The 72089-nt window shown below is 38.4% G+C and overlaps 1 long non-coding RNA gene across 1 annotated transcript; it reads right to left on the bottom strand.

The window, feature by feature from the left end:
- Nucleotides 1–25927: 25927 nt before the first annotated feature.
- Nucleotides 25928–29904, bottom strand: LOC113953237. The gene is made up of 4 exons (XR_003529801.1): nt 29852–29904; nt 28564–28665; nt 27345–27388; nt 25928–25998 (listed from the first exon to the last, which is right to left on the bottom strand). It is a non-coding gene; the product is annotated as an uncharacterized LOC113953237 (long non-coding RNA).
- Between the last annotated feature and the right edge of the window lie 42185 nt (nt 29905–72089).

Here is a 72089-nt window from a genome sequence, read left to right as displayed (position 1 = left end):
GCAGGAATACTTGCAGGCAACACAGTTTCTCAATACAACAGGAACGTTTCACCATTCAGATATTTAAGGAACATTAATCAATAGCATGGGATCAGTTTTAATACTTTATTGACTTTATTATCCTCAATATGGATGAGTTTAAATTCAGGCAGAGATTCTATTTCTAAATAACCATGATGACTATGGAAGTAGAGCCCAGGAATGATTTAGAGTGGGAAATAAGGGTCTGATAAAAAAGAAATGCTCATCAGGGGTGGTGTGAAGACTAAAATTTCATAAAAATGTGGGCTATTGTAATATAAGGTCTTTTCCTTACACCCCAAGGGGATCTCCTGGTTATTCAGTGCCAGGAATAAGCACAGGGTCCCTTTTTCCCTGCCTTTCCATTTTCTATTTGGATCAATGTTCCTCAAAGTTGTTTCCAAGCTTCCTCCCTTCAACTTGGGGTGTTTTTTCTCTCTCATGTGGCAACTGAACCTGTGCAGAGGTCACCAAGCAGCAAATGTGTCCAATAACCTTTAGCATAATTTCAACATAATCTTCTAATTGCTTTTCTCTCCATAGGTAGAGACAAACCAGTTTCCTTGAAAGAGGAGGAGAGAAATTTCTCCTGTTCCTTTAATGACTTTTATTGATGTTTTTTTTTTTTGCTTCTACTTTAGGCCTGAAACTCAGACTTCCCTCTCCACGTCGGCATTTTAAAGCAGCAATTTATGTCATAGGTTGAACCGCAGAAAAATGGCATTTTCTAGTTTATCATCCTCAGCTTTCTGGGTGTGTTCCTCGGAGGCAAAAGAAGCAAAATTTTTATTAACACATGTTTATACATAATTGACCATTTGGGAAGTGGGAAGGAGAAATGGCTGTGATTTACATAGTTTAAGAAATGTCTTAGAGCACCTCACCCAGTCTGGAGCTCCCACTGTGACAGATGAGCAAATGCCCATGGGAGATGACAGCATGGTATTTATGGTATTTCCTTCTGAGACAATTAAGTAACATATGCCAAGACCATGGGGATTATCTCTGAGCTACACAGTATGTAACTCTAGCTGAAAAGAAATATAATATTTTATAAATTTGACAAACCATAGGAAAGCAAAAAAAAAAAAAAATGCTTCCCCCACTTTAATAATGCAGGAACTTTTCTCTGACTTAATAAGACTTTTCTTGATATTGTTTTGTGGTTTGTTTTTTTTTTTTTGGTATAAAATGGTGACAAGCTGCATCCCACACACCACCTTGGAGCTGCTGGGAGGGCCAGGGAAAAACCTCCTCCTCCTCACACACAAAATCTACACTGCTGTCCTGTGATTAAAGGACTTGACAGTCCTGATTTTACACCTGAGAATTTAACACTGAAGATTTTACCCTGATCTCGCAGTAAAGAGTAAAGTAAACTCTAAAATCCATACATTTTTCTTCATAAATGGCATTTGTTATCATTCCCAAAATAAGAGTCACCATTCTGTGCTTAGAAAAGCTCATGGTCTTGGATTTTCACAGATTTGCACCTTGTGCAGCCATTTACTCTTTTGCAAAGTAGATGCAAAATTACATACATTATTCAAAACTGTAATAATACTGATGATTCTCTATTATTTTATATTAACCACCTGCAAAGTATAATAATTTATTTATGAACACATATATCCTCAGGTATTCTCCAAGTCTATATATTGTGCCAATGTTCTGCATCCGTGGATCAATAGGATACAGGTTATAATATCCTAATAAAATTATTTATTTATTTATTTATTAGTGACAGTGTAATCATTCAAAGAATTCATTTTTTTGTTCTTATTTCAATTTTATTATATTTTTTTAAGAACGATGGCTTTTTCTTCTCCTCCAGTAAAAAGAATTAATTCAGAGGAATGTTTAACAAACATAATTCTGTGGAAATTTGCTTCATAAAACAGCAACAAAACACATTTTCTCTCCATATTCCAAATGGAATCAGATATTTGGTGAATGACTACAAGTGAAATCAGATCCATGTCACAGCATTTAAGGTGTCACATGAACCACTTCAGAAACTCTCACAACTAAATCTGAAACTTTTCATTCTTAAATAAGAGATTGGAAAAAGAAATGAGAGACTTCCATTCCACCAAAAGATCAGGCTGCACAAAATCTCTTCATCAATACCAAAAATAATGAAGAGCATTAATTTGTAGGCACAAATATTTTAATTTTTTTATAATTTTAATAAGTTTAAATTTTTAAAAATCCTGATTTTTTTTTAAAAAGTTGCATCAGTCACCATTTATAAAACTGTTGTTCTACAGTCCCTCTTGTAACAGGATTCTGGCTCGTGGCTGTAAAACAATAATGTTACTTTTCCCAAATTTATAATCAAGTCTTTTGTACCATTTGTTCGAAGAGTTGATCACCTTTCAACCACTCCTACTGAAAGAAAACATGACTCACCAAAGGGGTTTTTTTAAGATTTCATGCCAATTTTTTGTTCCAGTTCACAAACCTGTGCCAAATTCTGAACTTCTTATCTGCCTTATATTTAATCCAACAGATTTCCATTCACATGAAAACACATATTTTGTATTTTGCTCCGAAATTTACCTAATGGAGAGTAGGAAAAAAAACACCCCAAAGCAAACAAAAAAATTACAAATCTCGGCAGACATATTGATTAATTTCTCCATTAATTGTAAAACAATAATAAAGGTATTAATTATAAAATAGCCAAGATGTCAAGGCTACTTTTTCTTTCGACAGTCCTGGGTTGAAAGCTTAAGTTTCCCTACAACAGATATTATGTGATAAGAAAATAATACTCCAGAGAGGACATTACTGAAAGTTATGGATGGACCAGTTGGGCAACTAATAGGTCCTTAATGGCTTTCAGAAGTAGCCCATAATCTCTGGTAATACCATCTCTGGAGGGTCTATGTGATGTATTATGTAATAATTGTAGTGCTTCTAAATATAGTTTGTGTTACACTGATTACAGCACCATTAAATTGGGGTTTTTTGTGAGATTATAATGGAATTCTTGGAGTTTGTTCCATCAACGCTGAGAACTTTTGCTGCTGTGAACATTTCTTATTGTGGCAGTAACTTCATTTCGTAATACTTGGGGTGTTGATGATTTTGGGAGAGGGGAAATATTTGCTTTGGTCTTTTTTTTCTCACTGCCCTTCATGAGCTGGTTTTGACACTTAAGATGGTGACAAGAAATCAAAGGACACAAAGTACCTGCAGGGCCAGCCAGGAGTGAATCTTTCATTGCTCTTCAGCTGTCCCTGCACATCACTGGAATTAAGATTACACATCCTTACCTTTTTTGTTATTTTTACAAACACCTCAGATGGTTGGGCTGGATGATTTTTAAGGAAAATGTCAGTCCTTTGAGTGAAAAGTAAGCAAAATGTTCTCAGCACACAGGCAAAATTGGACCCAGCAGTGAGTTTCTCCTTGATTCCCACAGCAATTAAATTAATCTGATTTCACCCTTTGCTCCAAGTTTTTCTGCTCTTACGGGTTCTGATGTTTTTTCTGAATAACCCTCCCAGCCATATCTTCTGTTCCCTCCTCTTTCCTCAGATCGAGAAATTTTGGAGCCTCCCAGACTCGTTAGTCAAGCACCAAATATTCAAATAAACATAAATGTGGGGCTGACCCAGTCTGGCTGTTCCACACCATGGGATTGACGTGCAGAAAACCTTGGACAAGCCCTTATTATTGTGGTTAAAATCACTGTAAATTAATATATTCACCTATAATTAGTCAGTTCATCTATTTTGCATGCTATAATAATGTTGTTATAGTTTAGATATTTTCTAGATACAAGCCCATGAAATTAAATACGGACAATATATACTAAATATACAAAATATCTCATGTTATTCAATAACTTCCGTGAGTTTTTTCTGTCCCACTCCAGGAACTTGCCATGTGTGGGCTCTGGGATTATCCCATTTTCTTAAGAGCTGCAAGACAATATTAGGCATGAAAAGATTTAACACCCCACTCAAGCCACGTTCTGAGAACCGACGGTGTCAAAACACAGCGAAATTTTATGCTTAAGTCATTTTTTTTCCTTCTTTTTCCAATAACATGAAATATGAATTGAGTACTACTGTTAAAAAAAAAAAAAAGATCCCACGTTGCTCGGGGGGGGGGGGGGAGTTTAGGATGAGTGCAATTACATCAATATTATTGTAATTAATGATTACATCATGCTTTGGAAAAGGAGCCCAGAAGAGGTTGGGATTAACATGCAAGACACGGCAGAGTGATATCAATACTCATTTTGCTGTTCAGATTTTTTTTTAAAAAGCTAATAGCTGTCAAAAATACCCATTATAGGCTAGTCTATAATTTGTAGAAGTCAAGTAATACATTTTTTCTGAAGGTATAATGGATGCTCCATGGAGCAATTATTTTAGAAAGACAACTTCATCTCAGCTGTCTCATGCCAGCAGAACTATTTAAGAGCCAGAAATGCATAATTCAACATGGAAGAGCTGTCAGATTTGAGAATACCTTTAAATTATAAAAACTTAGCACCACTAGTCAGTTATAATTATAATGGAAATGTAGTTTTCTGTCGTTTTATCATAGCAAACATCTCTTAAGAAGCAATTTCATGTGTTAAAATATTTTGGCAAAGTGACTTTTGATTCTAAAGGGATACAGATTATCTGGGTTTTATACCTGAATATTTTTTCTTACAAATTGAATGTAGCAGCTTACATTGTACAAGATGGTAAGAGCAGGAGTATTATGAAAATCCCACTGGAAATTCTTCCTGTGAAACAATGAGCAGCATAACTCACTAGGACAGGTCAAGTTATGCACAGAAAACATTATTTTTGTTACAAAATATGACAAGACAGTTTTTCAGCAGGCAGTCAATTATTGTATCCAGCACACGGCCAAAACACAGATGGTTCTTCTTTTGACTTTGACTTCTTTTAGGAACTAGAAAAGCAAATTATGAATCATTGAAGGATGGTTTTAGGAATCAACAAAGAGGTCTAAAAGTGCTCTTGGAGAATTCAAGTGGCGTTTAAATCCTTTTTTATTTTCTTTTTTTTGGTCAGGGTGTTACAATGTTAAGTCTGGAGTTTTTGGGGGTTCTCAGTTCTCAAGAATTTTAGAACTTGTACTCTGCTTAATTAAAAAAAAAAAAAAGAAAATCGGGATTTTTTTAATGCCCACAAATAGTTCACTTGTCAACTATTTAGAGATGCATATATTTGCTAATTAATACTCTACAGATACAGGTTTAATTTTCAACAAAATCATCTGAGGTACTCACAGTAAATTTCAACCATGATGGAAAAAATGGTTTTATCATTAAACACAACAATCTTGACAATGTTTCAATGAATTAAGCTCTTATTCAGACAATAAAGCTTTCTCATGATAACACAGGAAGGTAGGAATGATGGCCCTCCTTTTTTGTTATTTATTCCTTTCTCCTCCCAAAAATTATACCCAAAAAATAGAGATTTATCTTATCATTCTCTCCCCAAAGAGAGACCCAGTACCTTAACAAAGAGCCAAGAAACAGGAGATCACATTCAGAAAATATCAATTTCTTGTTTCTATGGATGCAACATGCTGTAGGATTGCATAACATCACACAAATTAAGGAATTAAATTGGTTTCATTTCATCTGATTTCCTGGCAGCCTTTAATGTGTTAAGTATTTACTAAAGAGGCAATTGGAATGCAAGCAGCATCCAGAATTATAATTTATTAACACATCCTCAGTGATGGCACACATTACCTTCCCCAGTCTCACCTGGACATTTCTGGGTTAAATCAGGTTCTATCCCAACAGCACATTAAGTCTCAAGATAGATAGGAGTGTGTTCAACCAGTTAATTTCCAACAAACTGCAACATTTACCTTCATTCTGCATCTTTTCTGTGGAATGCACAGATGGAATTGCTTAAGTGGAGCTTTAAAATTAATGCTATAAATACAAATTTGGGGGTTGCAGGACATCACACCGTAGGCTTTCAATGAGTCAACAGAATTGCAAGTTTGCTGCTCTCCAGCAAAACCACACACAGGCAATTTAGTAATAATGAATAATAAATATATTTTAATAGCTCCTTTGTTTGCTGGGCCACACGTTTGATTTAAGGGTAACCTGGGAGTCTCCCATTCTCTGTAGGCATGGACAGTAAAGGTTATTGGAAGGGGCTGTGCTGGAGAGCCACAGTTTCAGAGAAACTCCACAGATTTCCTCCTAAGTGAGGTTTTTACCTATTTCTAAGTCCATTCTAAAGGAGCAGCAATAATGCAAAGCTGCTGTGACTACTAAATTTCCCAGGACATAATTAAAATTAGCAGTTCTGGGACTTCTCACTTGTGTGGTCTACAAAGGACACGTTCCAACCCCCAAACCAAGTGGAGAGTGAACTGGTTTCCAGGGACACTTTTCAAAATCCAGACTCATAGTTCCTATTGACTCCTATGGCATTTGACCAGTCCTACAAAAGCACTATATTTTTTGGGATCCAGACTGTTGTAGGAACCTATAGGAATCAGGTAGTCCACGTGGAGCTGTCCTACATCCACACTGCATTGCAATCACTGGGGAAAGGGGTTGTGCTCAGTATGCAAAAAAAAAAAAAAAAAAAAAGATATTTTAACATGTTTTATCACAGTAGATACTCCAAAAAAAGCATTAATAGGTGGTTTTTTTCTCCTTCATTTTACTTAAGAGTGAACATAAAGCTGAAGCACCTCAAGGACATATTTCCTTCTGCCTTCCTCTGACACAAAGTGTATTTACAGTGTGGCCTAAAAGTTTTTCCTCCAGTTTCTCAGTCCAACACTCTTGAATTCGATTAATGGAGACATTCTTGCACTTATGTCAAGTTATGCTGCATATAAATGGGGATAAAAGGATTACCAGGTTATAAATCAATTGAGAGATTCAGGGATATAAATCTCAGGGACACTGGGTTTCAGCGTTAATGGAAATGCAGAATTCCATTGGCTAATCACAATTTAGATTTGATACAGATACATCTCTGGGTTTTTCACAGGGTGTCCTAGAAAAAATCTCCCTCACACTGAGGGTAAAGTTGAAAAAAGCCTTTGTAAGTGTCCCAAAAAATCTGCTTCCCTGAGATCCATGGGCTTATACAGCAAACTGTGCTGCCAAAACTGATTTCTTAGATGAGGAATAAGGTACATCCCTTGTGGTTGTGGGAGTCATTGTTCTTTTTTATATGGTTAATGCAAAAAAAGGAGGATGTTGTACCTAAATTAGTCTCCTGAAAAAGTAGATTTCCTTATCTCTGAGAAAAATAGGCACAAAGATAAGTAGGGAAAACTACACATGTAAAGACTCGTGTGACAAAGTTGTGACATGGCCAAAATAAATAACATTTTGAGTCCCTTAAGGAACGTCAGCTTTGCACAAATACAGGTTTTATTATTTCAAAACAAATATAATTTTCCTTCCCTTTGACAAAACAGTGTAAAATGGAGAGAAGGCTCCAACATGCAGAAAGTAAAACTGGACAGTCCAAGTACTTTACTTGTGTTTTCTGAAAAAGAAGAAAGATTAACTGGATCAAAAATGCCAACCTTGGTACTGAGGAATATAGGAAGAGGGAGTAACAGCTGGGAAGATTTCCTCACTTCAGCACCACTGGGAAGGGGGAGAAGAACTTCGTGGGAACACAAATGCTCCACTTTCCTCAAGGGGTTGATATCTCCTGGCTGTGTTTGACAGAGCACATTTCTGCTGAATACTGGGAGGAACCAAAGCCAAGGAGACACGATGGGAAAGGGAACGTTGGGCTGGAGAAGTGAAAGTGTAAAGGACAGTTCATATCCAAAGGGTTCCTCTGTGATCTTATAAATACAATATGTAATTCTTAGAACAAATCAAACAAGTTGAGAGCAACTCATGCACTGATTAGCTGAGGGCTTTTGCAGGCTGTGATATATTTTAGGCTTATCTAGTGCCTAATATTATCATTAAAATGACCTAATGTTCAACTGAGCATTGTCTTATCCTCTAGATATGAGGGGGGAGAATATCTATTTTAAAGGCTCTCCTTTGCAAGAAAAATGTCATATTAGAAATCCCTTGACTGCTGTGTTAAGCACAAAACATATCAACAGAGAGACTCTTCTAGGTTCCCATAAATACTTGCTGAACATCAGGATATTCCGCTGGAAATAATGAGAATGCACTGGGAAGACATGACCCCGAGCAGCTCGAGTGGGGAGGGTGGCATGGAAGATATTTAATCATGCTTTCTTTTGTCAGTGCCAATTATATATTCAGGTTCCATGTCAATGTTCCATATATCATCCCAACAAATGGATCACGGCTCCAAACTGTGCTGCAGAATCCCGGCAACATCTCTGGGATGTCACACGAGAGGCTGGCAAAGAGCCACGTGGTGAGGAAAAATTGGGGCTTACCAAGAAATGTCTACAATATTATTCTTTAAAAAAAAAAAAAAGGTGATTAATTTTAAGCCAAACCAAAGAAACAACACAGGGTCATTTCCAACTGTTACTTCATAGTGTACTTTGGCTCAAAGCCATGGAGACTGAAGGGGAGACCCTGTAATAAAATATTTTTTATTAATTTTTTTTCTAATGGCAAAGATTTAGAAGCGTTTTGGCAATTTCTGGCGAGGTTGGGGGTTTTTTGAAATTACCACCATTTCCCTTTTGCCAAATGTATACAACCAAACTGCAACAGATTTTAGTTTAAATGGTCAATCATTATCTAAAATATCTCCAATGGCCTACACAAACTCCAAAATTCATTTTTATGAAATACCAAATGTCCCAGTTGTTATTCAGAATGTTCTTGGAAATCCAGGAATGTTGAAGATGAGAGGAAAGAGTTCCACACTTAGATTTGTTCTGTCACAACAGGAATGAACAATGTGTCAAATCTGGATTTCTGGAAACTGTTCTTAAATTATACTATAATTATGTTCTTAAAATATAAATTAATAGCACTTTTCCAATCCATAAATAAATAAATAGATACATTCCAATGTATATCCCAGTATTTTCCTATACTTCACCCCATAACTGGATCACAGTCAGTCAGTCCCTCACCTGCTTTCCAGGTAGCTGAACAGGAAGCATTTATATTATTTTCAATGTTCACATCAATTTAAATACAATAACAATGATGTTACTACTATTTTTAAAGTATCTTGCATAATGTTGTATTTATATTATACTCTGATAATGCCTTATTTAGGAACAGAACAATTATTAACTGTTTAAAAGTCTGAGATCCTGAGAATGTATTGCTTAAATATCTCTAATTTTATTTATTCCACACAGACATTTTAGGAAGCGATAAGTGATTATGAAAGCAAAATCTCACCCTAAAAATACAATTTTACTTTTCAGCATTTCCCTGGATTAATCCTATTCCTCCTTTAAACACTTATTATGGACCAGACTCAAGGACCACTGAAGTCAAGAGACATTCCATGGCTTTGCCATCTGTGTCAAACTCTGTTTGAACATTAAAACAGCCTCTAAAAAACCACAAAAAGTTCCTTGTAGAAAAGAAAGGGGGGGGAGGGGGAGGACACATTTTCCTCAAGTTTGATTTTATTATCATTATTATTCCAAACCTTTGCAAAGGAGAGCAGCTGTCTGTGACAAATAATGCTAAAAATAAAAGACTTATAACCATAAAAGGCATCAAATATTCAATTCATTACCACATTTAGACTTTTTTTTGTCCTTTTTTGCTGCCTCCATACATGTGTTCTCTGCAGATACATCCAAAAAACAACATGAAATGTGCAAAGCAGCATCTACAGTAGAAAACAAGGGACACCAGTAGAAGCTCCACTCTAAAGTTCTTCCAGTTTTATTTTCCTGGGAATGTGACAGAGCTGATGAGACTTGTGCTGGTTGAAGAGTTCCTCTCTGAAACAAAGAAGAAACTGCCATTCCCACCTCAGGTCATGGAAAGAAACTATAAATTTGGGGAGTTTTTTGTGAAAAAGAGAAGCCCTCAATGAGCTCCCAAAGGTAGAAGTTTTGGGAAGCTTTTGTATGCACATGGCATACACATTTTTCAGCCAGACACTCAACACAAAATATCTCTTTTTTTTTACCAAAAAAACACCAATTTTTGATTTTTCAGCAGCTGGGGGGTAAGTTCAGAGTGACCTTCTCTGTGTATCCCACATTCAAGTCGAGGTTCAAGATGATAAAGGTGGTTCCAAGATCATTTATATCTGAAAATGCTCTTCCACTCATCTCTTTTTACTTACTTGGGGCCATTTACTAAAATAAATGTTCAGTAAGGAGGGGTTACTGGTGCTAATGCAGGAAGAATCTGCCTTTTATAACTGCAAAATTTCATAATAACTACAGAATTTCATAATAATGTGTTTTACAATGAGGCTCAAACCTGATTACTTGTGGAAAGGACAATAAAGAATGAGAGGAGAAGCCCAGAAAAAACCCTACAATAAAAATGAAAAAAAAATGTAGAAAATCCTACATTAAACATCATATTGAATTAAGGAGTGGAAGATGGACTAGTTCAGATTTTCCTTCTGTAATTATTTAATTAGGAGAGCCACAATTACAGATATATTATCTGAAAAGATGAAGTTGAGGAGAGTCTCTGACTGGCTTGATATGTATTTGCAAGGATGCAGAATTTTGCTAAAATAATCATCACTGTCCATATTTTACTCTTCTGGAATGTTACTTTTCATGCTTCCTAAATTTAAGTGATTGTTAAAATTAAAAGTTTAACATTTTGTAGTTTTTCTTCCATTTTTTTATTAAATTAACTTGGCAAAAATTATGAGAACATGCAAAAAACTCCACAATCCTTAAAACTAGAAATAATAAAGTAAAAATAAGAGATTTTTATTATTCATATTGTAATAAAAATGTACTTATTTAAGTATAAAGAGCTCCCACCTTTTTAAAAAATAAATAAATAAATAAATAAAAATTAACCCAAGCAGGTGAAAAACTGTTGGGAAAAGGATTTAAACCCGACTGTGAACTCTGAGAATCCTCACACCAAGTTTCATCACTCAATCCTAGTCCTTGGTATCAGAAAGAAAGAATCTTCTTGACTTTTCAGACTGAAAGGCAAAATTCCAACACTGAAGTTCAAGGAAAAAAACAGTAGCAAAAAAGAACAGAAGGGGTTCACAAGCTGGACTCAAAAATCCAACCTCTCTGCACTGGAAAATCAGTGTATTTGATGTGGAACCACTAAGATACAGAGGACACAAAACCATCAAGGCTTAGTATTTCAAAGAGTGGTGGTTTGAAGCCAAAACTGATTCCTAAACACCTACCTATAAAATGAACACTTCACTCCTTTTAATCTTTTTCATACACCTTTGATTTTAACACAACCTGACCCTCAGTAGAAAATTTTCAGTAAATTTACCTGATTTCTGCCCACTGTGCACATGAAAAATACATCAAAATTCTGTGCAGCCACATTAAACTGCATCTATTGGAAGAGATGGTTTTCATTAATCTTCCTTTTCTACTGAAGTAACTTCTTTTTTTTTTATGGGAAATATTCACATTCATATATTTATGTACCTGTGTCAGTGTACCTATAGAAAGTATTAGAAAAGTAGAGAAGGACAAATGCATTTTTGTTACAAGTTTTATAACTCATGTATTCATAAAACTATGTATAAAACTCATGTATTCACATCTATATTTACATATCTACACACACTTTTATATAGGTGTTTCTACCTCTATGTGTTCATGTATTCACACAGACATGCACAAAAATATAAATATATGTGTTTCTATATGTCCCTCTGAGTTCTCTTCTCACTGCAGTGCTTTATTCATTGAAAGTTTCCAAGTGTCTGCACATTTATTTCTGGATAAAAGAAGCAGTTTGAGCTCCTGACCACTATTCTCTAACAAATAATTCTTTGTGGCTGTAATTAAGATGGCTCTGAAAGACTGCTGGGATGTCTTAGTGGTCTGGAGAGCAACCCCCTCCCCTCCTCCTCCCCTGAAACAAAATCCTTTATCACATTTTTGAATTAATTATAAAAGTTAAAAATTAAATCTTTCTTGTGTCCCCCATAATAATCCTCCCAGATCAGTTTTTGTCCATATTAATGGAGAACACATCCCTAGTAAGATTTAATTTCAAACTTTTATAATTATGGTTAAAATTAAATCTTACTGTGGCTGTATTACACATTAACATGAATGAAAGGCAGCCTAGGAGGATTATCAATGGTGCTCCAGCACGATTTATTTTTAACTTTTGCAATTAATTAAAATCTTTGGATAAAGATCTTGTTTTGGAGTGGGGGAGCCCCGATTAAGACGAAGCCCACAAAGTGTTTCCATTCTTGTGCAGGGTATTGATGCTGGAAAGGAAAAGGTTGGATCCCAGGGAGATCATCCCAGAAATCAGTCCTCCCTGGTGGAGCACGACTTAGATCTGAGCTTTCTCTGTTCTGGAGAAAACGGTGATAACACACCAAAACAGCAGTTTCTTCCTTAAAAAACACTCAGTAATACCCCACACAAGCATGGATACAACCTCAGATCATCCTGGAATACTGTGGGAGATGCACAGTAGATCTGCATGAACAATTCCCAGATTTTAATAGCCTTTGGGAGTTTTTGGATTATCTAACCTGGCTTCCTAGATGAGTCAGGCCACAGACTTTTCCACATGAATCCTTCTTGCAGAGGGAATTATTCTTTCTTTTTTCCCCTGTAGAAGTGGAAACTGTTGTGTTCAGTCCCATGAGGAGAACACCTTTCCTGAGGGGGCCAGGCTGAGGATTCCAAAGGATAATTAAGGTAATTCCTTTGGGACCAAGCCATGAACTTCTGCCCAGAATAACCCTCATTCCATGTCTTGGTTGAGCTCATCAGTTGCCTCAGGGTGAAGAATGCCAGTAACTCCCAGATTTTATTATTCTTTGGGAATCTTTAGATTCTCTAGCCTGACCTCCTAGATAAGTCAGGTCACAGACTTTTCCACATGAATTGTTGCAGAGGGAATTATTCTTTCTTTTTTTCCCCCTGTGGGAGTGGAAACTCTCGTGTGCAGTCCCATGGGGAGAAACCTTTCCAGAGGGGGCCAGGCTGAGGATTCCAAAGGATAATTAAGTTATTGTTTCCTTTGGGACCAAACCATGAAACCCTGCCCAGAACAACCCTCATTCCATGCCTTGGGAGAGCTCACCAGCTGCCTTAGGGTGAGGAATGTCAGTGGCTGGATAACTTATGGGTTGGATCTTGGAAAACACCACACAGGCAAATATCACAATTTACTTCTAATTTCAACTGTGGGTATCATGCCATTTAAATCTTCTTTTTTTTTCTTTCTCAGACAAAAAAAGGATTTCTAAGGGTAAAATGACTTTGCCTTGACTATTTTTATGTGTTTCCCACCTGAAATGAACTTAGTCAGCAACACTGAATAGCACAAGGTGTCCCTCACACTCCTTTTGCTGCATCAGCTGCCCTTTGCCAGCCAAAAAAATGGGTGTAGCTCCCAGGGATCTTTATTCTCACAAATTCTGAGTCCCCTCAGGGCTCAGATTGGTCACTCTCACTGTGCACAAAAGATCTCAGGACACCCTGTGCTGCCTCAGGTGAACTCTAGCACCCATGTGAGCTGCTGCCATGGAGTGACTGGGAATGAGGGAGTTCCTTGGACTTATCAGAGTGGGAAAGACACTTAAGATCATGAACCTAAAAATATCCAATCCCTAAAAGCCATGTATTCTTCTGGCACCAGCTGAAGATGAGTAGAACTTAAAATAATAAGCCAAGTAAGAAGTTTATTGTTTGGGTTTTTTTCCCTCAGAGAAATTTCTTCACTCCATGGCTTTATTCTTCCATGATCAAACATCCTACACTGCTGAAAAGTTATGCTAAGCCATAAATCATTCAAATTCCCTCTGACAAGCCAACAAAGAGTTTGCTCTAAAGGCTCTGCAGCACCTGGCTTCTATAAAATAGTTTTGGGTCACAATCAGTTCTGCCCCATCCCTGGAAGTGTCCAAGGCCAGGTTGGGCTTGGAACAACCTAGGATAGTGGAAGGTGTCCCTACCCATGGCAGGGGATGGAATGAGATGAATTTTAAGGTCCTTACAAACCCAATCAGTCTGTAAATCTCTAAGATGATAAAAATAAGCAGAAAGAGCAGAGAAGCTGAGAACAGACAAGGCACAGTAGAGAAATAGTTGTAGCCAGAGCCTGAATTAAATCTCTGAAAGGGATCACCCTTGGCTGGAAACAAAAGTACTGTCTCCTGTATGATTCCTTCAGCAATCAGGAAATGAGAACTTGCCCATTCTTTGTAAATATGAAGGTATTTACATTTCATCAAAAGTATCTGATTGCACTATCACGTTTTTTCTTCTAAGACAAACCACAGAGCTCAAAAACTTTGGCTAACCTCATTCTTTGTCAGTGATGTGCTTCAAGTTACACCAGGAATACCTCACTTTGTTTTTCCCAGAAAGTATCACCTGAAAAATAAAATATTTATGGAAATTCTGAAAGAGAGGGGCTGATTTTAACACGAGGAGGGGGTCGGGAGGAGCAGAGAAAATACAACCTCGTGTATCCACCTTGGAAAACCCAACAGCATTGCAATGAAAACATGATGGCTTTTGCCAAGAGAGAGGTTGAGGCATCTCCACTCATTCCTGGGTTTTTAAGGAAGTCATTTTACATCCTTTCTGTGTTGTAGTTAACTATCTGTAGGCATTCAGTCATCAATCAACTAAAGTTCTACAAGAAGAAAAGTTGGAAATATCTCATTTTTCAGTCACTGTTAAGCACAGTATTATTGAAAGTTCAAGTGAACATTCAATTCAAATCAATTCTATTAAGAATACTAATAAATTAATGCATATAATATATAAATATATATATTCATAAAGACATTATCTTTTTTTCCTCTTTCCTTGCTCCAAATGAAAGAGTATTCATATCTGATACTTCTGTGTAGGAATATCATACTCAATTCTCACAAAACTGCAATGAGTTCTGACACAACAAGGAATAAGCAGTTCTACAAAGAAGGAATAAAAATCACTTTGGGAAAGTTTCAGCTATTCAATAAAATGTATTAAATGAGATTTCCTTAAATAATCTTCTCCCGATTTGCTGATACTGCCCCAAATTACCCAGAGATGGGCACTGAAGCCCTTTGCTTGTTCCCCTTCTGTTATTCCAGGAGTAAAAGCCCCCGTCATGCCAACAGCCTTCATTATCCACCAGATTACACTGGAAGTGGTTCCTACATCTGAACAAAGTAAGTATAATTCCAAATATAAAAACCAAACAGCAAACAAGGCCCTCACAGCTTTTCTTCCCCTTCCTTGCTCGTTGCCCTGCATATTCCTGACTAACCGAAATCCATAATTATTTACTCTGGGGAGTCCTGGAAGCCATGTCATCAGGAGTGCCAGTGAATTTTCTGGGAATGATTTGAAATGTTTCCAGTTAAACTCCAGACTTAACATCTCAAGGAGAAGAAAAACTAGTGTTTCTCCCACATCTTTTATTAAGCCCTTTAGGTCCTTTTATGAGAGAGGAAATACCAATTAACGTATAATTTAGCAGAACAAAATATTATCCCATTTCAACCAGTACCCACTTCCTTGAAGTTTATTCAAGCATTAATAACCATTTAATGCAATTTAACTACACTGAGGTATCCGTTACATTAATATCATATATCCATCAGGAAATTAGAGTTTTGCCTCTATGAATTTTGTATTACAAGAAAGTCTTTATAATTTTATTCTGCACTTTATGGTGGCTAATTTAAGTTTTAAAATGGTTCAGATAGCTTCCCAGTCTCTCTCTTCTGCAGTGTAATATGACTAACAAATTGTTACTGATGTTAAAAGATCATGAACACATCATTTATTAAACAGGGTCGGAGAGATAAGTTTGAAAGAAGAGTGTATTTCCCATATAATCCCTGTTTTCAGGAGTTGACATCCAGCCATGGGAGCAACCTCCATGTGCTGGGGTGCTCAGGACCCCAGGCTCCAAAAACAAAGTCACAAAATATACTCAGCACCGGGTAAGAATTGAACCTCTCAGCCTAAAGGAACTCCCTGTCCCTCTCCAGGGATCCTTAACATGGACTTTGGGATGCAAGTGGAATGACAAAGAGATTTCCCCCATCCTACCTGTTTTGGGGGTCATGGATCAGGAATGCCTGTGAGAAAAGCTGAGCTGAGGCTCAACAATAAACTAAAGTAAAGACAGAAAATCCTCCTAAAGTCCTCAAATGTGAGACAAGCACAGGTGGGATAAGCTCCTCTGAAGTCTCCTCAGAGAGGCAGAGTAGCTTTAATTATTGCAGCACCAGTTTGTTCATCTATTTAAGTTCACAGGTGCTTTCACCTTTTGCCTGTGTCAAAATATCAGAATCTACGCCCACAGCTGCTGAAAAAAACCAGAAACAAATTCTGAGACAAAGTAAATTCATAACTGATAAAACAAATTAGTCTTGCTGTTAAAGATTGACATGATAATTAGGGTTAAATTCTGCATCACAGATGTACTCTGAAGCTTTGCCCAAATTCCTTCATCTTCCTGTCCCAGTTAAAGAGGAATGAGAACACAGATTTCTCTTTCAGATTTGAGAATTTCAAGCTTTTTGATGCCAAATCCTTTTCTTAATAAGTATTTCCTATAGTGCATTTTTCTTGTATGCCTTTATATACATTTGATTGTAGCAAGATGGGCAATAAATCTTAATTCTGACATATTATTACATATTAATTATAGAATACCTTCTCTCTTACAAACTTCTCTGCTTCAAATGAAGCATAACTTTTTGGACACACATTTTTTACTCACCCTATGAGTGCTTTTGCAGGGAAAACAATTTGATAAGACGTGGGGTAAGTGAATCCCAGGGAATCTGCCAGCAATGCCTACATCTGTCTTCCCCTTTTCCTACACTCCTGGACAGATCCTGCAAATCAGCTGATTGCAGCCCACTCCTTTGGCAATTACATTCATCACCTCCTTGTGCCACTGGAAAACAACCAGACACTTTTCAGGCATCAAGGATGAATTTGTACAGAAATGAAAGAGTTGCATTTTGTTCTAACTGTATCCAAGAAACTCTTTGTCTGTTGGTTTGAGGGTCAGTACACCTAGATCAGCTAGAAAATGTACTCCAGGTTCAAGCATTAGGAGAAATTATCCCACAAAAAGAGGTTTATTGAGAGCCTGGGATGGTGGGAAGCAGAAGAACTTTAGATAATGGGTTGGACATGCTTCCCACCGACAGCAAAGTGGTGCCACCACTAAGGTTTCCAGATAAATACAAATTCCCAGAGGGCAGATTATACCCTCAGCTGCTCAAGGGAAGAATCTTTGCTGTATTGCCCCTAAATAAATAAATGGTGCCAAAATATATCGGCCTTTTATGCCTCATACAACAAGGTAAGTATAAATAAGCTTGAAAACCACTCAGTAGTCACCAAACACTCAACAGTGTAATGTTGCCATTCACTGTAGTATTTAGAAATATCATACACTGGATAAAATAAAATACTCCCCTGCACAAGAACTGCTTCTCATCCCTTTTCCAGCACAATGCATTTTTCTGTGTCAGAAAATTACAGATTCTGAGAAGATGGATTTTCCTGGGGTGCATTACTCAGTCACCTACGTTCCTAAATGAGATGGTAGAGAGTGGCAGGAGAGTCCATATTAAATTTCTTTTACTGACAGGGTCACTATAGAATAAAAGATATCTGCCACACTGTTGATATGAATCTCCTCCTTGTTGTGCCTTTTGGCATGCATGGATAGGGAAAAAAACCAAACCTGAATCTGCTTTTTCTGCAAGTTCTTTCAACTCTTTAGTTCTTTTTATTTGTCCAGCAGGCTTTGGTCTTGTTGAGCTTTGACTACTGAAGGGAAGGAAGAACAGGCCCAGTATATTTTATAATTCCAGAAGTGTTTTCTGGCCAAAGGGAACTGACCAAGCTCTTTGGGGGGGGAGATTCAGCAATAGCAGACAGAGCAGCTTCACAGTGCAACCAGCTTTAAGGCTTGGAGGAATAACACCATGTAGACATTATAAATATCTTGGGTTTAATTGTTTGGTGCACAATTTCTGTCAGTCAGACAGAAAACCTTATGCATTTGTGGGAAAACAGTCCAATAATACCATTGAATTGAGGAAATCAGCACAGGGCGTGCACAGAAACCTTGAAGCTGAATTTCCCTTTAACTTTATATGTATTATAGTGTGTTGTTACAAACAAAAAAACCCAACATTTAGATAAGCAGAGGGGAAAAACTTGCCAAATACAAAAAAAACCCCAAAGTAAAACTGATGGTATCTCTCATGTTGCAATGATTTTTGCTAGTATAAATTAATAATATTGCTGTGTTTAAATAAACTCTGGAATTACACTGTGATTATACCAGAAGTTCCCACCCAGGTCCTGGTCAATGAAATTATCAACACAATTCTCTTGGACCATCTCTACCTTATTTTAACCATCCCTAACACAGGAAAGATATTTACCAAGCCTCAACTTTTAGCATAAAAGAGAAAATAGAAATATCATTGATGGGAGAGGAAATAAGTGATGGTCAGGATAGTTTGCCTAAAAATCCCCTTTTTAGTGAACTTCAGCAGAATTTTAACCAATTTCTTAGTCTGGTGAAGAACAAGCATTTAGGATTTATGGTCTTCCTTGTATACTTATTTTTCCTTCTATTCCCAATGGGAAAAAAATAAACCATCCTGAATTCCTCATAAAAAATCTAATAATGTTTCAGTACATCAGTAATCCCACATCACAGAGAACACTAAATCACTGCAAAAAATAAACTCTTTTTAATGTAATAATTAATTAACTATTCAGACTGCAGCTCACATTTGTTGTACCAATTGGCATTTACTGCAATGTTAAAGATAAAATGTAACTCAGTAGATCTTTGGGGGAAAAATAGATATTTTCAATACCTTATGAACCATAACAGGAGTCAAAATAGTACTTTAAATTCTGCAGGAATTTAAAGAAACTCTTGCCTGAGAAAAAAAAATCAATACTCAAAATAACACTGTGCAGGATGACGTTATTTGGGATATACAATGTACAGCAGTGAAGTGCTGTATCTTTAGTTCATTTAAGCCTGCTTAAAAATAAGTTTAAGTTGTGCTTTTATTTTCTAAATATTCTATTGAGAAAAGTACAGTTCAGAGAGACAACAGTGTTTTATGACAAAAAGATGCAGCTAGAGCACAGTTTAATATGCCACAAACTTTCCAGACTTCTACTCTAATAAAATACACTTGTGAACTTCTTTTAATAAATGCCCCCCCTGCAAGAAAAAGGCAGTTTTACGCAGTTTCTGTGTTAAACCAATAAAATGCAAGGAAAACCCTCAGAACAGCAGAGAAGGAAGTTGAAAAATAGAAGTGTTACATTTTTTCTAGAAGCAATAAAATCGGGAATATTCTTATGCCTGCAACTGGTTAAAACGTTTTAATATAACAACCTAATGTGTTGTTTTTCCTTATTAGATTCTTTGGGACTTGAAGAAATTTCAGTCTGAAGCAATTTTTAGCCAGAGTACAAATTACAATTAATAGGTGTCTTTTCTCAAGTACATTCTTCGATAATCTAATTGTACCTCACTAATGGGACCCAAACTGGGAAGAGTGTCAAGGTTCCCATGCCCCAGGTCAGAGGGGACCCAAAAACCACCAGTGACAGAGGGGACCACGCTCCCGACCTCCCAGCTGAAGGGAAGGCGTCACCCCTTGGAGATCAGGAGTAAATTATGGGTCATGCCTCCTTCCTGCTCCCAAAAACCTCCTTCCTGCTCCCCAAAAACCTCCTTCTCTGCATTTTCACGTGATCACAGAACAATTTATACCCAATAAACACTGTATTTCTACACCTGGTGGGGATCAAAATTACTAATTATTTAATTATCCTTCCCATGGCCGGTAGGTCACCAGGGACTGTAGGACACGATAAAACTTCATTTTAACAGAAATCCACCTGTACAACAAACTATTTTCTTTCTCAAGGCACCAATCCATTTGTCAGTTGTCTCTCCTCATCTCACAGAATAACCAGGGACAGCTTCCAACCCCACCTTTTCATCCGGAAGAGAAAACCTTGCAACACAGCACAGATCTAAACCAGGAGAGCTCCCACAGTAATATTCCAGAACCAAGTGGTAACCACTGGAAGTGAAGGATAAAACACACATCCTTCTATTTTTTCTATATATTTAGGTTTTATTTCTTTTATATATTTAATTTTATCCCAGGACATTTAGTTTGCTTGAGCAAACAAGGCTTTCTCTCACCCATTTCCTTCCCAGTTTAATTATACCTTGAAAGGTCTAAAAGCAGCTTCCTATGAATTAGTTGGATGAACTGTCCTGCAGAATCATTTTAGGAATGTGACACCATTTTTAAAAATTTCATAGATGTAAAATGTAGACTAAATTTCTCCATAGTATAATCTTCAGTGACACTAACAGGTTTTACAGCACACAATTGAGAGGATAGAGAAGTGAAAACTCCCATCTATTACAGCAGATGAAAAACCAGAGAGGTTAAAATATAGCTTTCCTTAAATGTTAGTTTATCCTGTATATTACTTTTATTATTAAAATCACAAAGTATAGAAAATTTACTTAATGTCCACAGGAAAGTATAATTTTTTTTCTGAGACATTTCAAAACTTAACTCTTTTCCTGCTGCAGGGTTCTGTGTGTTTAATGAACAAAAATATGCACTAGGGAAACATCCATTTTTGCCAAAAATTTCATTAATCTGTCATTTCAACAGTTGTTTCAAAGATCTCATTGTAACTTCAAGAAAAAAAATCAGACTAAACAAATTCTGCAAACAAAAGTTCACAAGTGAGACGCTGTTGATCAGTCTGAAGGTTGAAGCTGCTTTTGTTGTGTGATGTTCTGCTCCCCTACAATATTTCAAGATAAGAATGATCCATTTAGACCCCTGGACAAGCCAAGCCCCAAGTAATCATTTTCTATTATATAAAAACCAAAACAAAATTAAAAAAAACCACACAAGAAAGCAATGAAAACTGTCAACTTATCTAAGTTAAAGTTGTGAGCTCTGATTAGGAGCAGGAAAAAACTGAAACAAGAGTTGAAGAATTCCCATACTCAGCCTGTTCCAGGAAACTCAATCCCAGTGGCCAGTTATTAAGATTTTTCCAGGGAATCAGATAAAACAACGAATCCCAAAGCATCTTCCTGAACTGATTTACACTTCCAGACATGCAGGATTCACCAAATAGTAATTGAAATTCAAGAAAAATTGAGCAGAAAATGAGGTTTTAAAACTCTTTATTCAAGGAACCTGAGAGTCTGAATTTCTTCCTTCAACCATCATTATTGGAAACATATTTTGTACTGATGGATCAACAAAGACCTGAGAAGAAATCAAAGCTTCAATAAGTTATTTTTTCCACTTTAGAGAGCTGTGGGAGAACAAAATGACACGTCCTCATGTGCAGCCCTGCTGTAGCTACTACAAGAGTTACAAGTTCTGAACTCCCAAACTTTTCTACAATTGCTTTTATAATCTCTTTCTTTTAATATTCCATTTTTAGGCTATAACTCGAAAATTCTCTCTAAACCAGTTGAGAAGCAGCAAAATAAAAAAGCAAGAAATCCAGGGATTTTACACTAAAAGCTATAACTGTGCAAGTTTTTTTTTGAGTGATTCTGCTAAAAAGCAGAAGGGAGAGAAAGCCGAAATTTGAAAGTGTTGAAGGGAAAGAGGCCCTTTGTTGAATATATTTAAGAAAAAGTATTGATATGGAACTTCTCAGTGTGCCCTCTAAATTCTTTAATACCACATGGCACAATTCACAGCTTCTGTTTTTTTAGCAGAGCTTTTCCAGAACTTTCCTTTTGAGACATTACCTGAAGTTTTCTCAGGCACGTGAGTGGGATTTCTCTTTGCCTGATGGTTCTGCTCCACATTTTCCTCTTGCAATAACTATTTAGCATCCTCAGGTGCTGAGCAGTTCACATAGTTGAGAATTTGAGTATTTCATCCCGGGTTTATGCAGGGGAAGAATTAATCCCTTGGTCACTCACACTCCACATGCATTTGTTCAGAAAATAGGGGGATGTTCATGTTTTCTTTTTCCAAGAAAAAGCGTTTCTTGGAAATCTGAAAGGTTTGTTTCCTCATTTTTTTATATTCTTCCTCATTTCCTGCAAGTTCACTTAATATTTTTGGCTCCTTTACAAAAGTTTTTATATAATGGGGATGCACTTAATCATCTGTAGCTGAAAGAATTTGATGACAGTCATTCGAGACAAGTTTTTTTTAGTCACCTCATGGAATTTTTACCCTTTGTGCCATCTCCACACCACTCACATTTATCATTTCATCCATCTGAATCCTGATCTCCACCTCAGCGTGAAGTAATTAATTACTCACCTTTGTGGAGATTGGTACTGTCACAGAAAATATTACACCCAGAGATGTTTCACAGGCACAGGTTGCCCAAAGAAGCTGTGGCTGCCCCATCCCTGGAAGCATCCAGGTTGAACTGGGCTTGGAGCAACCTGGGATAGCTGAAGGTGTCCCTGGGGTGGAAGGAAATGATCTTTAAAGTCCCTTTCAACAAAACCCAAACTATTCTGTGACTCTATGAAGTTAAGAAGGATCTTATGGATCCATCTCAGAGCTCGATATTATCCACAGCCAGACACTCTGAGCTATCAAAATAGTTGTGGAGCTGCATCCCAGGTTGGGTAATACCCAAATAAAAGTTCTAGGGAAAACAGGCAAAAATTTTATATAGAAAGCAAATCAGGCACATAAACATGTTTTAGTTTACCAAGCAGATGCAGTTTAAACCCTCTTTCCCTATATGGGGCTACTGATATTCTGGGAATACAACACAAAAACTGAAACAGCTCCTCTTTCTTTTTGTAGAGCGTGCAAAGAGTGGAGTAAACAATGGTTGTCACCCATTTGATCAGTATTTTTCAAAAAGGAGTCTGTGTGCACACACTGGGTCATACAAAATCCATAAAACTCATAATTCTGGGAAAAAACTGATTTACTGTGCATGCCCTGACCATGAAGATGCTGTTTGGTTGGACATTTCCTGGCAACAGAAGCCCCACTGCACTTGTTCTCTGCAAAGGGCATTTCCAGAGTTTCCAAACCTCCAGGGGACCATTTGGATCTACTGTGTTTCCCAGGTAGCCAGATATCCAGAAATCCTGAACAAACAGTATTTAAGTCACTAAATTTCATGCAGAAAAAAATAAATGAGAGGGAAAAAAAAAAAAAGGAAAAAGAAAAAATATTTGTCTGAGGAATTTTAAATATATGCTCTATACTGCACTCTTTTTATTTCTGAAAAAGAAAGAGGTAGATGGTAAATGTTTTTGCAAGACAGTGATAGTGAGCCCTGCTAGAACCATGAAAATCTACTGTAAACACAGCACTCATCAAGGAGAAACTGAAGCTGAAGAAAGAGAAATGAGGTGGAAAGTAGCAAAATAAGAATGAAAAATAAACAATGTGAAGCATCAACTTCAATAGGTTTTACTCTTGAACTGGAAGGGAGATACTGGGGAAGCTCCTTAAATAAGATTTTTAAAATAAACCTTTATCTTTCATTTATGATTTTGCCATTAAGAGGAGCGTGGTGAAGTTTATTGGTGATTAAATAATACTGGGTATCAACCATACACAAAAGGTAGTAATAGTTCCTATAAATGTATCATCTGTCCTTGATCAGATTAATATAAATGGAATTAAATACAGTTATACAAAGTACAAGTTCAAGGTGGCACATTAATCCCAGGAAAAGCAGTAGTGGATGAGGAATGTGACTGCTCAGGATATCGGAAAGGTGAATAAAGAGATCTTTGTCTTGCCACAGGTATGAATGGGTATGAACTTGCTGTTGTTGAGTTTTAGCTGGATATCAGAAAAAAGCACAATAGGAACATCATTCCTGAATGTACCATAGGGAAAGCAGCAGAAGGAAAATACTCAAGTCGTTTTAAGACAGAGGGCAATGAATTTCTGAACAGAATTTTAGGATATAGAGTGTTTTTTGCAGTAAGTAGAAATAGAGCCTAAGCTCAGACTGTGCCATGAACCTACCTCAAAAATCTGTGTTAAAATACTAAGTAAGCACTTAAATTAATTCTACTAAAGCAAATAGAAGTTGTTCTATTTTCCTTAGGAGCAGAAAGGATTTAGGAAGGTTCAGAAATCTCATCAAGGATATATAACAAGAGTCTTCTGTGCCTAGAGAGGTTGGGGAAGAATTTTGAGAACAACTTGAACACTGCTGACTGGACATCTCTGCATGATAAGGACCAGATGGAAAAGCCAGAAGAGACTCCATGAATTCCCTTGGAAGTTGTCCCTGAGCATTAATTTTGCCCCAAATCTGCCTCGCGCTGACGTTCGCGTTACCAAACCCCACACCACCGACACATCTACGTAAAACTCTATAATCAAACCCATGCAAACCATTTTAAATATTGCAAGGCTCTAAACAGATTAAAGATATGACTTGACTTAAGCATTTGGATTCGCAGAAAAACGTTTCATCGCTATGCCATGTGTGGTTGAACTGCAAACTGCAAATAGGCTGTAATAACACAGCTTTGTGATTAACCAAACAACTAATAACCAAGAAGACACAGTGACCAGCTCTCATCCTTATGTAAATAAGGAAAGCTTATTTTTGCTCGCTAATAGCCGGCAAATAACAATGAAATGTTTTTAAATAAGTTTTAAAGAGGATAAGATCAAGAAATCAATGTGGCGAGCGCCCTTTTCGATGACCGCACACCACGTCCACGGCTGGAGCAGGACACGTTTGCATTGTTATTTGGCTGTAAACAAAATGAAAAGATCTGTCATGGAAATTTAAACAGAGAGCCTGGTTACATAAACTGAAACATTCTCAACCCCACTACAGCACAATCAACAGTCTGAAGAGACTGCACGGCTAAACAAAGTTTGGGGATGTTTTTGGATCAGGGAGAAAGATTAATAAGCAGAAAATAAGTCTTGGCTCCCGTCGCAAACTCTTAGGAATATAATTTTAAATTTGTGTAAATCCGAAGATGGATGTTCAAGCTTATGAAATAACCATTCATTTCCCTCGGTGCTGAAAAAACGCACCCGCACGGAAACAAATCTCCTCGCCGGCCAGTTTTAACAGAATATACTGCTTTTACCAAAAAAAGCAACTTAAATCAATCTGACCTATCTGTTCTCCCAGATAATTGTAACTGTGGTCAGAGGACAACTAATCTTCTATAAATGGTCATCTTTCCAAATTATCCTGCCTTCAGAACGTGCCTGATTTAGTGCACAAACACTGCGTGCCTTTGGATGCCATTTGCATCCAGGACCAACAGATCATTCCGGAGACATTCCTGGTGGCCACATGGGAGAGGGTTTCTCTCTGTTTGTTGCAGGTAAACAACATTTTGCTTCATCACAAGACCTTATAGAAGTCCCAGAGTTGTTGTCTTGCCCTAAATGGAAATATTAGGACAACTGGGATAAGAAGGGAGTTCAGGGAGGTCTCCTTCTAGGAGAAACATCCCCTCTCCAACAGCATCTCCCACTCTCAGCAGGGCACTGGGAGGTGAGCACTCCCAGATTTTGGCAGCTGAGTTAAATCCCTGCTCCTGGCATAGAGGGCTGGCCTTGGGTCATCAGGCTTTTTTCAGTGGGAATGGTTTGCTCAGATCTGAGGCTGGTTTCTAGATCAGATGGACACACAAACTACTCCCTGCACTGAAATCTACGGTGCCACCATCGAATAGAACATGCCATTAACAAATAAAACATGCCATCATCAAATAAAACACACACATAATGCTCACTGGCAGAAAGTATCTCACGTAACTCAGCTCTAGAAAGAGGAATGATGAATCACAGCCTAATCAACTCCGCTGCAGTATCCATCTTCTTACTGAAATGCAGCAGGATGTCATAAATTCAGGTTAATTTTACAAGTGGCCTGCTGTTTGTAAATGGTCTTTGTTATGTGTGATTAAAACATAATGTGCTTTATTCCGTCAGACCTGTGTCAGACCCCAGTGATACCTGAAACTGGGAAAGCAGGATTTCTGACTCAGAGCAGCCAAAGGTTAAATGGATCTTTCCACTAAGAGGTGGAGTGGGACAAGTTATCAGAGAGGTTGTAGAAGCCCATCTGACTGCACTCCTCCCTCAACTTCAGGAGGAGTAACTATCCTGTTATAAACACCAGGAGAAAAAGGTCTGGGATACAGAGCTGCTCAGTGAGGAGTTGTGCACAGATAAAGTGGCTACACCATTTCCTGCAAAGCACCCAACACCTCCTCTCCATAAATCCCCTCATCTGGAACAGGAGTATGATGCACAACACAGAGTATGGCCTTAAGTCTGGGAAAAAAAAAATCAAAATGCTTGTGCTTGGGGATGCAAGAGCTGATATTTGAATGGCACAGTGAGAGGGGCTTGTTTTGCTGTGCTCCTGAGCTCACACAGGGCCCCACCCTTGGCTCCCACTCTCCCTGTCTAGCCCGGATTCCACCTTGTTCCCCATGCAAAGAGAAAACAGGATCAACATTCCCTTCTGTTTTGGCAAAAGTGCTTGTGTTGCTTAAAAAAGCCCTTGGAAATATAGAACTAGGTGCTGTCTCATTCCAGCCACATATTCCCAAAAAGCAAAGGTTTTGATAAATAGTCCAACTTATGGCACACCTCTAATTTCGCCTCTTTCTTTAAAATACTGCACCACAGCTCAGTTTGATAAATGCTGAAGAACATTTCAGGGTGCACACATCTAACCACCCAGTCAACCATGGCAGAGGAGGAAAAAGCAAAACACATGTTCAGAACACGAAAAGAAACATAGTTTAGAAACACGGTAAATGAGAGAGAGTAAAAGGAGATTTAGGCTCCTTTTGGGGTGTTTTTCTACATCCAAAGGGGGTTTAGGCTTTCTTCACAACAAAACTAAAGAGTAGGAGGAGCAGGATAACACAACCCTTACATTTTAGGCCAAAGTATGTTTTTTACGTTATAATTAATGATTTTTGATGATATTAAAATCACTGTATTAGTCACCCGGTATATATAGAAAACTGGAAGCTATCCTGAAGGCTCAGTCAGTCACAGCACAGAGCTAAAGTTAACAAAAACTTGCTGTTTTGCAGAAATTAAAACATTACACATTGCCCAGATTGACAACATGAGCTGGAACGGTGCCAGAGGAGCAGCAATGATTTATTAGGTCTGTAGCACTTAATCCAAGAAATAAAAAGGACTTACGTGACAGATGAGCATAAATGAACTATTGGGTCAGACATCCATTTCTTAAAAAGCAAAATAAAAGAGGCTGAAGCAAGATACTGTGTAGGTTTTAGTATATATTAATGTATTAGAGCTTTGCTGGTCTAATTTTAAATATCTGAGTTTTAATCAACCCCGAAACGATTATTTTTTTTAAACCAGACTAGTTTAAATAAATATTTACCGAGTCCCATCACGTCATACTGCCCTTGTTTTTGGTAATATCATCATGGCTCAGAAAACATTTACAAAGAATTAGGACAGAGGCTAAAACCCTGACCCTGCTGAAGCCAATGACCAAATCCACACTGTCAGCAGAGATGTGGAGTTTCATGCTAAACCCTTTCCTCCTCTACAATATAAGCAGTGAAGGGAGAGGGAGCATTTACATCATCTTAGACAAGATCAGAATCTACACGTGGGGCCAAAGATTTTTATAGCTCAGTGTGGTCTGACTCAACACCAGTAATAATCCAGTACTTGAGTGTCAACAGCATGTTCTACCAGAGTTTTCTTCTCAAAAGATAGTAGCAGATCCACAATGAATTTAGCTCTGTAAGTCTAGGAAGATTTTAATAGGAAAATGATCTTATTCTTTTTTGTGAGTCTCACTGGTAAATTTTTAAGCTGCTCTGCTTTGAGGTTTAGTCACCTGAAAAATAACCTTTTTTCCCTGCCTATTTACAGTATTGATAAATCATTTTCAGCAGAGAAATTTCCCCCTTGTCATACAAACTTGATCAGAAAGCAGTAAAAAGTACAATAAATGGCCAACTCCAGGCTAACCTGTGTGGTTTGACACAGCTGAACAAGCTGTGAAAAGGAATATTGTTCCTTTAATAGCCCGACTGAAGTGGTGCTCAAAACAGATTGGGCTGACAATTTTTGCAACCTTGGTGTCTCCTCCAAGATTTACAATGGCACAGCTCCCCTTTTTAGCAAATTAAACCTTGTGTCAAGGCTTAAAATTAAATCCAAACTTCTTTTCTTCTCTGTACAGAAGGAACAAATTGGCACCACATGCCGGTAGTCAAGGAGTGCTGATGGGAAACAGAGTGAAGGGAGCGCCCTCCAACCTGGAAGGCGTCACTAGTCAAAATCAACTGGGATAAACAGTCAATTCCACTTAAAGTTTGACATATAAAGGCTTGTAAGAGAGAAACATTCAAATATAAGAATTCTTCTGTACCACACGAACCTGTCTCGGTGCCAACACTTAAACTTTCTGTGCTGTGCAAGCACTTTGTGGAAATCTGCCTTCAGTACAGTTTGATGTTGTAAGACCCTGCCTTGCCAAAGCCTTTTTAGTTTGTTCCAGAGGGAAAAAAAAAAAAGGAAATACAACAGACACAGAATGTATGAATGTCAGTGACTTAATATCACGTTGCCTACTGGTACCAATACAATTTTTTTTTTCATCATGCAGGATTCTGGTTTATAACATTTTAAAGCTTAATTCAAACAGATACTCCAGGTAAAACAAAAGGGGGTGTCTAAGGATGGACACATGAACTGCTTTTCATGGACAGAAAGGGAGGAACAGCTTTACAAAATCACCCAAAAGCCACACTATCATCCAGTGACGGAAGGTACCTCATCATTATTTGAGGATTCCTGAAGCAGGTCCCACATCTAATTCATCCCAAAACCCACTTTGCCCACTGTTTGCGTGCAAAAGTAACTCTACATTTCCCAGGTTTAGAATCAAACCCAGGCCAGGACTCTCAACTCTTTAGGAAAGGTTTTGCTCCCAGTTGTGATCTGCTTAAGCACCAGCACAGAAATTGGTGCAAAAAAGCGAACTTTTCACAATATAACAAAAAAGTTGAATATATCTAGTTTTAAAAGTCATTTTATCTTTTTTTATTAACTATGTAGGTATCAGTGATTGAGAATAATTTGTTTTCCTGCTTCAGGTTTTCCATTGGTCTTCCCTTACTCCTTCTAATGAAAGTTCTTAATTAAAAATATGTGCAGCAAAAAAACAGCCCTGGTTATGGAGAAAGTGGGAAAATAAGAGAGTTATTTTCTCCCAGTGCAGCAGATCAAAAGAAAGCATTCATTACAATTTAACCTCAGTTTTAAGCACGTCTATAAAATTTTTCAGGATGAGGAGTTAAAACACTACACAGGTGTTTGCAGAGCACACAGCAGAATCATCAGCTCACAACCCATCCCCACCAAGAGAGATATTGCAGTAAATCATGGAATCACAGAATGGGTTGGGTGGGAAGGGACCCTAAAGACCATCTTGTTCCACCCCCTGCCATGGGCAGGGACACCTTCCACCAGCCCAGGTTGCTCCAAGCCCCATCCAACCTGGCCTTGGACACTTCCAGGGATCCAGGGGCAGCCACAGCTTTCCTGGGCAACCTGTGCCAGGTCCTCACCACTCTCACAGCCAACAATTCCTTCCCAGTATTCCATCCAACCCTGCCCTCTGGCCATGGGAAGGCAACAAAGACTCCAGATCAATATCTCAGAACCTTTGCTCTGTTCTCTCTTGCTCCCATTAGTTTTGAGTGGGTTGATAAGGAAATACCTGTCACAATCTGTTGGAACAATTTCTATGGCCTTTCTAGACAAGTTCCATAGTTACCATGTTGGTGTGAGCCCAGATTAGGGTTACAATTCAATACCAGAACAGGTTTCTCCCTTCCTGCATCCTGACAAATCCATCAAACCCCCACACATCTGGCACATCATCTGTGTGCTCTCCAAGTTAGATGAATAGTGGCTACTAGAAACAACTGGATTGCTAAAGATGGTTAAAGTGTACAAATTAAGCTCTTTTTTTCATATATAGGTACATGTGTGTGCATTAACAAAATACTTCACTACATCAGCTAAAATACAAGAATCCTGCAATATAAGGATCAGTTCTAACAAACCTGTAACAGTCTAAACAATCTTCACCATCATTCCCAAAGTTTAAGAGCAACAAGAACCACAGACCATCAGCAGTCCCAACACCACACCTGGCTGTGTTAGAAAGTCAATGTGGAAACAGCTATAAGATTCTATTTCTTCAAATTACCAATTTTATAAAGGTTTTATTTATGTAGATTATTTTTTTCTATGCTGCTGTAGGTGGGCTGTTCTGTAGTGTTTAAAAAAGAACCCCCACACTCTACAGCAATTTTGTCAGAATGTGAAGTTTTCCAGACTAGAGAAACACAAAACTGCTCCACAATGACTGGAAAAAGTGATCTGTCAACAGGGAGAGGGAAGGGAAGCCTCACATCCCAGCACCTGACCACACTCTCAGGTGAGGACCAGGCTCTCTGCCAAGACATTAAAACTCTCTGCTCATCATTTAACCTCTGGAAGTGCCCAAATTCTCCAATAACCACCTTATAAACTTATTATTTGCTGGTAAATAAATATTCCAGTGGGATAATCTCATTGTACCAGGGTAATTGCAGATGGCAGATATAGAATTTTAACCAAGGATAAATTAAAACGTGGAGCCCTGCTGGAGGTTTTGCACAACTTTGCAGGAACTTTTCTTTCCTACAGCATTTCTCAGCTAAAGTTTCATTCCTGCTTTGCAGTTCACCTCTGTGTTTAAGTAATAATTATAGTTGTGACATCCAGTGACAGAAGCCAGAAAATTCAAAATTAGCAGAAACATGCTCTGTCCATTGTTTGAATGTGCTCAGCTGGTTTTGCTTTACTAATACCACCAAGACAGAAATTTTCATTTCCCCAAAACACAAACTTCTGGCCAGGGGTTACCGAGTGAAATAAATCTTATTCTTGGAAGAGATTTTTTGTTTGACACCTGAATCATTTCTGCTGGTTTCTCTCCTTTTCTCCTCCTTCAGAGGGAGCCTTAGAACTCGAAGCCAAAATACAGAGTCTTAGAGCTATCACAACAAAAGCTCGGCATCCAATTTCTCCTTCCAAATGCACTCTCCTCCTAAAATGTATCCACAAAGCCATGTCCTTATTAGCCTGCACAGAGCTCAGACGCTTTGCCACAGCAAGGATGTCTCAAACATTTTGATATGCAATTGCTTTCTGAGTGGCGTGGAAGCCAAGGTATCAAAACACACACTTTCAGAGCTGACTATTTTGGATTTAGAAGTTTTAAGACAGATGCACTTCATTTTCTCTTGTAATAGACTGGCAAATGCTGAATGCATCTGACATCAGCAATAATACCATACAATAAAATGGTGAATAATGAGTTTATGCTGCTGTGTACCAATTTTTCCCACCTGTTTTCTTTCATATATTACTCTTTTTTTTTCTTCCTCTTCTGTGTACAAGTGAGAAATTCCCTTTTTGTATGTTTATATATGCACATTATACATCTTCTGCTTTCTTTTAGGTTGAGAAAACATAAGAATTATTATCGAGTGGTTTCATACTGGTGTTCTCATACACTTCGAGTTTTTAAGAAAACATTTTTTTTCTCCTCCTGATACAAAAGAGCTCCAGATCTTTTCCTTTGCAATCCTAAAATAATCACGAGATTTTTTTTTCAAACCTCTTCATTAAGTCCCAGTCCAATATTTACTGGAATCGACTGGAATTTTGCCACGGACTTCTGTCCAGGCAGGTTTACCCTTTTGGTTTAGTGGACTAATTCCAGCATAATACTATTGTATCTGTTGGGTTATATCCCACAGGAATTTGGCCCACAGCTTCACTAATTAGGATATGCTATGATAGGACACTGAATCCGCCAAAGCTTTGAAGTGGATCTGCTGAAACCATCACCTACAGCGAGATCCCTGAAGACCAAAAGTCTTTTAAACACAAGAAAGCCAGGCTTTATTTGAATAAAATTAGAAATTTAACTTTCAAATGGAGAGAGCTCAAAGTGACTGGGGAAGGCAGGGTTGAAGTAGAAAGGTTTCTGCTCCGTTATCTCTCTACGCCCTTGCTCGTGGGCTTTATTTTATCTGATTCGAGCCACTTGCAGAAAATTTTGCCTGATTTTCTCTCATTCCCTACAATGATCCTTGCAGCCTGTTTGGGGACCTGTTGGGGGCACAGAAAAAATGCAATGAGCTTTTTTTTTCCTGTTTTCCTTTTCTTGTTCCTTTTCCTCCTGGAATTGTCTTCCTCACCCCACTGGGAGGTCAGAGGGAGCTCTGCAGACCTCTAACACTTCTTGCTGGTGTCAGATCCATATTCATCTCTCTTACCCATGGAAATCGCTTCATCCCTGCAGTCTTCTGAAATAATTCCTCCCCAAAATCTCCAGTTATTTCTTCCTGCTCCTTTTTCCCTTCCCCACCTCTTCTGTCACCAGGGCCATTTGCAAGAACTATAATGACCCATCACTTATAATTTACTACGAAACCCCCAAATTTCACATCTAGTCCACACGTAAATCCAACTTCCACCACCTATTCACTACAACTTCAAACTCTTGGGATTTTTTTCCCTCCCTTACTGCCCCACACTCCTCAGATGTTCTTGCAAATGGGTTATTAATGGCCAGACCATCTAGTGGGAAAACAAGAAAGCTGGCTGGTCTTTGATTTCAGGATTGTTGGGATTTGTTTGCTTGTGTTAATACTTCTTCCAGCCTACAGGGATGTCTTTTTACCTTTGTTACATTATTAGTTTTAACAACTGTATTATTTATTTTCATTGCTTTTCATTCTGTAATTGTTAAAAATCCATTAAACTATAGCAGCTGAATAATTTTTTCTCTCCCCTTCTTTATACCCAAGAATGAAGAATTAACTAACAGTTTAATTAAAACAGATAAACTGAGAGAGATGTTGGTTCCCCTGAGAGGATTATACACACATCTGATATTTTCAGAAGAATGAGGGGGAAAAATATTTATGAGATTTTAATTATATGCAATTCCATAGTTACGATTTTTCCTCTTCAACAGGAAGGGTCTGTCTTTTTACCTGGAGCACGGGCATAACTTCCAACCAGGAAGGGCAGGGAGGTTCTACAGTGGAATTAGTCTTTTCCAGAGACACCTCTAGATATGTGTGGGTTGGCTTAAGGGAGAGGGAATACAGTGATAGGACAAGGAGGAACGGTCTTAAATTGGAAGAGAGTAAGTTTAGATTAAAGAATAGGAAGAAATTAATCCCTGTGAGAGTGGTGAGGCCCTGGCACAGGTTGCCCAGAGAAGCTGTGGCTGCCCCTGGATCCCTGGAAGTGTCCAAGGCCAAGCTGGACCAGGCTTGAAGCAACCTGGGCTAGTGGAAGGTGTCCCTGCCTATGGTGGGGGCTTGGAACATCTTCAAGGACCCTTCCAATCCAAGCCATTCTATGATTACAAATGTCACACTGACACCTGAATACAGGGTTACATCTCAGAGGGTCTGGGACCACTGGCCAAGGAAGATACCAATCACTTGCCACAGGCATCTATTTCTGGGTAAAGTCTACCAGGAATGGAAAATTCAAATCTTCCAGGATGGGAGTGATTGCACATCTCACATTTCACACCAAACAGTCTGTTTTGAACAGACTCAGAGCTCCAACTAACTCTTCCCTCAGTGTTACAGAGTCTATTGCTGTGCCCAGCGTGGTCATAGCATATTATGGTTTTTGCTGATATCTGCCATGGTCAATGCTGCCCACAAGCTCATACCTTCCTCCTAGGAACAGCTCAGGATGGGGAAAGCAGCTCCACACCAAGCAGCTCTTTCCCCAAGTCCCTAAGTGGATGCATGCACCACCAGATGAGGATCAATATTCTATCTGCTGGATTTGCCAAGCCTGTCCTTGCTCAGCTCCACTTGCTTTACTCTCTAGTTGGCCTAACACGTGAGGAAAACAGAAAACATTCATTTTTTGGGCTGATGTTACTGTGAAAACCCGGAGTTCAGAAGAAGTTGGACCCACCACAACCACTTCAGGGTGGAAGGTGGTCCCAGAGCTTTGTTACAGCAGAGAAGGACAACAAGTTCCAGGCTGACCTTGGAAGTCCACCAGGCTCCAAAGCTTTGGTCTCACTCTGCTCCCTCCACACCAGGCACCATGTGTCTCAAAGTCTTGGCCCCTGAGAAGGTGTCACATCCTTGGCAGCTCCCCCTCCTCAACCCAGCAGGATGGGAAGGCTGAAAGCACAAGTACGGCCAAAGGTGTAAAAGCACGTGTTAAAAAACCTTTAGTATATTTTGATTTCCTTCTTTTTAAATTAGAAAAAAAAAATTAGAACCTGAGCATAATCAAATGCACATTTGGAAATAAGCACGAAATTTCCTTCAGTCCATTTTTAAGGCCCTGTATAATCATTTTGATCGTTCTCCAGTATTAACACTGTGTTGAGGTAAGGCAGAAAAAGCTGAAATCAATGTTGAAAGCAACTCTTTACTTAAAACTCCTCAAAATTTTGAACTACAGATGAAGTTACTGTTAAAAATAGAAGTCTTCACCTGGTTTTACCAATTTGTTCAATTAAAACTGATTACAGTGGATATAAATTTTTCTTTGTTATAAATTGCAAAAGCATGATAAAGGATGATGAGAAATTAAGGAATTAAGATGTTCAAAACAGAAATGCAAGTGTTAAATTATGAGTTGAACTCTCACATAAAATTTAAAGTGGTGAAAAACACATTTTTATGTGGGTTTTTTCTATAGTAACTGTATAAAAAGCTACAGGGTCATAATTAGAGCCCTTGATCTCAAAAAGTTACCTGCAATTTTTCACTCTCATGGAAAATATTCCATTATTTTAATAGAAGAACATGGTATTATTTCTATGTGAATTTTCTGATGAGTTCAGGATATATTTTATGTTTGAAGAAAAGACTGTGCACTCAACCAAACAAAAACAAACAAACAAACAAGTGAAAAACACCTCAAAAAACCCCCCACTTTTAAAAAAAAAAACTTCCAAATAAACAAATGAAAAAAATTCCACCAGAATTCTTCATTAAGACTTGAAAATTTTTGGACTAACTTCCGTTTCTACACCTAAAATAAATACCACCTCTGCCAGTATTTTGATCATGCTTTTTTGGGTTTTAGCTTAAAAAAATTCAGCAATTAAATTACGGTGTAAAGCTGAAGAGACACAAAACTAAAGATGCAAATCCAAGCCCAGTTAAGAAATCTTTAAAGCCTCAGTACAAAGCACAACAACAAGGATATTTTTTTTCCTTCTTGGTCGGTTTGATAACCAGGCAGGACAAAGTGGCAACTTTTCAACTTGTTGAAAACGAACGTTTCTCCCAAAAACCCAACTCCAAACGCCCAACACAAATATTGTTCATTTAAAAAAAAAAAAAAAAAAATTAATTGGGATCAAACTTTGATACAGTTATGGGCAGGATAAGAACTCCTGCATATTTGGCAGGCAGCCCACTTGTGTATGCAATGCATAAAAACTGTAAGAATGGATTCCATCCTGACTACGGGGTGCTTACTTTCCTTCAACGATAATTGTCTTAATGCCTGTTTTAATCAGTATTAACTACCAGCAATAACATGCTTTTAATTATGTTTTAAACGAGTCCTTTATTGGGCTGTTTTGGGAAGCAAATTAGTCAAAAGGAGCTGTTAATCAAAAACGTGTTACTGGCACAAAATAAATGTTCATTTAAGGAGCCATTTGAAATAAACCTGGCTCATTGACTCTGACAACCTACAAGGACACCGGGGCCTCCTGAGGATAACTCCTCCAGTGCTCTCCGAGACATGCCTTGCTGCTCAGAAGTTATAAGTAGAAGCATTAAGCAGTTTAGGTCATTCATCAGCTAACTTTTACTACTGTACTCAAGAAAATGAGCCTCCTAGGAACTTCACAGCAGATCTATTCCTTCATTAGCTAAGTAATATTGAGAGAGATGTTCCTGTCATTATGAGTGGAGAAATCTATTGCTGATGTCCCCTTTGTCTGTGAAGTGTCTTTGCAGATTCCAAGGTATTTAGGCTGGAAAAAAAGTGGCATAATTTATCTGTGAACGTTATTCCTACGTGTTCATTCCCTTCTGCTGAGTGATATCCATGCACGAAAATCCAACCCTGTTGGATTATATATCCCACCTAACACACAGACACACAACTTGGCCCTCAGTGCCAGTTCATAATATCACCCTCACAGCACAACTTTAAACAGAAATTTCATTAAATCTGCACCATTGCCAGGTCTGAAAACTTAATTTTGCTGTGGAAGTTTAATTTGAAGCAGTTCAGCTTTAAACAGACTGAGGAGTCCTTCAGTTAGTGCAGCAGCCAAGAGTCTGGGTTTAAAGTGCACAGATCATGGCTTATTGATTAAACTCCTGACTTTCAAATCTTAAACTAACCTTGCTTCATGACAAAGGAAAAAATATAACCATTAAAAAATAGGGTGATCTGATTTTATTCATTTAGTTTGTCTTATTTAACTCTTTTGAAGGCTTTAACCTTCATCTCCAACACGTACTCCTAATAAAACGGGTACCCTAAAAAGGAGATCCCACTCCCCCCACCCTGCCCATGACACAAGACATGCTGAAACAATATAAAATGAGTTATTATAATTTAAAAAAAAAAATCGATTTTCCTTTATCAGGAGCCCCTTCAGGATCATGTTGGAGGGAGCTCTTACTGGGGAGGCAGGTGGTTAATTAAGCATCAGTTTGCAGTGTGTCCTTAAGAGACTGAGCCTAAGGGTAGGAATGAACTTGCAAGAGAAGTGATTGCTGGATTAACACCATCACCAAAAAAAAAAAAAAATACCCTAAAACCTGAGACAAGAGCACCAAAAATCATACACACCAACCACAGGGAGTGCTGTATATCCGTGCTTGGTTTGCCAAAAACTGCTATCACTGGAAAAAATCCACTAGCAGTGGTCATGTCCAGCATTGTCCCAGGAATAATGGCAATGCCAGCATTGAGAATCCCACCCTCAAAAAGGGGACTGGAGAGAGCAACCAGGCAGGTCTCAGGGGTATCTTGACACACATTTTAAATGGCCTTCTAATAAGAGTTTACAGGCACAAAACACCACCCTTCCTTCCAGCACAGCCATACCTACAAAATCTTTAACCTGACTGATTCCCTGCCCTTTCCCCAATTTCCCTGCTTATTCAGAAGAGGAATTCTGGTCATGGCTTTGTCAGCCTGTGGCAACTCCAGCACCTCATCAGCACCTCAGCTTGGGAAGCAGCAGGAGGGAAAGAGGAAGAGGTGTAAAGGCCTGGTGGGCAGAAAATTACTGGGATGAAGCTGCTTCTCCTCCCACTTATTTTCTTCTTTTACCATAGCAAACCCCACCTGGAAAACATATATATATATATATATATATATATACATTTATATATATGCCATAAACACAAACAATATGACAAACCAAACCTGCAGACAGACCTATGGGACTTCCAAAGCACCAAGAATAAAAAAAAAAAAAAATAAAAATTGCAAATCCTGCCCCATAACTTCAATTTGTGACTGGGATGGGGCAAATATGAAAGGTGAGTTTTTATACCTGACTAATTGTGATTCCTTCTTCATTAGCAGCATATTTGAAATAGTTTAATGAGCTGATAAACATCTTTATTTTGTTGGCTTGTCTTTAATTCTCTCAGTATGTATCTAAGGGAACGAAATGTCCTTTAAACCCTTAAATTAAAGGCTTTAATACACTTGGAAAAAAGAAATGCAATAAAAATTTTACTAAGGACAACACAGTAAACACCTTAAGACAATTACCCTTAATGAAATGCAAAGATTATCAACAGATCCTGACACCTTCCATTAGAAAAGCCATTATAAATTCTCTGTCTCATGGAGAAACTTTTTGAAGGCTTTACCCAACCCATAATTGCAAACCTGATTTTTATTTTATTGCCTTCAAAGCTGATTGCACTTTTTGATGGACTTCATCATGTTCCAAAAATAGCAGGAATGCTTTCCAAGATGTGGCTTGAAGAAAGTTATTGGGACTGGCAACTTCTTTTTCGAATTATCTTTCGTGGGTTTATTTTCAACACCCTCTTTCTCAGCCCATTAAGTGGATTTCTGCAGCCTCCCTCCACAAGCCACAGTAAAAGGTTCTGTCTGACCCTGCTCCAGAGGAGTGATATTCTCCTGCTTCCAGTTAGCAGTGAAACCACAAACACGGTTTTGATTTCTTCTTTAAGTTTCTAGAAAGGCAAAAACGTGGTCTTTTCAATATGCTGTAATTGCTGCCCTTTTTTTTTTCCCCCTTTTTAAATCTTCCTCATCACACACAGTTATTCCAGTCAACACTCCACGTTTTTTTGGCTTTAGTGTTTCTTGATGCAAATTGTCCTTTGGGGATCCTGTTCCCACATTTTAATATTTCATATTAAAAATAGCAAGGAATAGGAAGATGAGTCTCTTGGACCCAGTGAGAACCTGCAGTAATTTATGCTTTAAGCAATCAGTTTATCCATCTGTAATGCAAAGATGACACCTTAGAGTAACAAAATCTAAGGCAAGTTATTAATTCATTTTCTTGGCCCCAACAACAGAAAACACACAATTCCAACTTATGCTTTGGTAGAAACTTGACAAGGCTGAGATCCAGAGAGAGGCGTTGATGGACTCAATGGTAAAAAATAAAAATCTTGAAGTCAAAGGAAGATCTGGATGTTTTTCTAGTTGGCTTAATACTTAAAAACATGTACATGAACATGTAAAAGCAAGGACCAAGCAGAGCCCTGTCCTTCAACCACCTTCTTTCAGCACTAGGTTCCCTAAAGAAACCTCTGAAGTACAAAAGAAAGATAATTCTCAAACCCGAACATCAAGGACAGGTGGTACAGAAAAAGGATGCAAAAGAAACCCATTACAATATATAAGATTTTAATCTCTTATTTATGATTCTTCCATAAAGTTTATTATAAGTCATTATATACATCTCCAAAGTATCTCATCACCAAATGACATTCACAATGTAACCATAGCAAAATAATTCTGCACAGAACAATTTGCAAAATATCACATCAAAGGTAATGTGGGAGTACAACATAATTGTAGCAATTTCCCCATATTAATACTATACTGCTCATACTTTGGGCCCCCAAGCAAAATAACTTTACAGACAGAATAGGTAGGCAAAAAATACTTATCTCTGTTTGTATCTCAGTTAGATCTGCATGGAACAGAGTGTGAAAAATATAAAGAATATTTGATATGACTAAGAGGTCACACTACTTCTTCCAGTGAAATCCAGGGATTTTTGTTGCAGAATTGCATAAGTGGTCCAAATCCTGATTTATATCTATAAATCAACTCACCTGTTAAAAAAAAAAAATCATCTAAATACAAATACCTCTAAAAAATCTAAATACAAATAGATCTAAAAAATCTAAATACAAATACCTCTAAAACCACCATTGGGAAAAAAATATTACTGAAATACCTACTATTCCTATTCCATACTAACAAATCCTTCAACTCCATAAAAAGCAGCCCTGAAAATAATTTATTTACTGACGGAATGAAAAAGAAATATAAAAAAAAAAAAAAAAGAGAGAGAGTAAGGAGAGGATAAAAATAGCTTTGGACCAAATTTGCACTGAGCATAACATGAAAGTTTTCTTGGAGACTTGCAGAGCTTTCTGAGTGGGGCTGTTACAGGGACATTCATCTCACCAAATATGAGGCCCTATGGGAACTCTGAGGAGATTAAAAAGAAATAATGAAGGCATAATTGTGGGTTAGCTGGGAATAGTTCTTTCTCCTCCTCAGCATATGGAGAAGTGTGTCAGTCAGATGGTGCACACTGGAAGGTATAATACCTGAGGGGTTTGAGCTGCTGATGCTTCTTTATCTCTTTGTTTTGCTTTTCAGATTTCTTTTTTCAACTGTTATTTTAAGACATACCAGGGCTCGAGGTATTCTCCAAGGGTTTGTCTCGCTTTATTTTTTTTTCCTCCTCCTCCTCAGGGTGGGAAATTGAAGAGCCACACTCATTTCTGCCTTGAAAATCCTTTCACACCCTTACAGGTGAATCCTACCTACTCAGAGAATCAGAAAGCTGAATAACTATTGCAATTTTTAAAAGGAATTTAAAAAAAAAAAGAGAGAAAGCAAAACCAACGCTGCAAACAAGCACTTTTGATAGAATTCTTTCATCATTTTACACCTATTAGTTCTGTGGGCTTTGCTGGACGTAAATTGCTTCTACTTCATTTAAACTCTTTCAAATCCGTTATTTTCCAGCTGACAAATAAAACAGCTACATCAGAGGACGTGGAGGGAGAGATTAAACTGGTTTTAATTCCATTAGAACTGAATCTCAGTATTCCTGCAAACAGCACTGGGAGCAGTTTGGCTTCAGGTGAGCTCAGATTACAAGACTGAATGCATGCACCTGGTTATAGGTGAACCAGATTATTAATACAGAATTCTAGATTAAATCTAGATATAAACTCAGCCCAGATAAAACTAAGCATCAGTGCCTACATTTTACCTTTTTATTATCAGCAGAGTGAACCTCCCTTGTCTGTATAATCCTCAACTAATGCAAAAGACAAGTAAAAGTCCCAATGCAAATGCAGGAACATAAAACAGAGTGACACATCTTCAGGCAAATTGGTTTGGGGCTACTTTGTGTCCCCTTCTGTTCTTCTCCTCCCTCCACAGGGATTAGAACTGGCTGCTTCTGCTATTAGAGACAGAAAACTGCTACACCTCCCCGTGTCAGCCAACATCTCATCCTGCCCCCTGTAATCCAGCAGCTCCTCAGCCCCAGGGGAAATAATCTGGATTTTGGAACTGGTTTTTAGCTGTCACAGAGCACAGTGGGACACTCGGTCAAAATCACTTCCTCAGTTTACCCACATAGTGCCTTGAGAACGTGATTTATTCATATGAAGGTGATGCCACTCACTAAACTTTCTAGAATTAAAATTACAAAACCCCTCAACCCAGAACATGCAATATATATGTGAATTCTTGAGATTTGAGAGGGTAGGGTCTGTCTCAAATCAGGCAAAATGCAACTTTAGAACAGGTCACTGCCTCCAGGTTGACTTCTCCAGATCCCAGGCACAGAGAGAATTAATTCAATAGCACATTACTAACCTGGTTGCCACAGTTTAGAAAGGAAGATCACTTGGAAAAAAATCAAAGAATGTAAAGAAAAACTTGGAGGTTGAGAAAATATGTGAATTTTGAAGTAAGGTTCTGGTATGAGTATGCAACAAATTTTGCAATGCCTAGAGGAGGAAGCTCAGGTACTCACACAGACTAAGGGGCATGGATTTAGAGATAATCTGCGATTAATTCATTGGCAGATACACACCTGGTTCCTTTTTGGACACAGTCATAAGTGAGGCTACAGACCATATTTAATTCTACCCAGTTTGGAAGAAATGGGGTTTAATCTTGCCCGGGGCTTTAGCCTTGTGTTTGACCCTCCTTTCATGTCAAAGGAACATTTAGCCCAAATCATAACCCAGCCCATCGTTAGAAGAGCTTCCAAAAATATATTTGAACCCACTTATGAAAATTAAGCAGAGCAACAAAATTATTAATAATTGCTAGAAAAAAGGCAGGAACTAGTGGAGATTAAAAGAAGATGATGTATTAGACTGGAAAGAGCTAGTCTCCAGAAATTATCCTCATTTTTTTTTAAGTTGAAATGGGTGAAAGTATTTTACAAAAGTTGTTTTTAATGAGACATTTTCTCTACATCATATCAGGCCAGAACTGTGAACTTTTTTTAATGGAATTACTTGACAAACTGATCAGTGCCATATCACTGCCTCCAGACACAGTTCTTTTAATGATGTCCAAACTACTTAACTATTAAAATGAAATTGTGAGCCAGCACAGTAGGAAGTAGATTGAGCAAGCTGAAGATCAAAGAAGATACCATCACAGTGGCCTTTGTGTGCTCACTGTAGGTTTGCTCTGACTGAAGGGTAAAGTAGTAGTGAATTGAATTATATTGGGTTGGTTCTATACCAGGGCATTGAAAGCAACATAAAAGAAGGGTCAAATAAAATAGTACGAGCCTAACTACCCTGGGCAAGATTAAAACTGATTCTGTAATACCCTGAGCCATTTTATAACTGCCTGTAAATAGTGCTGGGGTGCCTGTGAGCACAAATCTGAGCAGTTTATTCATTGGATTGTTTTGTGCATGTATTTTACTCACAGGTTGGGTGTGATCATGGAGTCACAGAATGGGTTGGGTTGGAAGGGACATTAAAGGTCACCTCGTTCCACCCTCTTACCATGGGCAGGGACACCTTCCACTGTCCCAGGTTGCTCAGAACTCGATCCAACCTGGATTTAAACACTTCCAGGGATGGGGCAGCCACAGCTTCTGTGGGCAATCTGTGCCACGGCCTCACCACCCTCACAGTCAAGAATTTTGTCCTGTTCTCTAATCTAACCCTACTCTCAATTTTAAGCCATTCCCCCTTGTCCTGTCACTCCAAGCTCTTGCACACAGTCCCTCTCCATCTTTCCTGTGGGCTCCCTTCAGTGTGTAGAGCACTAAAAGAAAAAAAATCGTGTTTCCATCATGTTTCTGCTGGTTGCCTCATTTTTCCCTCTCTGTGAGGGATGTGCTGGGTCCCTCCTGGAGTTGATGTTCAGGGAAAAGCAGTGCTGACTGACTTCACTCCAACTGGGCAGTGCCCTGGTCCTACCCCAGGCTGGGTCAGGAATGGACAGAAAGTTATTTTTGTCTGGATTTTCCTTTTAGGCCTCCACCAGGGTCCACACACCCGCACTTGAAGAGTTTAAACTCAGGAAGATTAAAATCTTATGAAATGCACAGTACATCTCCACAGCCTTAGTTTTGAGCAAGTCAAGTGCAAAGTCTAATCCAAAGGATGGCACCACAAGAAACCACAAGTCTTCATTAACAAAGAGCCAAACTGAAGGATTTTGTATTTGCACCTCCCAAACCAACACCAAAACTACTTATTTTTTGTCACAGGTTTTTACTCTCTTTCTTCCTTTGAGCTTGCACTGTTTAGGACTATTTTCAGTTGCTTTTAGACTCTTTTTTTTAACAATCCCAGGTTGAAACCTGGTGACCAGACTGCAGGAGAGGCCCTCTAAGTTGCAAGATAAAAGTGATTTATTATTTACCCTTGCACTTTATTCCACAACTGCCCCTTCCACAGAAGAAGTGCAGACACACAGGCAACACAGAGCTTGTGCTGCAATTTTATAATTTATTTAAATGAAACATAAATAAATTTTAAATATTAGGAAGAAGATACAGGTGCTCGGGGAGAAGTTACTTGTATTTTATGGGATTCATTTTCTGCACAGTATGTGTAGAAAATTAGCTACAAAACTTTCTGTTATTACCCAGAGAAGTTGCCTGTTTAATTCTCCTTGTGTTGTTAAGAAGATTTACCTCTTTGTGCTGTTTTAATATTTAAAATATCTGAGTTTGAGGAGGGAAAGAGGGAAGAGAGGGGATCCTTGGGGTGGGTTTGGGTGAGGTACATTAGGATGTTTGTGGGCTGTATCCAGCACAGATATTCCAAGGATTATCAGGGTCCATCCATCCCTGCAAGGCTCCCACCTTAGTTTAGGCTGGTCATCTCAGCCCAGATACACTCCTACTATGAGTATTTTTCCTAAATTCTGTGGAAAATCCTCATTCTGAATTTATTCTCCCTTCTAATAAGGCTGAAACAATCCTCTGACATCACCCCTCCATCAAAACCCAAACCACTGCTACCGGAAGAACTTGCCACAAATTAGATAAATTCATATAAGGCTTAATAGGTAAAGAGAAATTCCTAAGATGGGAACTATTAGTTTTCCCTAAAAGAAGAAAACAGCAAATTGATCCCAAAAATAGAACAGTCACAGAACAAAACCTGCCCAGGAGCTCTCTCCTTGTGTGACCTTCTCAATTATTATTTTATTTTTTTTTTCCATGGGGCTAAATCTGGTATTTAATTTCTCCCAAACTGAGGGGAACAGCTCATTTTAGAGCCCTGATGAGTTTGGAGTGAATCACTTGGTCAGATCTCCAATAACAACTCTGATCTGAGATGATACAACTTGTTCATCAAGGAACCCTTGGATCTCTGGTGAAGGAACAGAGCCTCGAGGCACACACAGCATCACTAAATTTTCTGTGTTTTCATCCACTTCATGATTAAAAATGGAGATTTTTCATTTGGAAATTAAAAAAAAAATATAAAAACCCACACTTTTTTCCTCACACAAGCTTTGCAGACCTTAAGTCACATCATGAATTAAAATTGTTTCATTAACAAAGATAATTTAACAGCAGGTCATGTGTCCTTGTGGACTAAATTCGAGGTTTGAGCATCAAAATAAGAAATCAAGGAGCAGATTTGGGTGTGATCCTCTAAACAGGAAAAGTCTGCAACTTTGAACTGGGAGAACTGAAAAAGCATGACTGAAAAGTCCATATTTATAGGCTAAACACAATCAAAACACTTCAGGAACACTGTTAAAATTCTATTTGCTCTTATATATGTTAAATATATATAAATAAGGTTAAAAGTCTGTCCTGACCTCTGTCTTTTCCCTGCTCTCTCAGTTATTTCACACACCTGATTCCCTGCTTTTATTATATCTTGGCTGCACCACCTACAGGAAAGAGGTATCAAACAACTTCCAAACTCAGGGGCAGGAAGGAGGATCTAAAATCCGGTCAGGAATTCAAACTACAGGGCTCAGACTTCCAGTTGCAAGGGAGTTCTCCCACTGTAATTTGCTTTATCAACATTGTACCTTCTTGTTGTTGTTCCCTGTTGTAAATTAATCACTAACACACCAAAGATAACTGTGGACAGACATGTGTAGATGTGTCCTTGAGGCCAGATTCCCTTCTTGACTAGTATTGGATTTGACCTGTTATAAATCCAGCAATTCCTCTTTCAGTGGAATTTCAATTCCACTTTCAGTTCCACACTCCTCTGAAGTTCCATTATCTATTTTTCCCTAACTCTATAATTTCATATGCACACTACATATTTTCTCTTAAAGTTGTAATCTTACTTTCCCGCTCCATTTTTTATCCAGAATTTTTTTATTCTGGATGGTAATATAAGAAGAAAAAACTAAAAATAATACTATGTTGGATTTAGGTTGACTTTGCCTTTTTGTATTTGTATATATAAATGAACAGTGGTATTTCTCTGGTTTAGATTAATTGTGGTGGCCCTGTCACATAATCCAGATCTTTTCTATAGCTCAAAATGGAGAAACAAGGAAACAAAATCTGAGATTAAAGCAGAACAAAAGGTAGTTTTCCACTCCCTAAACTATTCCCTGTGACCTCTCCTTTGTGCAGACAATGGGCTTTTTGAGATGTGCAGTTCTGTAGCTTGTGGAGTATTAAAGAATATTATCACAGCTCAAGAGATCTTAATAGGCATCATGACAACATAAATAAAACATTAATTGCACTGATAATAAGATTTTAAGAACTATGAGAAGTCTGGTCATTTGCCAGTGGTAAAAAGTGCCCCTGCCCACCCTCAGATGGTACTTCAGATTTCATGGGGAAAGTAAACTGAGATTTTCCTGAGCTGAAAAAACACCCCAAACTTTACATTGCTTAAATTTTATTTATCAAAACATGCTCACTGCAGTTATGGCACAAGAATTATTTTCGCCTCTTTTAGAATAAGCACCTTAGAGGTGTCCTCACCTCCATCCTGCTGGAGAACACACCTCTCATCCCTTCCTCACCAACAAACACGAAGCATTACCCCTTCCAAAGTCTTTCATTATATTTATTAACATTCCCAGTCAAAGCCCAAAGATAACATTTGCCAAAATACTTAATTTCATAAAAGCTGAGCCATGTTTTTACTCCAGACTACACCAGGTTAAAGGAGATTTTACGTTCCCATTTTCTCACGCTAATTTCTGAAATAAACTCTTTTGTAGCAGAATTTGTCTCTCCTAGAACTTCCCAAGTGCCTTCCAACAGTGAAAGGCTTCAATCTGAATTATTCAGATAACCTTAAGAAACCTTTTGTGTGAAGATGAGGTGAAGATCACTGTGCAAAGATCAAGTGAGAAACGCTTTCCTGGTGGGCATTTTCAAAAGATCCTCTGTACATTTAAAAAAAACCCAAAAAAACCCCAACTTTTCAAATAAAACAGAGCTCTCAAGAAATAAACTGAATAATACAAATGATGAGAGTAATCCTTTCTCTCTTGCAGTCAGACCCTTTTTTTCTTTTACACCGAGTAAGCCCAAATTCACCTCATTTATCCAAAGCCACCCCTCACCACAAGACTTACCCAGGACACCAAAACATCTCCCTGCAGAGAGGAGCCATCTGTGTGTTTGGAGGGCAGCAAGGACACCAAAAAACCAGAGAAGTGAGTTTGCAAAAGGCTGCCTGAGCCTGGATTTTCAATTACCCAAAACCACCTGAAGGAACAACGTTAATGGGTTACATTAAATAAAGCGAAGAGTAGCTAAAGGCTCCTTTACCTCCTGAAACTTCTCAATCCCTCTTTTAAGGAGAAAAACATGGGAAAACTTTCTCCTACCTACATATCAGCTGCAATTTAAGTACCCACAATTCCCTGCATGGCTGAAATAGCCTCATCAGCTTCACCTCAGAGCATTTTCCTCCATCCTCAGCAGCTGAGACAACCTGGGAAAAGCCACATGTCCATCCTAAACTTCAGGGCAGGAGCTTTGTCCTCTCACTTCCTGACACGTGTTGCATGTGATATTGCTCAGCATCTGAAATTTTAAGAGTCCAGCTCCCCAAAACAAGGTTTTAATCCTGCAGCCTCTCTGTATGACACACACACACACACTGCACGTGGTCACATCTTATTGTTTCAAGGATAAAGATTGTTCAAGGCATCTGACACTACACCTAAATTATTCATCCCCTGCTATTATTTATTCATCAGCTCTTGAGTTATCTTGCTTTGCTGAAGTACCTGGTTTCTGTTGCTCCCAGGACAAAAAATGGTGCCATTTTCTTAGTTTCAGTTGAGATTTGGTGACTCTTACAAGCAGCTGATTGTTCAGGGCTGATACCCCCTGAAGTGTTGCCAGGTTGAATTTAAATGTCATTTCTTTGTGTAGGTATTGGAAGGAGACCACGTGCTCTCAAATCCTGCACTTGATTTTCAGTGACCTGGCCAAGTTCTGAATTTCTGGGGCTCTGGGAGTCCTTTCTGAGGGCCACAGGTCGTCTTTGGTGCTGTACAGGAGGGTTACGGTCTCTGCTGGTTGTGATATTTTTGGGCATGTGAGGGGCATATCTCACCTACCAAAGTAACAATAGTTAAAAACCTGGAGGGTGAAAAGTCTCCTTGATCTGGAAGTGCAACAAAGAACAGCCTCAGCCCCTTGCCTCTTACTGTAAAAGGAAATTCTTGATGTCTGTTATATCTTATGGCTATCATATTTTCTTCCAGGCACAAACAGCAAGGTGAAAGAGCAGGAAAGTTGTGTTTGGCACTGCACAAATCTGGGAAGGACAAAAAACTCACAGGATTTTGAGTCTCATACTCTGGAATAAAAGTGCAATTTTTTGACTACAGTGTTTTATTACATTTTTTTCTACTCTGTGATTACACAGTACTACTGATATTTAAAACATTGACTCCCCATGAAGTGAAATATTTCTGACCAGAACTGCCACCCTCTGCATCATTGTTCTTGCAGATGAATAAATAATGTGTAAATGGCAATCACATATTTATTTGTGTTTGACATGGAAGCACAAAGGACAATTGCAAAATTTCCTCAATTCCAAAATTTCCCCTTCACACAGAAATGTTGATATTTTCACTAGGAACACAGAATCACAGTAGAGTCATTTTGGTTGAAAAAGTCCTCTAAGACCATCAAATCCAGCCTTTCCATCACTAACCCCTGTCCCCAAGTGCCACTTCCACATGGCTTTTAAATCCCTGGGCATCTTTTCCAATGTTTGGCAGTCCTTTCAGTGAAGAATTTTTTTCCTTATATTCAATCTAAACCTCCCCTAAACAGATTTGGGACTGCACTGTTAAAACTGAGACTTTATTCAGGGAGATAACACATAAGGTGTGACACCTTCCTGCAAAGAAGACACCGACACTCCAAAACATATTTAAGAGGAAAATCAAACTACAATAAAAATGATCTCCCCTCCCAATTTTGCAGACACCACACTGACAAAATCCCTGCTTTCTAGGGTGGGTTTTGCAGCATATGACTGCACAGAAACATTTCCAGCATCAAAGAAAAAGGTCTGCAAGGCTTAACTGGGCAATTCAGACATTCCTCTTGCAGTTAAAAGTTGGCTTGTGATGAAGGCTCCAGTCTGGGAACGATCTTTACCCACTTGAAGGGGGGAAAAAACCCAAATTTTACTCGTAGGCACTGTTGTTATGGTGGTATAACCTGCATTTTATCAGTTTCAGCTGGTTTTTTTTTTTCCTGGCCTGTACATAAAAATCTCTTTTTAAAGTGAAGTCCTTCAAGGCTTACTAACCAAATTTTGCTATCAGTTCCACATGCAGCCCTATTAATGGTAATGAGATGGTTGAATTGAAGCAAGGGGAGAATATGATCTTTCCCCTATTATAGTTTGGGTTGTCGAGGTATTTGTCTGTTTTGATTTAAAAACCTTAACAACTTCTCCTCTATAATGATGAAATCTTATAAAACCATATCACAAAATGCCAAAGGTAGAACAACACCAGGTCAGAACTGTGACTTCTGACTAAAAATAACTAAAAATGGCTAAAAATGACCACTAGGTGTTTCCTAGAGAGAACCCAAAGCCTTGAAGTGAGCTGTTAGGAAACAGTTTGCTCAGAGATAAAAATTCCTGGCCTGCCTCTCTCCTGGTTTGTGCTCTCATCCATGAGTTTTCCATTCTTTCCAGACTTCTTAAAAACAGGTTCTTACAATCAAATCTCCGAATGACAGCCCAATTTTGCAGCTCCAAAGAGGTATGTGCAGGGTGTGCACAAGAGTTCCCATTAATACCCAATCACCAGATATATTTACAAACCATTTACTTTGTTCACGTTACAATTCATTCTACAGTGGCTCCCAGAGCAAACCCTCCTTTTTGGATCATCTCACATTACAACCCTGGCCACAGCTTCTTAATAATTTCTAATTTATGAAAAATTAAGGCTTAATTACAATGATTTTGAACCTCGGACTGCAACTCTTCCTGCCTCTTTCTGCCCTTCTCATGCTGCCAAAAAAAATCAAAACTAAAAAAATCGAGTGTTTAGACCTTAAGAAACAATTTTAGCTTTGTGCCCTGATACTTGTGGTGATGCAGCATTTATTTGTCTGACCACTTCTTTACAGGCCTTTCCCTTATTCAGTTCACAACAAATGTTTGCTCTGTGTATTAATATTAGAGAAAAAAAAATAAAAATAATTACCTGTGTAATTTTATCATCTGTATAATCATGCAGTCCAGATTGTGTATAAATATATTTAGTTGTACATAAATACATTTAATTGTATATAAATTTAGATGATGTCTCTGATATCTGTCAGCCTCAGTGAACAAATTGGACATCATATATGGGATGCAGAAAGAAAATGCATCAGTTGTGTCATGGAGTTACCCAAACCAAACTATTCCCAGTAGGCTGTTATTTCTGTGTCCCTAATTTTCTGGAGTAGAGCTCCTTCCCAGCTGCATCCCCCCTGCAGTGCAGGGATGTGAGTTCCAAACAGGGTGACTGCAGTGTCACGATCTGCCCGTTACCTGGAGCACTGGGGGAGCTAGGCTTTGATGACATTCCCATGCTGAAGCTCCTAATCTATTAGCAGGGAAATCACTCTCCCCACCAGGGGGTTGTGACAATTAACTAACATTCCTGAAGCACTCAGATATTCTCCAGATATGCTCTACTGAAGAGCAAATGAAACAAATAAGGAACGACGTCTTCAGAGCTCCAGGTTTGAAGAGCGCACGAGACACGAGGCACTCACATATAGGGTGATATATCACAGAATCATGGAATATTCTCAGGTGGAAGAGATCCACAGGGATCATCAAACTCCTGGCCCTACATAGGACAACACCAAGAATCCCATCATGTCCCTGAGAGCCTTTTCCAAATGCTTCTTAAGCTCAGTTGAAGAGCTCCCGTTCCGTGCACGAATCCAAGGGAAGATGTTCCACTGCTGTCTGATTCCAGCCTGTGTCATAATGCAGCAGCAGAAAATGCAAAATCTTCTTCAAATTCATCAGGTTGGAGCTATTGGACTTTACAACCTTAATGTTTTCAACCTAATTTTTGGTTTAATAAAGAAGATTAGTGGTACACAAGTGTTTCCACAAGAAGCAGCATATTTATACATATTTTCCTGCTCTGTCCAGCATGGATTTCTCACTTTGTCACAGCTGGACTGGTGATGTAGCTTTTTCCATAATAATATGAGTTTATCCCATTTCTTTCATTACATTTATAGGGAATTAATAACATTATGACCCTTATTCTCCTTGGCTAAAATTGCCCAACCATTTCAGAAGTTATCAGGGAAGAACTACACAGTTATATACTTCTGTTCTTCTTAGGAATGGATTTACAAATCCTGGTTGTCTGGACACCTCATAAGGTCAGGAAACAGGGTAGAAAGATGTGAATCTCTGGAGGTCTTTTGATGAGGAAGATTTTGTAAGTCTTCCGCAAAGTGGAGAAAAATAAAGGGAAGTTTTAATGTTGATTAAGTGGTCAGTGAATACCCCACCATACTAAAAATAAGCAAAAGAATTTTTGAGATAGAAGAAGCTGGAAGGGTTGATGGGAACTGAAATCCTCTGGAAATAGGGAAGAAGGTGGAAAAATATTTAAATGGCCTTTGCATCCACAATTAGTGCAGGTCAGGGTAAAAAGAAAAACAAAAACACTATTAAAGTTGTCCTTAATTCAAAGAGTGATATGAGGAACCATGTTTGTGTAAGAGTTTTCAGTTAGGAAAGACAAGGACCACAAATATGAAACTACTGCACAAAAGTAGAAATTTCTGGGACTTTACACAAACACAGAAACAAAATTCATAGCAAAACGTTTAAAAGAATAAGTAGAAAGATATGATTAGAGAAGAGTTGTTGGCTCATTTGAGGGCCGGACAAACGGGACCTCAACTCCTCATCTGAACTCAAATCATGCCCACAATCTGCATAAAACACCCAAAGGTGAGTTGGAGTTGGAATTCCTTCAATGGAGAATCACATTTCTTTAATTCACAATTCTTTAATTCACAATTCTTTAATGAATTGAAAATTCTTTGATTAATCCTCCACAAAACAATTTGGAACTATCACCGGAATGAAGCTACTCTGACCTGAACAGTGGGTAAGAAGGGACAGACGTGTCTTGAAATCATGGACCTGCCATGGATCAGAAATGCTGCAGAGGAAGAAATCTGAGAATATTTGGTCTAAGAAGCTCAAATTCTACCAGAAAGAAAGAGTGAAATAGGCCTGCCTGTACCATGGATGTTAGAAATGGGATGCATTGCTTAATACTGCAAAAAATTGGGAAAGCATTATGGATAAAGAGGATAAAGCAGCAGCTTTCTTTTAAAAGGATTCTTCACATTCCACTTCCAAATGGGAAAGTGGTGCAAAGGGAAGCTAAATTGGGCCAGGGAGCTGGCACATCACCCAGCTGCCTTCTGAGCAAGGTCCTGTCCTCCAGCCTGGCTTCCTGGAGGGACAGAGAGTGAATTTTAACACCTTGAGAGTTCAAAAGTTGTGCTGGCGATTGAGCTTTGAGAGGCTATGACAGCCAAACTAAATGATTCATAAATAGAAGGCGTGGATGCCATTGCCTCAGAACTCTATGGTCAAACCTGCATAATTTATGCATCTTGAGGATACTAAACCTGAGTTTCTATATATGCCAAAATAAGAAGGAAACTTGGCTTCAGTCTATGGGCATAAACACTGTCATGTCTTAATTTCTTGGAAATAAACATTATAAGCCATGATACTGCCACCAGCAAAAGGAGTTTGTCAAGCAGGCTCCACAGTAACTTTATTTTTCAGTTTTTCAAGAGGTGAACTCCCTCTTGAAACTAAATCTGGAAAAACCTTGATGTTTGCAAGCACTCTCCCTAAAGCCTTGGGGAAAAGCAAATGAAGGGAAGTTCAGAGTTAGATTCTGTACATATCTGTGTGTGTGTGTATATATACATGTCATGGATATAAACACAGCCAAAATTAATTTACTCAATGGTTAAAGAAGCTCAGTCTTTACTATATTTTGCTTTAAAAGTTAAAAAAACTTCCTGGTTACTCCTATTTCCCCAGAGAAAATGTGATTTTCATCACATTTATATTGATTTTAGCAAATCCAGGGTTGGCCACAGCCTCCTTACCTATTTTATGGTTTACCAGAATATTCTTTAGTCTGAGACCCAGTTCTTCCATTGAGCATCTCACCCATCCTTCTGGCTGCAGAATTTACATCTCAAACCTGAATAATTTTGCACATTTTTCATTCTGACATCTTTAAAAAAAATAAGAAAAAAGAGAAAAAACCTTAATTCTGTGGAGTAAATTACTGTCAACCCTGGAAAAAAGTCCTGGAATTTGTTAATACTCTTTTAATACATAATTTTCTGTATAGTTTTGGTGGTTTTCCCCTCTCAGCTGTGTGTGGTGATGCATTAGAGTGTCGTGGAGCACATGAAATTCGAAGTAAGACCAACACTGTGAGGTTTCTAAGGACATTTAACACATGACATGTAATTGGAGTGTTTTCCCGAGGGAATAGTGCAACCTTTGTTTACCCTTGGACTTTCTTCCCCAGACAGGTCCCTGATCTTTCTGAGTTTAAAGAACGTGGCTTTTACTGTTCGATTCATGTGCTGGACCGAAACATCAGGACTGAAACAACATAAAAACTTGAAAAATAAATAAAAAAACGTACTCTTAAATAAGGTTTTGGAGCAAACCTGTGGTTCTAATTTTCTATCCTCATATCCCAAAAAGAAAGTCTTTATTTAAAATTAACTCTGAGCACATAAATGCTGATGTTTCTCTCTAAACCTTCAGTGAGGTCTTGTTTATTCCTTGTTAATACTGTCTGAGATGAACTCACTGGAAGCACTTAAGCAGCAACAGCAACAAACTTCTCGGATGTTCAAGCAGAAACAAAACACTGAGGTTGTCAATATACACAAGACTGTAAATTTTCCACATTCTTGAAGGTGTGGTTTTGAACCACTTTAAAATAAATTCCATTTCTTCTTCCAGAAAAAAATAAATTAACACAATCTTTATTAAAACTTGTGTGTTTTTTTAGAATTTTAGTATTAATATTAAATATATATTTATATATATATATATCACACGTAGAAATTAAGTAGATTTAAAAGTAAATAAATCCACCTCATGTTTTTTTTTTCCTCAGTAAGAAATAGTCAGGGTGTATAGACAGAGGTGAGCAAAATAAAATAAATTACAAATGTATTTAGTACAAGAAATCAAATTCATCCTGGTGTGCTGTTTGTTCATATTCAGCACCAGAAAATTCCTGGAAAGATTCCATAATATTTAAGCACAGGAATCAGCTTCTGGTGGGGTCTTGACCTAGCTGAGTTCCCCTCAGTCCAGCCAGAGCCATCCTTTCCAAAAACATAGGGATTGTTCAGCCTGGAGAAGAGAAGGCTCCAGGGAGAGCTGAGAGCCCCTTGCAGGGCCTAAAGGGGCTCCAGGAGAGCTGGAGAGGGACTGGGGACAAGGGATGGAGGGACAGGACCCAGAAAATGGCTTCCTACTGCCAGAGGGCAGGGCTAGATGGGATATTGGGAAGGAATTGCTGGCTGGGAGGGTGGGGTGGCCCTGGCACAGGTTGCCCAGAGAAGCTGTGGCTGCCCCTGGAAGTGTCCAAGGCCAGGTTGGACGGGGCTTGGAGCAACCTGGGCTAGTGGAAGGTGTCCCTGTCCATGGCAGGGGGTGGTACTGGATGATCCTTAACATCCCTTCCAACCCAAACCACTCTAGGATTCTCTGCTATTTATACGCTTGTGCTGGTCTAGAGAGAAGAGTAGCAAAAGAGCAGGAATAAAAACCATCCTGACAGGCTGATTCCTGCACCTCCCACATCCCTGGAATATGTTATTTGCATGTGGCAATGATGCCCCTGGATGAAATAAGAGCTGCAGCTGGGCTGCCCCTGAAAGGGGAGAAAGCAGAAGAAACCTATTTCCCACAGCCTCCTCCACCCTCTCTGAGCTCCAGGCTCTCACAGAACCTGTAAGTGAGAAGGAAAGGGAAAAAAAAGAGGGAAAGGGGAAAAAAAAAAAAAAAAAAGCCTTTCTCAATGCTGGGATTTCCTCCTGATGGAAATTTTTCCCCACTGTGCTCGAGCATAAGAGAAAGTGTTTGCTGCTGGTCATCACACGTCCTTGGGGTGAGAGGTAGTGTGCACTGAAATCCCAAAAAATCCCCCTGAGAGGCTTTGGGAAAAAACTGTGGGACCTTTGGAGGGCACAGCAAAACCTCTGTATCAGTGCTGTGCTGCTTTGTGGGGTGCAGGAGGCGAGGAATAAAGTTTTACACTCTCCAGCCTAGAGCCCGTAGGAAGATCCCTCTGACTGTCTCCACACAATGCATCCTACTTTTTCTAATCCTTTTATTCCTGCTACAGCCAGCTCTGAAATTCCCTCAACTTTTTCGGGTTTTATAATGGTAATCAGTGATTTTAGAGGAAATAAATCTGTCCTGGAGCCCAGAGCTCTGTATAAAGCATCCCCAGGAATAAGTCAGGGAGAGCATCAGCAGTGAAGTGCTACATTTCATGTGCTGCCACAGAAATGCTTTCTGGCTGAGGTCTAATATTAATCTATTTTGTCCCTGACATCCAGTAAAACTACAGTGTAGCAAATGCTTTTAAAACATACATATTCAATAGCAGATGCAATAAAGTATTCGGAACTGTTGGGATGAAGAAGGTTCACACACACACACACAAATATCTTTGAAACTCCAGTTAATCAAGGTGTCAAAGTAACTAAAGCAGTTTTACAGATTTTATTGAAAATAAATCACTTTATTATATACTGATATATATATTATTGTTTCCCCGTGGAGTTTTACTATCTGCTCGCCTGCATTTCTTTTTTAAATAGAGTATCTCCTGCCCTCTTTAGTCCAGTTTTTATAACTACATTTCGCAAGGAAATTCAGCATTCCAGCGGATCTTCAGCCTGCCTTCTCCTCCTGCCCTATGCAAATAGCCCATTATTAGCCATTTTCTGGCAGAAGGAGCTGAGAGGAAACAGAAGAGGAAATGATATAATGGCTCCAGAGCCCCAGGTTTCCTCCCTGCCCAGCTGGTTGTGGGATGACCTTCCAGTTAACTGGGAAGCTGAGAGGTGGCATTGAACCTCCAAAGATTTACACCTCTGTCTCCTCATTTTTCAGAGCGGAGCTTCCATGCAGGAATACATAAAACTTCCCAGGGCTCAGGCCAGGGAAGGGTAAAACGAGTGAAAGGAAATATTTGACTCGATCTAATGGACAGCCTAATAGATATTTATAGACTTCACAGGGAAACTTTGCACTGGAGGGTTTTAACTCCCATTCTTGAGGAATTGCTTTCTTTTTTTTTAAATATAATATCTGGCTCAGATCTAAAACAGCCACGGTGTTTTTAGACAATGCATTTCTTTAAAATTCATTTCTTTATAATTCAGTATTAAATGAAGCCACTATTATGTCATTCCTTGGCTAATTATTTTTTCTAGCCCTAGTGCACATTTTCTAACACATTTCAACATAGCACACATTTTTATTTATTACTATAAAATAATCATATTTCTATACATTTACTGCATCCACACCAACAGCTTCTCAATTATTTTTTTTACTTCAAAAATTCTCCCTGAAGTTAAAAGATGTCTAATATTTTCCATGTACACAAAATGAAAGCTTTCAGGATTCTGAACTGCTTTCTAAACTGATAGAATTCACCCTGAGAAATGTAAATTCAGCAGCACTTCTCTTACAATTACGTTTTTTCATCTCAAAACTAGTTTGAAGTTCTATCTAAAACGGATGTTAAATATTAAAAAATTACATCTATGCTGGGGAATTTTAGATATATATGTATATTTATATATTTCTTGTTCTACATTGACAAAATTAGTTACATTTTCTGGTCACCAGAGTGATGAGGACTCGTTGGGGTCTCACCATCTCTCCTGGTTCCCCTGTAGGGCAACAATGGGGTGACCCAGGTGATTGGAGAGGGTCAACCTGTAGCATCTTCACTCAGGTACTGAATTCAACCACTGAAACTTGGGCACTTCTAGTTTATATTTCGTGTTTTAACACTGATTTTTACAATCCTTTACCACTGTAAACCCCAGTGACTTTTAATATGAAGCTCAAACCCTATACCATCTGTAGCAAAGAATTTTATCCTCACCTCTCAACCTTCAAGCCACAAACATGCCAAAAAATACCAGTATTCTTAGAAGAATTATCAGTTTTCCAAAGGAGAATTTCACTGGGTTTGTTATTCATCAGCAGGAAGTTCCCAGGTAATTTTGAACAGAGAAAAACAAAATACATTATATTTTTAAGTAATGTGTCCGTGGTTTCTTTCCAGCTGATCAGCCCTGATAACATATCAGATTTAAAGGCTTGTGTCCAGTTACTACATTGGAATTTAACAGAAAAAAAAAATGTGAGTGTGCCTTCCACACTTTAAAAACTGCCTGTAATCAAAATCTAATTAGTATTCCATTTTACTAGTGGGAAAACTGAGAGAAATGCACGCAGACAGACGTGGTGTTAGATATTAAGCCAAAAGATGTCTCCAGAAACCAGCCATTCATCTTTTTTTTTTTTGCCTTGCCTTTATCATCAACATCTTGTCTCTTGAAATATAGACATCACTAAATCAAAAACACTTACCTTTTCACATCATTATAGAATTGCTCAGATTAAATAAGAGCTCTGTAAGGCTTCTCAAATCTCAGCTATGTTTTCAAACCACCAGGGAGGGCTAGTTCTTCCTGCTCACACAATTATCAAATTGTTGCCAAGCTGAGCGTTCCCTGCGCCCAATCTCATTATTATTAAGTAGTTTAAATCACCTATGGATCTCATTACCATCACTTGGAAAAAGGTCACAAGGTGCCATCTGCAATTTACTTAAAATTTATCATTAAAATAGCCCTTTTTTCAAGGATGATTTAGGCTGCTTTAGTGCTTTTCCTACGGTAAAAACACAGCTTTAATGACCTGAGAAGTCGGGTTTGTTTGCTTGTTGTGGGGTTTTATTCCTTGTTTATTTTGGAAGTGCATCATCATCATCATCATCATCAGTCCTTTGTTTTCCTGGCGGAGCTCCTGAGGTTACAGGGTGGTTCACACTGTAAAAAAAGCTAGGTCAAATCACTAAAGATGAAGTCCTTGTTGAAAAGTTAATTAGTCACTGAAAATGCATGAGCATTAAGGAGAAAAAAAAAAAAAAAGAGAAAGAAAAAAAAAGGCAGTTTTAGCAGGACTTTCTCTTAGCAACTGCTCAGTCCTCATCATTCCATCTTTTAAAGCTATCCATCACTTTTCCAGCCATAATAATAGTCTTAAATAGAAAAGAAACAATTTTTCAATCCCAATAAAAAGTGGAAAAATTACCTCTCCCATTTTTTTTTTTCCCAAAGTAAAAAAAAAACAAACCTGCCAGAACTTGTTTATAAATTACAAGTAAACACAAAAGAGAACAATCCTTGCTGGCCGTCTCCCAGTCACTTTTAAGTGGATCACTCTGCAAAATATTCTGCAGTTGGGTTGATATTTTTAGAGGGAAACATTTTTGCTCAGTAATGTGGAAATAAAATAACTGCAATCACTTCCTTCCTCTGAGAAAATGACACATAAAATTTGATATTTAAAATTCAATTGAGAAAGAAGCTGGTTGTTTGTTTGGTTTTTTTTTACCCAGAGCCTTGTAGCTGTGCATCCTATTTTTTTTTTACTTTCTGGGCTGTGCAGGCTTAGGCTGCATTTTGGATATGAACTTAATAGAAGATGCTGCAAAAAGTAGCAGCTACAAGTAGTGACAGAGGCTTATCAGCCAAATATGGCAGGGCAGAATATACAAGATGATCAGAACAACCCTTCACAAAATCAGAATATTGCCCTGGATGACTATATACTTCTAGATATTTTCATTTCTGTCTCTCATTAATTCCTCTTGCTCCTAAAATGGTATCAAGTGTGATTTTTTTTTTAAATACCCTATAAATAATCCAATTTTTAAGGCATAAATTTGCTGTATTTCAGCTGTGCAAATCAGTCATAAAAACAAAAAAAAAAAATTGTTCCCATCAGTTTTTGCAGTTGCTGCCATTTCTTATGTGTCTAAGGACCATTTTGCACATCTTCAATTGTTATAAATAAAGGGAAGGTGCCCGTTTTTAAGCACTTCCCTGCAGATGTTGCAACACAGCCTTGTATCAGCCTCTTTCACCTGAAGGCTTGCAAAGTATTAACTCAGTATTTACATCCTCAGACGACTCAATGTTCTCGCCACAAAGAAACCACTCTGGTTGAAATATAAAATCCATATGAAACGATGGATTTGTCTTTTTCAGAAATAAATCCACCTCAAATGTGAAATGTCCTGGTAGGGACACAAACATTTCCCTACCAATCCCTTTATATCTCCCTCTATTTAGATTTGCTCGGACATCTCTATGTAAACGTGGGGCTTGTGATACAAACAGCCATAAACATACAACACCCACCCCCTGTATATGTATTTATATTAATATTTGTAAGAGAAATCATATCTTTACATCTTCCAAAGGCATCCTTTGTAGCTTTCCTGCCTTTTAAATTCAGCTTTTCTTGAGCACACGGTCTGCCTTTGAAATCTGTCAGGATAATGCATTATTGAAGTACTGTACTGAGACTGTACATAAAATCAGTCACGTTCGACAAATTTCCATTTGACTTAGTTCTTTTTTTCATAATTATTCCTCACTTCTATCACAGTCCCGTCCTCAAGAGCTCGCTGGTTCCACTACTAAAATTAACTTTGTGCTACAGGTTATACCTCCAAGGGACTTACCTTCAGAAGAAACCAAAGGTAAAGGAAAAAACAAAAAGAAAAATAAACTCATTTTTCTAGCATTTATGTGAATAATATGTAAAACAGGCTGCAAAATTAAACAGTGGACAGATGAAGATTTGGGGGGGGGGAAAAAGTTTCTTATTTGACCAGAAACATTTGGTTCATTTCTTAATATACAGATATGGAAAGCTTCTGAGGACCACGAATCAAGGATTAAAAACCTGTCTTAAAACTTCTGGCATAAATTGATGTGGTTTGGTCCAAGAAAGAGTTAAGTCTAACAAGCAGGAAAAAAAAAAAAAGAATTAACTAAAGTAAGGCCCTTGTGATACAATGACACTTGCTCTATGCTCTTACAGAGAAAAACACGATGATAAAACACCACAAAGAGGAGTGTTATGAATTTTATTAATGACTAGAAGACAGTGTGCAAAACATCAAAGGTCTGTGGAAAAGATTAATGACCCCGTGTGAGACTGTTTAATTACCTCCAGCTAATTAGATTCTTGACCAAATTTTTAATATCTGCATTCCTTCTAAAGCCTAATTGAGATTCCACATTATTTATCAATCTTTCAAAAAGCCCTTAGTGCGCTGCTTTTTTTTTAAGGTTTTCTTTTTTTTTTTTCCCTTTGCACTTTGACTCCATTTATGGTCAATTATTAAATAAATAGCAAAGTAACTGTTCTCTCCAAACTGTGTATGTGGAACACTTGCTGCCTGTTTATTTTGACTGGGAGACTATCACTGGCATCTTTTCTCCATAATGAAGCACTCCAAGTAATAAACTGACCGACTTTGCTGTAAACAAAGTGATAATATTTTTGTTATCTGGGCTGTGCTCAGGAACTCCTCATGTGGGTTCTGGAAATTAGCCTTTGCTATTGTCAGTTAATCCTTATTTCAGTTTACCTTGGTCCGGGCCCAGGGCGTTATCACGCAAAGAGAAGAATCCTCGACGTCGGATTATTTCCCCTCCTTCATTTGGATTTTAGTTCTCTAAACCACCACTATTAAACGCCTTTTTAGAAGGAAATTCACGTCACAAGGCAAGGGACACGTGGAATAATCACTTATTTTTTTAAACTCCTTCAGAACTCTCACTGTCCCCAGTTAGGGGCGAAAAGTGACCGGTGTGGAACTCACACAGAAAGTCTGAGCTTGGTTTAGGGTTTTCCACAGAACTTTTAATTCGTTTCCACAGAAATTAATTTTATATTGGAGTGGAAAAGGGAGAGGGAATGGGGAAAAATTTGGCATTTCAAGGCCTGGGATGGGGAACACAATATTTGCATAAAGTTGCATTAACTAGGTACTTCCCAGTTCAGAGAAAGCAGAGAAACTTCAGTCTCTTGCTTTGTTTTATCCCTAAAACAAAGTGCATCTGCTTTGAAAATCTTGTTGTAATTTTTAATACAAATTAGAAAAATAAAGCATGAACAAGCAAAATTATATATTTTTTAATACATTTTTATATGTGTAATATATATGTATTAAATGAAACGCTTTGGGAGAATTCCTTTGTAATTTCATATAGATTTTCTTCTAATTATCCACTAGAGTTCAGCTCATACAATCATACCTACACATATACAGAATTTACATATAATACAGAATATACATATAATAAATATACAGAAATATGAGATAGTTTGAAAAAAAAAAGACAAAACAACCTATATTATCTATTAAATATCAAGATGTTTTATGTTATTTTTATTGTACTCCTACTAAAATACACAGAATTTTTTCTGTACAGACAGATATTAAAAAACTCAATAACACAGCGATGGTTTTAACTGAAATAAATGGAGAGGGGACAGAGCTTTGAGGGAGGGATCCCATTTTTCATTCCCATCCTTGCAACAAGCCTTATCCAATGGGATACAACCGGCTTCGCATTATCACAAAAACACATCATTTAATAATATAAAAGTATATGTCAAAACAGAAAACTATGCAAATCAATATAAAAATATAATTTACCAGGCTTTAAAGACACACATAATATGTTATGTTTAATTTCTTGAGAGTGATGAAATGTTTGGTTACTTACTAAATCACTCACAGAAATATTGTAGGAAGGAACTTATTTGGGATGGACCAGTCAGAGTTAATTGATCTTTCCCTTTCAATAAAAAGCTTAAAGTGCCTAAAATCCACCTATCCAGGTATTTATTCTGTGCTCCAGTTGGTGAAGGAGTCTTCAAACCCATTAAAGACTTTATCCTTATAGCTATGGATATTGATAATATACTTCATTTTGTATCAATGCACCAGAAATTAGGGTCATGTTTTTATGTTAGTTGTGTGGCAAAGAAAGGATTAGGGGAAAAAAAAGGCCCTGTTTAACAGAACACCCACTTTTTGCAAAAGTGAGGGTATTTTTGATGTTTTCCATGGAAAAAGAAGTGAGATTTCCTGTCTCCCCCTTCAGACCACCCTTATTTCTTTCAGCAGGTTCTGCAGGGTTGGTGGTTTCTCTCTCACAAACTGCACCCACCTGCCTGGGAGATTCTCTCTGGGCCTTTTACATCTGATCCACAGCTCCAGTCCCAAGCCAGGTGACAGATGCTCCAGGGTTTTGGGAAGACCACAATGGATGTTGGTCCTGAAATAACCGATCTGGACAGACAAGCTGGTAATGGGATTAATTGAAATGGCAATTCAGGTTTAATCAAATGCTGCCTGGATGAGCTTTAAATCAAGCAGTCGAGTCTGGTGTTGGAGTTTTCATCTCCTGCCCTGCCCACCACCAGGCACCTTCCAGCTCCAGAGATTTCCCTTATCCCCCCCTGCCACAACACAGGGTCCTCCAGGGAAGGTTCACACCTCACACCACGCTCTGGCAAACTGAGCAATCCTATCTAGAATCACAAAATCACAGAATCATGAAGTTTGGAAAAGCCCTCCAAGATCATCAAGTCCAACATTTAACCCAGCCCTGCCAACCCCACCACTAACCCATGTCCCCTAAGCACCACATCTACACATTCTCTGACATTCAAATGTCCACTTATTCCATTTATTTCCAGCTATATGGATGCTGAGGATGGTACAATAATAATTTTAAAACAAACAAACAAACAAACCTACAAACCACAGAGCAAACCAAAAGCTTAGTCCAATTTGACCCAGTTCAAAAAAATACCTGTGCTGAGGAAACAAATTGAGCAGCTTTACAGCACCTAGAAAATGTAGCAGGAGGCTGAGGGGAGGCCATGAGGCAGTACAAGCATTCACTTACTTTAAGAGAGAATTTATTACTCCTGTCTTGCCCCTGTGGCCTTTGAGAGACTCAATAATGAGCTTGTCTCCTGCATCACCCTGTTCTTCCACCTTGGAAAGATGGGCAGGGGGTGTTGGATACCTCCCCTGTGCTGATCCATAACCTGTGTCCCCCTGAGAGGGACAGTCCAGCCACAGGAGAGCAGAATTTCTGCATTTTCACTAATATTTGTTCCCAGTATTCTCTGAGAATCTTTATTTCATCTCGTACAGGATATTTAAAATAACAGAATAATAGAAACTGACTAAATACACTGAAAGACAAATCTTGTTGTTTGAATTTTTGCTTTGCTGTAGTTTTTAATAATCTGCTTTGTCCTAATCTGCTGAATTAACGTTTGCCCTTATACCAATATGTTCTTACATATCTGGAACTCTTTCATAATTTTACATCTTTCCACACCGAGCCTGCCCAAACCCAAGATCACTTCCAACTTAAAGTGCTCCTAAAAATTTGAAGTACTCTATTAATTTTAAATTGCTCTACATCATGTCTGCTTAGAATCCAACTGCTTTTTCACTCAAAAAATATTAAACTATAAAATGCACATCTGCAACATAACAGCTCCCCAGTTTTTTTTTTTTTTCTTTTTAATTATTATTTTCAACATCAACTTTCTCTCTTTTTCCTTCAGCTTTGAAAGACAAGAATGGTCTGGGAGGAAAAAAAATTGGGTGACTCATCACAGATTTTATTGTGAGCCTCCCTCTATTGAAAACCTTTTAGGTTTGTCACAGGACTAAATCTATTTTATGTCCACCAATTGGTAGCACATAGTCCAGCCCATTAACCCCTTGACCTCAATAAATTATGATTTCCTAGCAGGAGTGGTGCTGCTGGAAGATTGACACCTCCTCAAACACCCTCTGAGGGTTAATAATACACCCAAGGATTTTTATGAGGCGACTCCTGATCCCAGATTTGTGTCTTGCAGGCAGTTCTTTGGGTTAAAGGCTGAGAAAGTTTCACCTGACAGTGCTCTCACACAGGAAAAAAGGAGCATCAGAGAAGGCTCCAGGAGCAGAAATCCAACAGGGAATTTATTTGGATGCTCTATCAGCTGAGCATTCAGCATCCAATGAAACAAGTTACATTGGGACAAGGTAAGGAAATCGTTTAAATGGATACAAGGTATTACCAAAGAAAGAATCACATCCTTGTTCAAGGTGGGAGTCTTGTTCGTGTCAGCAACTGATGCTGAAACACAGACAGAGACGTTTGCAGAGCCTTTGGTGTTTTTAGGAATGTGATTTTATCCTCAGCAAGGAGAAGAAATGGCATCGTTTCCAGCTGAGCCCTTGTCACATTATCTGTGGAACAACAAAGCCACGGTGCAGCCCCAGTTCAGCTTCCCCAAGGTGGACCTTTGCCAAGCAAACCTTTGCTGTGCTGGTCCCCCCGCTGTGAGGTCACACACACACGTCTCTGTGCTTCCCTTTGCTCACATCACTTTTCCACGGAGCAATACTCTCACCTGACCCTCAGAGCTCTCTGCAACCCAGTCCCGCTCGTCTCCCACCACCTCCGTCTCCTCTTTGATGTTTCTAAGTGGATGTTGTTAAAAGGAAGTCGTGGAGTGAAAGACAAAAAAACCCTCTGTTTACTGACTCGATGCGGTGCAGCACTTTGGGGACCAGGCTGATTTTTAGGACAGATTTTTAAGCTGGAGGCCTCTTGTTTCCCCTACTTGCACTAACAAGTGGATTCACTGTCAAAGTCATTTTCCTCGTGCCACTGTATCTGAAGCACTTTATATTCATCTATCAAAGGGTCACTGCTCCTTTTGTGAGCGACCATAAATACACACAAATACAAAAAAAACCCCCATGCTCTGAGTATCCCATGTATCAAGCTTCTTCAGATCCATATATATATTCCTACTTTGCCATGCAGATATAAAACCCTCTGAGTGAGGGGATGAAGCAGTGACCCTTCCTGGCCATCACACTTTGTCATGGGAGTAACTTGGGAGGTGCTGATTATTTACACACAGTAGATCTCAACAAGCTGCTCCTGGGATATTTTCCAAGTAACAAATTCATGCAAAGTTTCCTGACTTTAAAGTAAAACTGGATATCTCCATAAACTCTGCTCTTCAGAGTGTTTCTCCAGCACTGGAGCAACTGGGCTCCTGCTGTGGGCACAGACTTTTGGTCCAGAGGGGCAGGTCATCTGTCAGCCAAGATTAGATGGGACATTCCCAGCTAACGGAGGAGTCACTCCCCTCCTTTGACCAAATTCCAGTTTCTCTTCTGATCTGGTTGGATCTCATATTCTCTGTCCCATTTTCCACAGCCTGGAGCTGAAATAATCCCAGTCACACCTGTATCCATCTCTGAAGGAGAACAGGATCAGGTACTGACACAAACAAGACTCCCCATCTTGAACAAGGATGTGATTCTTTCCTTGGTAATACCTTTTATCCATTTAAAAAATTTCCTTACCTTGTCACAATGTTGCTTATTTTATTGAATGCTGAATCCTCTGCTACTTGTGCATCCATATGAATTCCCAGTGGGGTTTCTGCTCCTGAAGTCTTCTTCGATGCTCTTTTTCCTGTGTGAGAGCACCATCAGGTGAAACTTTCTCAGTCTTTAAACAGACACACCAATCTAAGGGTAGTTAAATGTTTGTTTGCTCTACTTAAACTACGATTTCTATGACAAAGGTATTGATATATCTCTCTTAAATGAGATTAGCAATTCGCTGGATCACACCTTCACATCAAGGTAGAGGCAGCAGCTTTATTTGTGCAATTTAACATCTCACAAAAAAAAAAAAGAAGAGACTTTCACAAGGGGGTTGCAGTGATAGGACAGGGTGGGAACGGTTTTAAACTGAAAGGTAGTAGGTTTAGGTGGGATATTAGGAAGAAATTCCTTGCTGTGAGGGTGGTGAGGTCCTGGAACAGGTTATTCCTATCTATAAATGTGGTTGAAATATTCCAGGTAACTTCTAGTTATAACTTACAGCCATGTTGAATATTTATTCCTCCTTACTTCTCAAAGAAGTTATGGGAAGTTCTGTTTTGGGAACATCATGGGAAAGTAATCTTCTGCTAGTAAAAGCAGTGAGATGTTCCCATGAGACCATCTTAGCTCCAAAACCTCCATCACTACTGGAATTTCACCGCTCTGAAACTCTGTATCAGGAAGCACTGAACTCACATTTCCCCTTTACCTGATTGCAAGATATTTAAAATAAAGTACCTCCAGCTGCCACAAAAAAACCACCAATCTCTATCCCACCCCCCGGAAAGCTTGCTGCTACTGGAATGTTCTCAGAGTCCAAGTTTCCTGTACAAACTTTGGTTCAATAAAATATTTGCTGGATGCGAAACCTGTGGTTATACTGGGTTTTGTTAAGCAGTTTGCTAATAAAGGGCAATGCATGTTCAGCCTTCACAGCAACTCAGATGTGACACAAATAATACAGCAGATAATTACAATGCCCTTTCCCTCACCTCAAATTTAAACAAAGGTTAAACTGCCCTTTAGAAAAGTAAATATTTTCTGTAGTCAAATAAGTGTGGACACCTTTAGAAACAAGGATCTAGTGCCAAACTAAACTGAACTGAAAATGGTTACAAATAGAATAATTTCAAAATATGAAGGATGCAGAGCTGCTTAGCAGAAGCAGCAGCCAGACATCCTGGCATCAGGGATGGTCCCTTACCTTACAGAATTCCCTGGCTGATCTCCATATGTTTTCCAAGAACTGTTGCTTGAAGTTTCTGTCCGGTCACAGCAGATAGGAGAGAGAAATATTAAAAATAAGAAAGTGCATAATCTCCTTGCCCCCTTCGGTCTGGTAAACAATTTATATCCAATTTCATACAACAGAATGAATCCACAGACCTGAAAGTAATTATGAAACACACACCGAGGCTTAAAAAATAAACTCCAGGGAAAGTCTCACGTAGTGGCCAGGAAGTGGCTGGTGGGTTTTATTTAGTTCTCAGAGTCCAAGGTTTAGCTGTTGGCGAGATAAGAGCCAGGTGTGTTTTACACATCTAATTTGTTTAGTCTGAAGCTCATTCAAGCAGGGCTTTTCAGCTACAAGTCTGCACCAGACTTCTCAAATCTAACTCTGGGATGAAAGGGGTCAGATGTATCCAGGGGCTCTCCATGAGAGGGATCACCTCTGGGGGAGGAAACTGGGGATTATTTCTGGTGTGCTCGATTTCAGGGCTGGGAGGGTGGTCAGGGATCATTCTGTTGGCTGTGTTATAACAGAATCAGAGAATCGTTTTCAAAGGTTGGACTTGATGATTTCAGAGGTCTTTGCTAACTTACTTGACTCTTTGATTCTGTGATTAAGATTGGAAAAGAGCTCCAGGATCTTCAAGCCCAACCTTTGACTGAACACCACTGTGCCCCCTAAACCGTACCATGAAGTGCCACAACTCCTCGTGTTCTGAACACTTCCAGAGATGGAGACTCCAGTAGATGGTCCAGATGACCAGCAAAAGGTCAGTGTTGTCCAATGCAGCCTCTCACACCAAAGGCAAATCCACATTCAAGTTCACTTCCAGGAGTTCAGGGCAACATAACAGCTCTTTGCTGACCTGCCCAGTGAATGGATGAGAAATATCCATGATATTAATATTTTGACCTTCAACCACCTCTGACAATAAGAGAATTGCAAGAGATGTGGTCAAGAATCACTTTATACATGAAAACAAAGGGGGTTTTTGTGGCAGTAACATCCTTAACGCTCCAAGACAGGTAAACCAGAAGAAAACAGGTATAATATCCATCATTACTGTTGACTAACCTATTTTCAGGCTCTGATTGAGTCTCCCAACCATATTGGTGTAAGTAACATTCAATTTTAACTGTACTTTCCTTCTGACAAATATTAATCATGCCCTTCTCTGTCTGATCTACTAAAAAAGATAGTCAATGAATTTACACCCTGTTACTTATTCATGAACAAGTTGTGCCCCTGAATTTTAACATGCCGTGCCTTAAACTATTAGCTGTATATCTGCTTTATGGGATGCTCCTACATAAGCTGGCAGTCCATCAATTTAGTGTCCATACATTTCTTTGAAAGTTATATTATAATTAGAGCTTAGGTTGATACTATTCCGTAACCATAAAACAGACGTAAAATAATTATAACTCATTTAGTGAAATTAGAAAAAGAGCAATTATTAGACTCCCATTGTGAGGCTTTGCTGTGAGGGACAGATAATCTATCTGCAAGATGTACTTCAAGAACACCATTTTGAAAGAAATAAAGTAGATAAATTACCGCTTTGTTTGGGTTTAAGAAAACTTGGGCCCATAAATACGAGTTCAACAAACATCAAGGATGTGGGTAAGGGAAGTGAAAGTTCTACTGCAAGGAGAGAGATTAAAGTATTTAGAAGATGCTTTCCTGACAATGTCTCTCAGGATGTTGTGAAGCTTGATTTGTTAATATTTGGAAGGCATTAAATGCCACAGGGATGTGGACAAAGGCCTATAAAAACACAACTAAACGTGAGGATGTGCAAAGTTTGAGCAGGAGGGAGTGGAATCAGCGATGGCAACGTGCATCTCAGCACACTTTGAGTACGAGATTTCATGGAATCCCAGACTTGTCTGGGCTGGAATGGACATTAAAGCCCATCTTGTTCCACCCCCCCTTCCATGGGCAGGGATACCTTCCACTAGACCAGGTTGCTCCAAGCCCCATTCAACCTGGCCTTGGACACTTCCAGGGATTCCTGGTAACTTTAATTAAGTTTCTATACATCAGAATTTCTTATTCTCTGAGCTCCTGGTGTGCTGAGATATCCATTTACGTGGGAAGAAAATAATTTTTTGCTGGGAACACACCTCTCTGGCTGAAATACAGCTTAAGACTGTATTGAGCCAACAATTTGCCCGTTTTTTTTCTTTCTTTGGTTGGAGACTAAGATAAAAATCTTTCTGAAGAATCAGTAGCTAAAATAATGCCTTTTCCTGATGGACTCTTGTCCAGCTACTGCTCACACAGATAAAAAATCCCCCAATGTTGCTATTTCCAAGCCTTACAAGGACATAACCTTCTTCAGATTATAGGGATTTTTTTTTTTTGCCCTCAATACAAGATCTTTGCATCTGAATCGTGACTTTCTTCTTAGATTTTGGGTTCTTTGGGTCTTCACTTTTTGCAAACTTTTAGTAACAGACAATTACATATTAAACTGAGATTAGGTTTAGATGGGATATTGGGAAGGAATTCCTGGCTGGGAGGGTGGGGAGGTCCTGGCACAGGTTACCCAGAGAAGCTGTGGCTGTCCTTGGATCCCTGGAAGTGTCCAAGGCCAGGTTGGTCAGGGCTTGGAGCAACCTGGGCTGGTGGAAGGTGTCCCTGCCCATGGCAGGGAGTGGGACTGGATGGGCTTTAAGGTCCTTCCAACCCAAAACATCCCATAATTCTATGATATTGATCAACCTGTGCCTTTCATAAGGAATTTTGACTTTGTTCACCTAAAAAGAACTCCAAAAAAGCCAAATGTTTCTTTGAGAGTTCCCATGAGAGGAAGAGATGAAAGAAAATGCTCCTCATGGTATTCAGAGCCCAACCCTAAAAGGAGAGAGACCCAAGTCACAGGGATATCAATGGGTTCATGATAAAGTGTAAAACACATTGTTGTAGCAGAGCACAGAAACACCACTCCTAGTCGCTGCTAACATTAAAAACCATCATGAATAAAACACCAAATGGCTTTAAAGTGTCTGTAATTAATTCAAAGCAACACTACACTGATATTTCTCTTTCCTTTTAGGGTCAGCATATTTGTGATTCATATTTTCAGTCTTTACAGTCAAGAGAGACAGAAGGAAGTCTCTACTCTCAGGCTGATTGCAGAAGCTGGAGGTAAAAACATCAAATGCCACACAATATGGCAAAAATGTATCAAACTCTTTTCAATTCTTTGTTTCTTTAGCATAATTTCTCTGGAATGCTTTTGAACTTTCAAAGAATCCTATAAATTCCTCCTTACTTAATTTATACCAATGAATCAGAATTAAAATCATAAATTCCTCCCTATTTAATTTATAACAACAAATGAGACTTAAAATCGATCTATTTTGTATATCACACACAAAAAAAGGGGGGGAAAGCACATACAAAGGACTTATACTTTTTTAATGTGAGATTCAATGATTTCTGTGTTCAAGTAAAAACTTACTGGTTTAGGTTGTAATATATTTTTTTGTTAAGTGAACCCTAAGAAACAGAAGCCTGATGAGAGAAATTCATCACTCCCAGCATTTATAAAAGTGGAAAAGGTTATGTTGGGGTTGCTCTTTAAATAGTGGGGATGTGCTGCTGTAACTGTGGAAATGGGGGAACGACCCGACTTCATCCTTAATTTTACTTTCCAAGTGCAGTAAATTCTCCTATGCTTCCTGTTAAACAACACAAAAGACAAGTTCAGAGACCTGGTCCCTCTGACAGTTGTGAAAGACAGGAAAAAAATGAATGACGTTCTCGGGAGAATATTTTTCTGTCACTTAAGCAGTTTACATATTTCTCTATTTTTACTCTATTTTTCTTCTTCTGATCACCAGGGATCTTGTGTGAGTTTAGGGTCATTAGGGCTATGTCTGGTGCCAGACAGATTCTGCTACAGTCAGATTTTTATGATGACAGCATGAAATTTTTGGAATGCACTGGTGAGTTGTGTGACTATTGTTAGACTGTCATTAAAAAGGAAAAAAAAAATAAATATATCTTCCCTTTCTTTCACTGCCAGCGAGCCCTTGACTTTAAATTTTGCAAGATGTAGCTGGTTTCTTAGAAGGGATGAGAAAAGTAGCAAGTTTAGTAATTAGTATTCAAAAATACATTGCAACTGATTTTTTTCCCTCTCCATTGGGAGTGAGAGAACATAAATTTTTTTTCAGGGTTAAGAGACGGGGAACAATAGTTGGGAAAACACAAAATAATAAAAAAAAAGCCAATGAAGGATTTGACCTTTTTATTTAATTCTTTCCTTCCTTCTGTCTCCTTCCCCTTTCTTTTCAGTGTTTCAATCTGTTCTCCCCATCCTTGGGGAACACTGCTTGAACCTGCATTTGTGAATTATAAGCTCTCTGTACTGTACATAGCAGTTGTTAAGGATCAACTGATTAACCATTTTATAGAAGATTTACAGGACTCATTCCAATTTTTACAACTCCATGTGGTTTTTAAATATCGTAATGCTTTCAACCAATATGTTTTCTGCCTCCCAGCTGTAAAACAATACCTATTGGCTTGTGGGGAGGGAATTTATTTGGATACAATTTTGTGATAATCCGAATTTTTCCACTCTGCTAAGGGTATCTTCTGGGAAAGAATAATAATAAAAAAAAAAGGCTCAAGATGAGATATTGTGCTTTTCATTCTTTGCTCATTCATTCAGTGAAATGCTGTGGTCCAAAAATCAGCTATCACAGCACACACCGAGCAACCTGGGAAGGGACAGATGGTGGGATTCATGGATTCACTTGTTTTCTTGGCTTAGCAAGACCCTTTAAGTTCTTTCATATAGTTATTATCCTGTGTATTTTTCAATGGGAGAATAAGATATGACCTAAAATGTGTCAGGTTTTTGTGTTCATGGGCACTTACAACTGTTTTGTTGCACATGGTCCAAATTCATGTCCTGTGCAGCTTTTAACAACCATATTTTCTTTTGGGGTGACTATGGACTCCTTTACCTCACAGTAACTCAAAAAGTTGCAGAGAAAAAGCTGCAAATTGGCCTAAATGAAGTGATAAGTAATTTTAACACCAGTGTGTTGGCTTGGGATGATGCTCTGGGTACCCCAGTCTTTGTTTTGTAATGGTCCTAAAAGCAAAGCCTTTCTTTCAGGAAGTTCAGAAGTGTTTCCCTGGGCATTTTATTGATCTAAATTTGTAAGAGGTGGCTTTGGGTTGCAAATTTTAGGTCCTTACTCCTTCTGCTGATTTCAGTCTTCCATCCCCTCATGTTCCTACCATGGCTTGAGCTGTACAAAGAATTTACCTATTTACAGAAATGTGTGTTAATCACCACCACCATCACTGATAATGTTCCAATATGATCACATTATCACAGCATAACAGCTAATACAATAAGAACTATAATGACTGTAATTATAATTTCAACTAATGTCATTTAATGTAATATAATAATGCTCTAACAAGTATAACAACAAAAATAACACTTAAAGTCCTGAGAAGGAGCAAACCTGCTGCTTTGGCTAATGTAGAATGTACACTTGACTATTGATTTCACAATAAAATCTAAATACTATCAAAGAGCACCAATTTACCTCACAGGAACTAACCAGGCAGGACAAATTTAAGTTGGTTTATCCTGAATTTTTTCTGAGCTAAGCTAAATTCACAATGCTCACAGAGCAGAGCCACCAGTGCCCAGTTAACCCAGGCCTGGGGTCTAAATCAGGAAGGTATTTCTATTTGGCTTAACAAAACCTGCTTAGTTAGTGCTGGAACATCTTCATTTC

The sequence above is a fragment of the Corapipo altera genome, unplaced genomic scaffold (assembly GCF_003945725.1).
Source record: "Corapipo altera isolate COAL_440 unplaced genomic scaffold, ASM394572v1 68, whole genome shotgun sequence".
Classification (NCBI taxonomy): domain Eukaryota; kingdom Metazoa; phylum Chordata; class Aves; order Passeriformes; family Pipridae; genus Corapipo; species Corapipo altera.
The sequence above is the reverse complement of the archived record's forward strand: the minus strand, read 5'-3'. Positions and strand labels throughout refer to the sequence as shown.